The sequence below is a fragment of the Diabrotica undecimpunctata genome, chromosome 9 (assembly GCF_040954645.1).
Source record: "Diabrotica undecimpunctata isolate CICGRU chromosome 9, icDiaUnde3, whole genome shotgun sequence".
In the NCBI taxonomy this organism is placed as follows: domain Eukaryota; kingdom Metazoa; phylum Arthropoda; class Insecta; order Coleoptera; family Chrysomelidae; genus Diabrotica; species Diabrotica undecimpunctata.
Window position 1 is genome coordinate 48,499,570 of NC_092811.1, and position 72,089 is coordinate 48,571,658.

Genomic DNA, 72,089 nt, shown 5'->3' on the forward strand with positions numbered 1-72,089 from the left:
TGAACATAGAGCTGGCGTGAAGCCTAAAGTCACACACGCACAGTTTAGAACACAACTGGCAGAAGCATTATGCAGGACAGGAGAGCGATTCGTCATTGCAAAAATGGGAAGACCTTCAGCAAGTGAAACTGAGGAGGCGCTACAAATAAAGAACAGAAAAGGCCCAGAACAGGTTATGCCAGTTAAGGATGTTCGAATGGATGGAATTCACCATTGGTCTATATGGTCCGAAAAACAAATAAGGTGCAAATTTTCATTTTTCCTAAATATTGTTTTAACCCTACACTGCTCAATGTATCATATATGAAACATGCCGAGAATTTACATGTATAACACAGTGAAATAATATTAAGTCCAAACATCACTATGTAACATATTCGATATATACCACTCTATTATATTATACACATTTTGTAACCTCGCAACGTCGTCTAATATTTTATAAAACGTGCGAATTAGTCAGTTACCACTTAACCGTCGTGTTGACGATAACGCTGAGTTTAAAATTTTAGGTGGTTATTAATCAAAATTGAATGTGCAAAATTGCGTTCTTCTTTGACTTCTTTATAAAATAGCTATACATATAATTTTTTCCAATCTAAAATTAAAAATTGAGCATTGTAGGGTTAAGTATATCCTTATTTGCATAGTATTGTTCATAAACAACACTTATATTTTTCCAAAATAAACAAAAATAGTTGTTCAGAATATTTTTTTATTATTTTTTTTTCCGCCAAAACAACGAAAATCCAGTCGGCAAACTTTTTTGTAACGAAAAATAAAAAATCATGCAATAAAAAAAACAGCAAAACAACAGCAAAATAGTTTTTTGGTCAAGGTATGTTGATGATATTATAGCTCTCATACAGGGAACCCAAGATGATGCTTTACAGATTCTGGATGATCTTAATAACCTCCATCCCAACATCTCTTTTACTCTGGAACCAGAATCTGACAAAAAGTTGAACTTCTTCGATATGACTATATCCCGTAATAAAGATTCTTTAGAGTACAATATTTACAGAAAACCTACCCAAACAGATCATGTTATACATGAAACATCTAATCATCCAACCCAACATAAAATGGCTGCTTTCAACAGTTACATTCATAGGTTACTCAAATTTCCACTTTCTAATGATAATTTTAATTCAGAACTTAATACTTTTAAACAATTTGCTTTCAATAATGGTTATGATCCTAACATTATCTATAAGCTTCTAAATAGAGCTAAACTAAAAATTGCAGAAAAGCTTGCATATTCATCATAATGTTTTCTTCAACCTAATACTTCAAATATCACCAGATATTTCTCCTTCACTTATATTAACAGCATTTCCAATAAAATCTAAACTTTTTACTTCTACAATTGATAACATTAAAATTTCCTTTAAGTCACACAACACCTTAGGTTCCTTCTTAATCAACACCAAAGATAGGATGAACACACTTGACAAAAGTGGTATTTACAAATTAAAATGTGATGATTGTGATGCCTCTTATGTAGATAGAACCATTAGAAAGTTACCCACTAGAGTTTCAGAACATTTGAAAAGACCCAACTCTTCAAGTTTTGGTCAACACGTATTATCCAGTAAACACAATTTTAACATTAACACTGGTTCATCTATTTTACATGACATTAGTAGAAAGAAAAACTATATGGAGTTGGATTTATTGGAAGATTTGGAGATTACAAGGGAAACAAATGGAAACTCTCACTGTCTTAATACTCAAATTAATTTAAATTGTACTAAATTTAAACCTATTTTTAAAAACTTTATTACAGCTTCACCTCGTAGGGGACCCAGCTCGACTGTTTAGACTTCCTGCATTGAGCACATCCATATTAATTTTATAGTTCTACCATTGACTGTGGGTTCAACTGAACTACTTGGATTACACCCCATTTATATACTTTGCTTTCAATTTTGATTTTTAATTTTTAGTATTTTAATTACATAGTCAGATTTTTTCCTTTCTACATTACTGATAGTGCTTGGTAGACCATTTTATTGTAGTCAACTACCCACTGTCTAATAAATTGTTTAGTCTTTTTCTTGCATTCTTACTTTACGTCGACTTCAGTTGCTCTCAAACTAACACCCTAATTATTATAGACAGGTTTGAGTGTGAGATCTGGATTATTCAATCTACTTAAACAAATATTCTATATAATTTTATATTTCATCAGTGACCTCCTATAGTAGTGTCAGTTGGACCTTTGGTCAATACTTAGTTTCATAGAATTTTAAAAGGTGCAGATCACATATCTATGAATGTGACTGCTCATCCAAGCTGTCATTTGTCACATGTCACCCCAACATTTCCGTTAGATCGGGAGCCATTCTGTCTCCGGCTTCTGTACGCAATGTAGCTATTCTTCAATAATTTTAAAGTGTTTGTTTGTCCTTTTGTAGTGTAGTTTGTTGTACAATTATATATTTATGACATTTTATTCTTGTCGAATAGGCCGCAATTGACGAAGTAAGTCTATAAACGTTAATCACATAAAAACTCTTATCAACCATAAACTTCGAGTTGTTATCGAAGTTAATCAATTTCTTTAGATATAAAAAAAAACGTTTCTTGGCTTATTTCAGATGCCCCTGAAGATGATCTAGGGATCGAAAGTACTTGGGCAAGATTAAATTAAACTGTGCTCGATATATGCCTTTTATTTGATCAAAGTTTAAAAAATCATGCAGTGAAGGGTTAAATAAAGTTATAAATTTAAGATTAAATAATAGATATAAATTAGGAGATAATGCACCATATATAGTACATATAGAAAATAAAAACGGCAAATTCTGTAATATCGCCAAATTACACAGGATAGGCACGATTAATTTTACGTTCAGTACCTGAAATTGAAAATAATATCACACAAATTACGGTAGTCGGTAGGAATAAAATTAAGGTAGAACTCAATAATTTTGCTAGTGTTAATGAATTAATTGAATCTGAAAATTTAAAAAGCAAACAGTACGAGGCATATATTCCAACGTTTTTTACACAAAGGAAAGGAGTTATAAAATCTGTAGATAAAGAGATAGAAGATGATGATTTGTTATCATTAATTCAACCTAGGTTTGAAATAAGGTTTAAAGTCTTACATGTAAAAAGAATAATGCGGAAAGTGGTACAAGAAAATGGATCTACCATCTACCTAAACTGGAACTGTAATAGTAACGTTTAAAGGTCAGTCTATACCTACAACCGTAATAATGGAAAAAATGATATACGAGGTTGAAAATTACACACCCAGAATGTTACAATGTTTAAAGTGCTTGAGATTTGAGCATATACGTGCTCAATGTTGGGGAAAAGATAGGTGTGAAAGATGCGGTGAAGAACATAATAAATCAAATTGTTCCTATCCGAACCATTTATTTTGTGTATTGTGCAAAGGAAAACATAGCCCTGCTAACAAGGGAGCAAATTGTACGGAAAGAGAAAAACAGGAGTATATTAAAAATATTATGAATACTGAAAATATAACATATAGAAAATAATTTTAAAGTAAGTAAAGAACAAGAAAGTACTTCCAATAGATATGTAGCCGACTAGAATGTAGCTTCGACCAATTTTTAAATAATTTTAAACTGTTTGTCCTTGTTTAGTGTAGTGTTTGTACAGTTTTATGTTTAATGTTCTGTTTATTACATTCTGCACTTGTTGGATAGCTCAAAATTGACGAAATGTCCCTGATGATGCTTTAGATAGCGAAAGTACTTGGGCAAGATTAAATTAAGAAAAGTGTGCTCGATATGTGCCTTTCATTTTATCAAAGTTCATTTATTCGAGCATTCAACCTTATATAGGCCTGATTTTCAAAATCAAGAAATATTTACCCATCACGTACCTGAAACTGTTAAAATCCTATCTGAGTGGTAGAGAATTCCAAACAAGAGTGAATGAAAGTAATTCCAATGATTTTCCTATAAAATCTGGTGTTCCGCAGGGCAGCGTTCTTGGGCCAATATTATATGTGCTATACACAGCAGATCTACCCTCCACTAATGAAACCAACACTGGCACGTTTGCAGATGATGCTGTCACCCGTGCAGCCGACGAAAATCCAATTATAGCATTTAACATTCTACAAGTACAACTGAATGAAATCGAGACATGGTCTTACAAGTGGAGGATTAAAATGAATGAAACAAAATCAGTCCAAGTGACTTTTACCTTGAGAAGAGACCCGTGTCCCCCAGTTTCACTTAACAATACAACTTCCCCAATCCTCTAGCACTAAATACCTAGGAATACATATTGACTCAATACTCACCTGGAAAGAACATATTCTTAAGAAGCGGAAACAAATTGATCTAAGAATGAAAGATCTAAACTGGTTATAGGCAGGAAATGGAAACTGAGCCTGTCTAACATCATATATTCTGAATGGCCAGACACTGAGGAAGGCTAAGGATGAAGTAAGCGGATTCCCGCTAGTTGACTCGTCGGAATGATAAGCCATTCATAATTGTATTTCAGTAATAAATCTAGAATAACAGCCTCCCGCGTCAGGAAACTTTTTTAGTTGTCCAATACTTGTTTAGTTATGTAATCTAGAATTATTTAGACCCTACCCGAAGTTGACTCTACCCGAAGTTGACCTACCGATGTTGTCCCTATTATAGGCGGATGATACACGTTAGTTATCACAAATTCTAGTTGTCATACTAATAACTAAACATCAGCTTTTTTTTGTTTCTAAATATAGATGTGTCTTACAGAAATTCTGATGTCTACCTTTCCCAGTAAACTTATTAAGGCTTGTCTTCGTAGAACTTTAATGTACCCAATTTTGAACTATTAGTAACTCTTTCCTTTTCTTTGCGTATTTCTAAATGTGTCTATAATGACGCGCTGCGTTATTACCTTATGTTATTCGTGGATTAAGTCATAGATGAAAGACTCTATGCTTCCGAACAAACGATGACACATTTGTATTTTGTATTTTATGGCGTTAATGATACGATTGTATTATTATTCTTATGTTATTCGTGGATTAAGTCATAGATGAAAGACTCTACGCTTCCAAACAAACGATAACATTATTTTTTTTTGTGTTTTATTGTGTTAGGTCTCCTAACGACTACGCAGTAAATTATCTGTTTTGTATCTTGGTGACAACACTAGTATGTTTTTCTTTATATTACTTATTAAATTTCAAATGGTAATATCTTAATTATATTATTTCAATTGAATGCGAGCATTTGGTCTCAAATAGTGATTTGTAGATATGTTTTGTTTTATTCCGCTTTGTTCATGATATTGGTTATAGGTGAAATACCCTATGCATTTTGAGAGTGAGAATGCAATTATTTTTTTTGTTTACATTTTTATAGTTGAGTCATAAATATTCTATGCGTTCTGTTTCGCTTTGTTCTGAAATCTTTGAGTTGTTCCCACGTGAGTTGTAAAATAAGGATTCTGTGAGTCCAGATTGTAGCTACATTTGTCCATTGTGTTTGTCTTACCTCTCCGTATATCTATTTCCACTTTTGAAAAGGTTAGTATGGTGTACCATCATGCCTAGTCCGATTCCACGCTGGTACCTAGTTGAAATCGTGGGGAGGGCTGTGTAACCGTTTCAAAAGATTTAAAAGAAAATCATTATAAATTTCGATTATTTTTTTTTAAATAAAACTACTAACCCCATCTATCTGTCAAGTACCTACCTGTAGCCGACTCAAGGATTCTTCTGTAATTCCCAAATATATCCGGTAGATGAGCACATTCATCACCTTGTCACGCACGCCCAGAATGAGGCGCCATGAAAGCGTCTCGCTCTTTTCTCTTAAGAACGTCCAACCGTTAAAAGTGGGTCTCATTTAGAGGTGAGCTTAGAAATCCTTTTCTTGTCCATATTTCAGATAGATATTTATTTTGTTTAGACCCTTATTGGAGAGGCTATAATGCTGATATATTTCTAATACATGTCGCAAGATAGTATTGGTATGGAGTTATTCCAGATTATGGCCCAGTAGCGGTATCTTTTTATGGAATACCTAACCCCTCTTATCTAAGATGGAGGTGGATTGATATCGGATATAGCCGAATCAATGGTTTATTTGGTTGACTGATTAAATAAGAAAAGAAACAGAGCAGATTCAGGTTGTACCAATTTTTATTATATCTCCTTTCAAGAAAACAGAAATGATTATGAACTCAAAAAATGAAAATATAGTGAAGTGTTCTAATTTTATTTAAAGGTTCATTTTCTTCATTATTCCTAGTTGATAAATAACAGTATTATTTTCAATGTAAACAAATTTCGAAATTTGGGGTTGATATACATATATATTCATTTACTTTATAACTAATTCTTAATTTAATACGATACAAAGTTTTTTTGTTCATTACTAAGAAATAATAAAGTATAGTTTTTTTGTAAACCTTCGATAAACCTTAATTTTTTTTTGCTCGTCCCCTTCGAGGATAAACCAGGGGTGGCGTCCAATAATAAATTATAATTTCATATTATCTAATTGTGCTTGGATTTAAGATACGATATAGTTTCTATATGTTTAAGAAAACCCCGCCCAACACTCTTCGACAACGACCGATTCTGGCCTTGCATATACATATCATTGTAGCACGCAGTGTTACACGACTTGTAAATCCATCCAAAACCGACACTTAAGGGACACTCAGACACTGACCTTATTCTCGGTGATGTAACAAATGAAGATAATTTTGATGCAATACCAGTAAGTAATGTACAAGAATGTGTAACATCAACTCCACTTTGGGTACCGAAGCCAATAAATCCCATAACAATTGATAAAATTGAAAAGGATATGTTTGTCATTGTTAATTTGGTATTTGATGCTAGATCAAATAAAAAGACTGCTAAGCAATTTTATGGACAAGTGAAGGAAAAATTTTACAATAAAATAAATGTAAAGTTCCTAAGAAAGAGTTTAAAATCAGTCGGGAACGTTTACATTTTTCCCAATGTTGATGATGAAATGGACATTAATTTTGAATCAATTATAATGATGGTGACACCAAGAAATGTAAGGAGAGGAAGATACACATTTCCTTACGAACTTTCAGCTTAATTAGTAATAGTTTTATGATCATACAGAGATCTCATTGCTTACCTACATAGGATGCCATTTTCTTTATTATGTAGATTAAAAAAATCTATTTTCAACTTAGATATGTTTTATTAGATACCTTACTTATTATAAATGTTCTTTTTTACCTTTTTTGTGGGTTACTTGAACCACATCTTATTTTAACTAAGTTTTTACATGGATTTTAGAGTGTTGGCCCATGTTACCCCATTAGGGGTGTAACTTGGGATACACACTAAATTAAAAAAAGTGTGTTACCTACTATTGTTAAGAAAATAACTATATTACATATAATTTGAAAATACAAGTGTACTTCCAAGTTTTGAACGTGTTTTCTTTTTGAAAGAGTTGTTGGTTATTTAGTGGTAATGTTCCAAATGTTAAAATTGTCCCAAGTAGCCTCAACTTACGGTAGCTATTGAACAAATAAGCATAACTACAAAAATTGAAGCGTTAGGAATCAAAGTGTATAATTACAGTAGGAAATGTTTAAAAACATCACAGAATTTTTAAGTTGATGCTTAAGTTGCACATATGTGAGCTAAATGTCTCGTACGGAACCGTGGATTGAACCAGTTTTACACTGAAACTAGTCAAGTTAAGTCTTTGAAATTCATTGAGCAAAGTAATCTGTTTATTTTTCACCTAAGTCTATTTAATTTATAAATATAAGGTTGAATGCTCGAATAAATGAACTTTGATCAGATAAAAGGCATATATCGAGCACAGTTTAATTAAATCTTGCCCAAGTACTTTCGATCCCTAGATCATCTTCAGGGGCATCTGAAATAAGCCAAGAAACGTTTTTTTATAACCAAAGAAATTGATTAACTTCGATAAAAACTCGAAGTTTTATGGTTGAAAAAAGTTTTTATATGATTAACGTTTATAGACTTACTTCGTCAATTGTGGCCTATCCGGCAAGAACAGGATGTCATAAACATATAAATGTACATTACACTACACTACAAATGGACAAACAAACACTTTAAAATAATTTAAGGAAGGCTACATTACTTGAAGAAGCCGGAGACAGAATGGCTCCTGATCTAACGGAAATGTTGGGGTGACATGTGACAAATGACAAATTTGGATGAGCAGTCACAATCATAGATATGTGATCTGCACCTTTTACAATTCTATGAAACTAAGTATTGACCAAAAGTCCAACTGACACTACTATAGGAGGTCACTGATGAAATATAAAATTATATAGAATTTTTTTTTTTTTTAAGTAGATTGAATAATCCAGATCTCACACTCAAACATGTCTGTAATAATTAAGGTGTTAGTTTGAGAGCAACTGAAATAGACGAAAAGTAAGAATGCAAGAAGCGGACTAAACAATATGTTAAACAGTGGGTGGTTGACTACAATAAAATGGTCTACCATGCACTATCTGTAATGTAGAAAGGAAGAGATCTGACTATGTAATTAAAATACTAATAATTGAAAATCAAAATGGAAAGCAAAGTTTATAAATGGGGTGTAATCCAAGTAGTTCAGTTGAACCCACAGTCAATGGTATAACTATAAAATTACTATGGATGTGCTCAGTGCAGGAAGTCTAAACAGTCGAGCTGGGTCCCCTACGAGGTGAAGCTGTAATAAAGTTTTTAAAAATAGGTTTAAATTTAGTACAATTTAAATTAATTTGAGTATTAAGACAGTGAGAGTTTTCATTTGTTTCCCTTGTAATTTCCAGAGTTCATTTATTCGAGCATTCAACCTTATATTTATTTATTGACTATGGCAGTCTTGGTTGATACTTATAGAAGACTATCCTGCAAGAGAATGATCATATTCTTGAACATTTGGTTCGTTAGACAGTGCATTTCACATCAAGTCACTCCTACTTTTGCTAAGGTCAAAACATCAAAAAATGTACTCGATAAAGAAAAACAGATTTTGGAGAAAAAGATCCTGAAAAGAGAACTTAAGAAGCACTATACCAAACTTCACCATATTAACGTCAATCTTAAAATTTTCATATGGCTTCACAGATAGTAGGTCCGAAAGACATGCGAGGGCGCCATGAAACTAGACCAAATAAAATCCCAGATCAAATTATCAAGTCCATTGAGGATCATATAAATAGCTTTCCAAGAAGAAAAAGCCATTATAGCAGAAATGATAACCTAAACAGAAGATATCTTTCATCCGAACTGAATTTAAGGCTTATGCACAGATTGTATTTAAAAAAATATGAACCAGAACAGCATAATCTATTAGACACACCAGAGTTTAAGCCAAAAGTTTCATACACATATTATCGGCGTGTATTTGTGGAAAATTTTAATTTAACCTTTGGCCACCCTAGAACAGATACTTGCAAAACTTGCGACATCCTTGACAATAAAATAAAATGTGCCAAAGATGATGAAACTCAAAACACATTGAAGGTGGAAAAAAAGTGCACCTGACTAAAGCTGATACTTTCTATAAAGATTTAACAGAGAAAACTGCTTTGGCTAAGGAAGATCCCAGAGTTGAAGTCATGTCATTTGATTTTAAACAAAACATGCCCCTGCCACATGTTCCTTCTGGTGACGTGTTCTACAAGCGCCAGTTGTGGTTTTATCCATTTTGTATCCATAAGGGCAGCGTTTCGAAGAGTTACTTTTATGTTTTCGATGAAATAACGGGTCGGAAATCTCCAAATGAAGTGATAAGTTGCTTACACGATTTTATTAATAACTACATTGATCCTCAGGTAACAACCCTTTACGTTTATAGTGACAACTGCGCTGCGCAGAACAAGAACTCCGTTCTTGTTCACTTTTGGCAATCTCTTCTATTGCATGGAAGATTCAAGAGAATAAGACATCGTTATCCCGAACCTGGGCATAGTTTTTTGCCCTGCGACAGGTCGTTTGCTCTGGTGGAAAAAGAAAAAAGAAAGAAAGAAAGAGTTTATCTGCCAGAGGAATGGAGTCGCATGATAGCAAATACCAGTAAGAAGTTTATTGTGAAAACTGTTAAACAAGATATGATTCTAAACTATAAAGAAGTTCTTGAGCCATTTTTTAAGAAAAGCAATATTAAAAATAGTTTTGGTGCAAAATTTACCATATCGAAATATAAAGTTATCGAATTTAGTGATACACATAGAGAGACTGTTACGTGCTCAGAGTCAGCGAATGGTTTTGTGACTGAGGATTTCGTTCTTTTAAAGAAATCTTGTGTACCGATTTTTCCACAAGTACACAATAAGGTTTATAATGCACCGTTGCCTTTGAAAAGGGATAAGCTATTAAATGTCATGGAATTGGCCAGACAGTATGTTGGCGAGGCTGAAATGTGGTACTACCAACAACTTGTTCCTGTAGAGCCAGAAGAATGCCAAACTTCCGAAACTGAAGATGAACACTAGTAACCTAAGAAGAATATTACCTGTTTTTTATGTTTTCATATTCCACTGATTAGTTTGTATTTTGATATTAATGTAATAAGGACATTTTATTTAGTTTCTTTACTTTTTGTATCCAAATAACATATAAATAAACCTAAAACTATTTTTTTTGTATATTTTTGGCAAAGCAGCTCCAATTTTTTTTTATTTTATTAAAATATGATATTTACAATATTTACAAAAACTACGTAAAAACTTTTTCTTTACATGCTTTCACCACAGGAAAAAAAATAATAAAAAATAAACTAATTTTGAATTTTTGGGAGGTTTTTTTCGATTTCCCACAAATTTTAAAATACGGAGCTACCTGGTTATTGCAGCCACCCCTTCATATGGACTTCCTAAAATCCATAAACACAATTGTCCCATAAGGCCTGTAGTAAGTTTTTGTAACACTCCAGTTTCTATTTTATCAGAGTTTATTTACAACACAATTCAGTCTATCACTAATTTTAAACCTAAGTTCTCCATCAAAAATTCTTTAGATCTAATAGAACGGTTAAATAACATTAGGATAGAAGAGGGTTTTTATTTAGTTTCTTTTGATGTTTCCAATCTGTTTACTTCTGTACCAAGAGATGAAACATTACCTTTAGTACACAATCTTCTAGACAATTGCAACATATCGGCAAAAGACAAAGATGCTATCTTAACTATACTTAAATTCTGTCTTGATCAGGACTTCTTTCAATTCAATCAAAAAATATACAAACAACCAACAGGTTTAGCAATGGGATCTCCACTATCACCTTTTCTGGCTGACATTTTCTTAGACAGCTTAGAACAGAAGTTTGTTAACAACAACAACAAAATTGTTTTTTGGTCAAGGTATGTTGATGATTGTATAGCTCTCATACAGGGAACCCAAGATGATGCTTTAAAGATTCTGGATGATCTTAATAACCTCCATCCCAACATCTCTTTTACTCTGGAACCAGAATCTGATAAAAAGTTGAACTTCTTGGATATGACTATTTCCCGTAATAAAGATTCTTTAGAGTACAATGTTTACAGAAAACCTACCCAAACAGATTGTTCAGACTTTTCTGTAAATTCTATTTTGGCAACGTCGGCAACGCTGCATGTGAGCTTCATCGTCGATGTTGAAGGACAACAGGTGGCCTGACGGTCTGACGCGGGACATTTTGTCGAGACTCCGTAAGTGGAGGACTTACATATTTTTATTACAAGTTTGTCATGTTGGTTTGAGAAATAAAATTCAAATAAACAAGTTGGTTTTAATTACATTCATAGTGAAATCAATAGCGGGAAGAAATCCCCAAACACAGATCATGTTATACATGATACATCTAATCATCCAACCCAACATAAAATGGCTGCTTTCAACAGTTACATTCATAGGTTACTCAAATTTCCACTTTCTAATGATAATTTTAATTCAGAACTTAATACTCTTAAACAAATTGCTTTCAATAATGGTTATGATCCTAACATTATCTATAAGCTTCTAAATAGAGCTAAACTAAAAATTGCAGAAAAGCTTGCATATTCATCACAATGTTTTCTTCAACCTACTGCTTCAAATAACACCCGATATTTCTCCTTCACCTACATTAGCAGCATTTCCAATAAAATATCTAAACTTTTTACTTCTACAATCGATAACATCAAAATTTCCTTCAAGTCACACAACACCTTAGGTTCCTTCTTAATCAACACCAAAGATAGGATGAACACACTTGACAAAAGTGGTATTTACAAATTAAAATGTGATGATTGTGATGCCTCTTATGTAGGTAGAACCATTAGAAAGTTATCCACTAGAGATCCACAAACTCTTCAAGTTTTGGTCAACACTTATTATCCAGTAAACACAATTTTAACATCAACACTGGTTCATCTATCTTACATGACATTAGTAGAAAGAAAAACTATATGGAGTTGGATTTATTGGAAGATCTGGAAATTACAAGGGAAACAAATGAAAACTCTCACTGTCTTAATACTCAAATTAATTTAAATTGTACTAAATTTAAACCTATTTTTAAAAACTTTATTACAGCTTCACCTCGTAGGGGACCCAGCTCGACTGTTTAGACTTCCTGCACTGAGCACATCCATAGTAATTTTATAGTTATACCATTGACTGTGGGTTCAACTGAACTACTTGGATTACACCCCATTTATAAACTTTGCTTTCCATTTTGATTTTCAATTATTAGTATTTTAATTACATAGTCAGATCTCTTCCTTTCTACATTACAGATAGTGCATGGTAGACCATTTTATTGTAGTCAACCACCCACTGTTTAACATATTGTTTAGTCCGCTTCTTGCATTCTTACTTTTCGTCTATTTCAGTTGCTCTCAAACTAACACCTTAATTATTACAGACATGTTTGAGTGTGAGATCTGGATTATTCAATCTACTTAAAAAAAAAAAAATATTCTATATAATTTTATATTTCATCAGTGACCTCCTATAGTAGTGTCAGTTGGACTTTTGGTCAATACTTAGTTTCATAGAATTGTAAAAGGTGCAGATCACATATCTATGATTGTGACTGCTCATCCAAATTTGTCATTTGTCACATGTCACCCCAACATTTCCGTTAGATCAGGAGCCATTCTGTCTCCGGCTTCTTCAAGTAATGTAGCCTTCCTTAAATTATTTTAAAGTGTTTGTTTGTCCATTTGTAGTGTAGTGTAATGTACATTTATATGTTTATGACATCCTGTTCTTGCCGGATAGGCCACAATTGACGAAGTAAGTCTATAAACGTTAATCATATAAAAACTTTTTTCAACCATAAAACTTCGAGTTTTTATCGAAGTTAATCAATTTCTTTGGTTATAAAAAAACGTTTCTTGGCTTATTTCAGATGCCCCTGAAGATGATCTAGGGATCGAAAGTACTTGGGCAAGATTTAATTAAACTGTGCTCGATATATGCCTTTTATCTGATCAAAGTTTATTTAATTTATAGCTTTCAATTGATTTGCTCAAAAATTTCAGCAAGTTTTGTTCAACAATGCATAGTCTAAGTGTCCCGTACGGAACCTGGAATGGCTGTGAAGTTTGTCAATCCTGAATTTAGATATTTCGATGAAATAATCTTAAAAAAATAATGTATTACCTTATAGTAAGCAACAATATCTTGTTAGTAGAGATAAGCATCGATGGTTGATGTTGAGAAAACATCGATGGTCATACACCGATGGTCAATGTTTTCAACATCGATGTTATTGTGTCGATGTTTTTCGACCATCGATGGTGAATTTTCGATGTTTCATTCAGTAGTTTGACGTTGACAAACGAACGATATACTAGTGTGCAAAAAATTGTACAGTAGTATTTGTGATAACACATTTGGTTGGTATTAGCACCGGTATTAGTCACAAATCACCTAGCCTACAAACCTCGTGCCCTCGTGGTATTAGTTCTTTGTTTTTGTTGTAACTTCAGTAAGCTGTATCAAGAGAGTGTCTAGTTGTTCATTTTTTTACCTGAGTTAGTAATTTTTAATTTAAAATGCCTAAAAGAAGTGCTGTTTAGCTTCATTTCGACAAATCAGCTGATGGAAAATCTGCAAAGTGCAAGCATTGCGGAAAAATTATTAAATCAAGTTGTAATACTTCCAACTTGAGAGGTCACTTGGATAGTATGCATAAAAAATACACTATAGAGGCAAGCAAAATAGGGAACTAGGAACCCCAGCCAAGTAAAAGGCAAAAATTAGAGGATCAAGATTGTTTCGTATCCAGTCAAGCTGATGATGGTCCAAGTACAAGCAAACAAGTACAATCTGTAAGTACAAGCTGTAGTTCTATTTCAATAATGGGACAACCATCGATAATAAACGCAATTGAAGGAATCGAGTCCTACATGTAAACAATGTAAACAATGGCTTGAGTTATTTTTTCATTTTGCGGAAGCAGGCAAAATGAAAAAATAACTCAAGCCATTGTTTACATGATTTGTAAAGATATGCAGCCATTCGCAATTGTCGAAAGAGATGGTTTCAAAAAAATGATAAAAAATCTGGTACCTCACTATGAGTTACCAAGCCGATTTACCCTCAAAAGACAAGTACAAAGCAAGTATGATGTAGTTTCTTCATCAATGCGAACATTGTTATCAAACAAAAAGGTAACATTAACTACAGATGTGTGGACAGACCTGCAGATGAGAAGCTACAGCAGCCTAACCGTTCACTTCATAGATGATGAAAATCAATTATTTTCAGGGACAGTGGGTATGGTATCGTTAGACGATCGATATACTGCTGAGTACCTTTGTGAGCAATTAAGGTCTCTATGCAGTCAGTGGCAAATTCAAGAAGACAATATTGTTGCCATTATAACAGATAATGGGCCTAATATAGTAAAGGCTATCAATATTTTTTTAGGGCCAAAGAAACATATTCCTTGCTATGCCCACACACTTAATTTAGTCTGCCAGAATTCTATGAAAAATTGTCCAGAACTTGTTGAGCTCCTGGATAAAGTGAAAAAAATTGTAAGTTGGTTCAAGCAAAGTGTAGTAGCGAGTGATGAACTAAGAAATGCTTCACCCAATAAAAAGGTCATTCAATCAGTTCCGACTAGATGGAATTCAACCTTTAACATGGTCGAACGATTTTTAGAGCTGCGACCAATCATTAATGACATAATTAATAGGCATCCTTCGGCACCAATTATGGTAACTGCAGCTGAGGTGGAAATCTTATCGGAAATGTGTAACATTCTCAAGCCCTTACATACAGCAACTGAGGAAATAAGTGGAGAAACTTACCTAACAGGCAGTTTGTGCATTCCCATAACTAGCATTACCAGAAAAAAACTAGAAGCCATAACTACAGACAAGAAGTTGACCAATCAATTAAAAGTTGAAGTGCTAAAAGAATTTGACAAAATATTCGGACAAATTGAGCAGTTCAGTTTATTAGGTTTGGCTACATTATTGGACCCACGGTTTAAAAAGATGTATTTGAAAAATGCACTTGCATGCAGCAAGTAAGTATTCATTTTTATTTATTTATTTAACAGTAATAAATGTTAAAAGTAACAAACATCTCAACAAACTCATTTTAAGATACCTTTTAATTGTTTTGTCATAATCAATATTAATTGTCATAGTCAATAATCAAAATATGTTTTTCAACATGCTTTGATATCATAGCATGTGTAATACTCAACATTATTGTCATTTTATTGTTACAGATATATAAACATAGTAAATGCAAGATTAAGATTACTCGAAAATGAAACGAATGACCAAACCATTAGTGATACTAAAACTGACAGCACTGTTGAAAAATCTTCAAAAAGTATATTTAGTGAACACAATAAACAGATACAAAGTGGAAACAAACCAATAAGGAAGAAACACCCCATAAAGATTTACATCCAGAATTGTCCTTATATCTATCAGCCCCAGCAGCCAAAATAGAGGAAAATCCCATAGCTATATGGGAAGATATGAAAGGTACCTATCCCAAGTTGTCAGGAGTTGTTGCTGAATTTGTTCCTTTAGTTGGTACATCTGTTCCATAAAGATTATTTTCAAAAGCAGGACAAATTATAACAAAAACTAGGAATCGTCTAGAGGGTAAATTGGCTTCAAAGCTCCTGTTTTTAAATTCGGTTCCAGAGAAAATGTGGTAGAACTAAGTATATAGATTTTACGATTTTCATTTCATTTACTTTTATTTGTTTAGTTTTGTGTGTCTATTGTTCATATAATTATTGTTTCATTATCCTTAAAATTTGATGTATACTTTAATAAATAAAATTAAAAAAAATCGCAAGGTTCTGAAAGTGTTTTCTTTTTGAATATTGAATTTAGTTTTATGTTTATATGGGATTGAGCCACAATTGTTGGTGTAATGAGAATTATATTTCTTAATTAACTATTGTTTACAAATAAATGTAATTTTTATTACACCAACAATTGTGGCTCAATCCCATATAAACATAATCCTATTAAAAAATCATTAACAGCCATAATGCAAAGGATTGTAAGTGGCTACTAACATCATTTTAGCTTTATTAAGTATATAGAATATTTAAAATTATGTTAGAGGCCATTAACACACCTATGGTCCGCCATTTTAACTTCAAATACAAGAAGTTTACCAGCCGCGGTCCCCAACAAAACCAGAAATGATTGTTACGAATCCGGAATTGGGCAATCTAGATGCTACAAATAAGTTTGGAGGCAGAACCAATCAACTAAACATCGTATGTATAAATTCTCAATCTATTATAAACAAAATAAGTCTTATCGAATTATTGCTTGAAACTGAAAGTCCGGATTTGCTGTGTATATCTCGAGTCATGGTGTAGTGACAACAATATAAATTCCCTTTATCTTCCTAATTATCTCTTAGGTTCGTACTATAATCGAAGTGATCATATACATGGTGGTGTACTTGTATTTGTAAAGGTTAATTTTAAATTTAATATTCCAGGTTTTCTCACGAACATCTGTCAAGATTTTAACTTTGAGTGTTGTATTAGTTTTAGATGTGACTCAAAAAAATTTTGTTTACTCAATGTGTATCGCTCCCCTAATGGGGATATTGATATTTTTATACATAAATTATATCATGTATTTAATATTTGTTACGTTAAATATGATTGTGTTATTCTTTGTGGTGATCTTAACATCGATTATCTGAAAGAGTCAAGGGAAAAATCTATATTGATGGATTTCATGATTAGTTTTGGACTTAACTGTAAAAATACTGAACCAACTAGAATATTTACAAACAAAAACGGTGTAATTTCACGATCGAAACTAGATTATTTTCTTACCAATATTCCTCAATTATACAATGAGGCTGTTGTGAACTACAATTTAGATGATCATCTAGGACTTCATTTTAGTTTAAACATATCTGAGAGTAACAATACTGCTACATCCCAGATAGCTACTTATAGAAACTTATCAAAGAATTGTTTGTCTAATCTTTTATGGAGTCTTGATTCTGAGAATTTCGAAAATGTTTATACATATTCAAATGATGTAGATGATGCATATAACGCTTTTTTGAACACTGTCTCCTATCATATTGATACAACATGTCCTTTAATATCAAAACGCATAACTACTAATACCAACAGAAAATGGATCAATACTGAAATTCTTCAGCTTAGTAAAAAGCTGAAGGATTTATTTTGGCTAGCAAATGTTAGTGGTAATCCAGATTTAATGTATAACTATAAAATACAAAAGGCCAACTTTATCCGTAAGGTAAAGGATATAAAGAAAGCCTCATATCAAAGTTATCTACATAATCAAAATAATAATAAAAGAAGGAAGGAGATATGGAAAACTGTGAATCGTCAAACTGGTAAAAATAAAAACAATTTTGAGTGGAGCATTACTGACAATAATAAATTATTGATACATCCAGAACACATAGCAAACAAATTTGGTGAGTATTTTTGTACATCAGTCAAACACACATTATTAAAACATTTCAATAACTATACCTTTAACGATTTCACAACTATGACAATTAACAACACATTCTTTTTTTCTGAGGTCTCACCATTTGATATTGAGAATGCCATATCTTCCTAAAACTACACCAGCTCAGTAGGTATTGATCAAATCCCCGCTAAAATAATTAAATACATTTCTTCGTATATATCTCCTGTTCTGTCTCACATCATCAACCTATCTGTCAAGGATGGCAAGTTTCCAAGTGGCCTTAAAACGGAAGTAGTTAGTCCAATTTTCAAAAAGGGAGATCCATGTTTGGTTCATAATTACAGGCCAATCACCGTAACAAGTGTACTCTCTAAGATTATCGAAAAGTGTATTTACAGTAAAATGTTAAATTTTCCGAATAAATATGATATCTTAAATAAATGCCAGCATGGGTTTCTTCCTAATAAATCTACAGAGAGTGCTTCTATTTCATTATTTAATTATATCCACGCTGCTTTGGATCGAAAAAGGTATGTAGGTGCACTCTTTTTTGACTTAACTAAGGCTTTTGACTCTATTGACATTGAAATTATACTGCATAAATTAGAAGCCCTTGGTTTTCGGGGTCATTTCTTGAACTGGTTAAGGTCATACTTACAACATCGTAAATTCCTAGTAAAAGTCGATAATAAGAAGTCATCTGTTTTTAATCTTGATCAAGGTGTACCGCAAGGCTCCGTATTGAGACCCTTAATATTTCTTTTATATGTCAATGATTTGATAAATTTTTTAATTGCAGACCATACAGTTCTTTATGCAGATGATTCAACAATTGTAGTTGACGAGTCAACTGAAGTCGAACTCATTTCAAAAATGAACTTAGTAGCACAGGAATTTACAACCTGGTGTAAAAGGAACTCTTTAATGGTAAATAAAAAAGAAAACTATTTGTATGCAGTTCTACTCGCGCTGTAAGCCATCCCATGGTTGTAAAATCAGTTAGTTCTGAGGAAATACCCTTTAGTGATACAACACTATTTCTTGGTAGCATTCTAGAAAGTAATATGACATGGGATGAAAATGTCACTAAAGTCTGCAAAACAATGAATAAGGGTTACTATGCGATCCTTCAGTTGAAAACCCTATTTAACACCAATCAATTGATAAGTGTGTATTATGCATTGGTTTATTCATATATGGCCTATAATGTTGTCTTATGGGGAAACTCTAGAAACTCTTCTAGAGTTTTTATAACTCAAAAGAGAATTCTTAGATTGATATCCAATATTGATAATAGACAGTCATGTCGTAAACATTTTATTGAACACAGACTGTTGACTTTTCATGCTTTATACATTTATAAGTGTATTATTCACGTCAAAACTAAATTTCAAAATTTTACCCCTTAACTCTGACTTTCATAATTACCCGACAAGACACGGGAGGTTGATAAACGTGTGTAAACACTCCACAACTCTCTTTGAAACTAGCCCTGATTTTGCAGGATCTAAATTTTACAATTGTTTGCCACTTAATATAAGAAATGAAAATAATATTCAAAAACAAATTAAAAGCATGCCTGATCAAATTATGCGTTTACAACCTAAATGATTATTTTGACTTAATAAAAGACTACAGGGAATGAGGACCGACGGGTTCAGAGACGCTCTGTATCGCATATCTTTTTTTTATATTAATCTAAGGTAACTGACCCTATAATTGACACTGTCCGTATATTTGACAGGTTTTATCAATAAAGCTAAAAATTAAGAAAATGGATCCGCAATTCAGTAGATTTGTGGTAGTAACGCCATCTTTCATTTGTTCTGAAATCAATCACCCCGACTTTCTTACTCAGTTGGTAAAAAACGCGCCATAACAACAGTTGTAATGTGCATGCACACGGTGCAATAGCGTCTCTTGTGTTTTCATGTGGTGAATAAATTAAGGTGAGTGAAAATCAAGTTACTTTTCAAATGTGTTCTACAATGTTGCTACTGTTGCAAGGAAGGTTTTGTTGCTTGATATAACATTTATAGAGTCTAAAAATCAATTTTTCATTAAAAATGCTCTAAAATTTCCAATATGTCAGCTATTTTTTAGGGTGTCAAATTTTAGGACATCTTCTGGTAAAGTGCTATAAATTTGACATGTAGGTGTCAAATTTAGGGACACCCAACTATTAATATCATATGTTCGTTTTCTGTATCCATCTCACAGAAATTGCGTATAGTTATCCTTTTTTGGTATATTTCATTACCAATGTTTTAAAAACCTAAATCTGACACCCCAGTCAAATTTAAGATCAAGGGGTGTCAAAAATAGGTACACGAAAGTTGCTTTATGAAAAATTGAATTAATTTAGCATTATTTTGTTAATAAGTAAGGATAACTAAGATAACTCTTATTTTTAGATGCCTAACAAGGGAAATATTTATAGAAAATATTCTCAGGAGGATCTGAGTAGAGCTGTAGAAGCCTGTAAAAATGGAATGTCTTGTGCTTCAGCAGCTAAACAATTTAATGTGCCACGTATCACTTTGATGTACAAAGTGTCAGGAAAATTTCCTATGGGATGCAAAAGTGGAGTAAGCACTGTATTAACTGAAGGCGAAGAAAGTCTATTAAAGGATTGGATAATAAATGTTGCTAAAACCGGTTTTCCCGTAACAAAAGACCAACTATTAGACAGTGTTGCCTTGCTTGTGAAAAGGTTGAAGAGGCCTAATAATTTTACAAATGGTAGACCTAGTAGACATTGGTTTGAAGGATTTTTGCAGCGACATCCGGAATTAAGTCAACGAATGACCCAAAACCTAACAAGCTCTAGGTCTGCTGTCTCGGAAACAAATATCCGAAAGTGGTTTGAGGAAATCAATGAATATTTTGTTGCAAATAACATTGAAATCACCAATCCCAGACAAATATTTAACGCTGATGAAACAGCCTTTTTCTTGTCGCCAAAGGGCAAAAAAGTTCTTACTAAAAAAGGATCAAAAATAGTATACAGCTATAAATGACAAGGAATGTATCACTACACTAACAACAGGTAAAGTATCTTAAATAATAGGTAACACTTTTCTCTACTAAATTTTCATGTTTTTTAGGCAATGCTGCAGGTGAAGTAGCTCCGCCGATGATAATGCTTAGCTATGAACGGATCCCTAAGAATATAATATTAAAGTGCCCACAACCCGACTGGGCAATAGGACGCTCGGACTCTGGCTGGATGACAGCTGAGAGTTTCTTTGAATTCATTTCCAATAATTTTTACAACTGGTTGTTGAAAAATGACGTCCCATTTCCAGTTGTTCTATTTGTTGATGGGCTTAAGTCCCACTTAACCTACAATTTAAGTGCCTTTTGTTCCGAAAAGAATATCATACTGATAAGTCTTCTGTCTAACGCCACTCACATTTTACAACCTATGAATGTGGGCGTTTTTCATCCATTAAAAAGTGGGTGGCAAAATGAAGTTCATGCTTGGAGACTAGAAAATAAAAAACAAACCCTTAAAAAAGAAGATTTTGCGCCAATGCTTAATAAAGTTTTGCAGAAAGTTCTTGGTTCTGGACAAGAGAAAATACTGAAAAATGGGTTTAGGAAATGTGGATTATATCCATTCGACGTTAATAGTGTCGATTTCTCAAAAGTGTTGAGAAATGAAATTGCATCAACTCTCTCAGATGTACAAGATACATGCCACTTGAAATCAAATAAAGTTGTTAAAGATGATTTAATAGGTGCTTTAAGGGTCATAGAATCTTTTCTAGACAAAAATCTACTTGAGAGTTTTCGAGCTAAGGTGAAATTGGCTAAATGGAATGGAAAAGTAGAAGATACAAACTTATTTTTTCTTTGGAAGAATCTGAATGAAAAGGTACAAGCAAACAAGCACCCTGAAGGAGAGGTCTCGAAGGATATAATAATAGAGGTTGCACATGATGTTTTGTTGGAGGACATAAATTGGGAAGATGTAGATATTGAAACAGAGGAACAAGAAATTTTAGATAACGGAGAAAATGAAGCAGTCATCAAGGAAAGTGGAGAGGCAAATGTAACAACATTAGATGAAGAAGATACTATTATTTTAGATCCTAGTAAGAAAGGTGAAGAACAAGCACCACACTATGAGACTATCGTTAGTATAGATAGAGTGATAGAGGGAGAAGATGTAGTTTTGGAAAACGGTAGCAAATATGTGGAGCAAACGGATAATGAGAATGTAACCAAAATAATAGAAATAGTAGGAAACAAAAGAGAAGAAGAAACGATTTTCGAGGCTGATGGGAAAATTAAATGTAGCGAGCAACTAAGTGATGAGACAACTAAAGTAAGAGAAACAAATTGGAAAGAAACAGAAAAGACAAATATAACTTTGGATAATAGTGAGAAATGTAGCGAGCAAGCAAGCGATGAAATAACAGTTAAGGGAGTTGAAACAATAGAGAAAGAAATCGTCAAAAATAACGATAAAGAAGAGATAGACGAAGCAAAGGAAAATAAGAACATGATTTTAAAGAATAATAAGGATGCTCTATTGATACCCTCCCCTTTTAAATCTATTTTGTTTTGGCCAGATGGAAGTACAAACAAAAAATCAGGAAGAGTTGTCAAAGAAAAAGTTCCAAGTGTATGTTCCTCAGAACAGTGGAAAGAATATTATTTGAAAAAGGAAAACGAGAAGACTGAGAAAGAGAATGCAATTCTAGATAGAAAAAGAAAGCGAGAGGAGAAAAAACTTCAACTTCAAGAAGAAAAGGAGAAAAGATCAGTAAAGAAACTTTATAGACCTAGTGCAGTTGAATTTGTGAAGAATATTTTTTTAAATGGAAAAAATACTGAAGATAATTCAGTCGGTGTCGAAAAGAAGGAAACTACTCCAAAATCTGAAATTAATGTGACCGACTACGTTATAGTTCGCTATGAGGGTGAAAAATTCCCGGGAAAGGTCAAGAAAATTTCAAATTACAATGGTTTTTTTGTTAGTGCTATGGTGGCAAGTGGACTGAATTATTGGAAGTGGCCATCAGAGCCAAACGAACTTTGGTATTCTGCAGAAGACATTGTAGAAAAAATAAATATTCCAACACCAATAAATAATAGAGGTATTTATTCCATACCAGAAATCGGAAAATATTGTAGTTTCGTGACATAAAAAGATGGCTTTTCTCTACTTAGGTACCTATACTTACCTAAAATATGTAGATACCTAAGTATGTAGGTATCATTTGTACGTTGTTACTGAGAATAAAAATTTTATTTTCAGTAAAAAAAGTGTATATACTTATCACCTGACACAATTATTATTATCAATTTTATATTCCCTAAGTAAGTAAGTACTGAGACTTCTGACAATTAATTTTGAAAATTGTAAATGTATGTCAAATATAGATACAACCCACTGTCAACTTTTGGGACACTGTCAAAATTGGGTACAATTTCATGTCAAATTTATGAACAAAATCAAAATTTTGCTGTCAAATTTGGGGTCACTATTATAACCTAGTTCTAAACGGTTTTATGTCTTAAGGTGTCAATTATAGGGTCAATTACCTTATATTTTATTGATTTTGTTTTATGTAATTGTCCTATATAACTTGTTGATCATGCTTTATGTACTATATGACTTGTCCTATATCACAATGTGATCTGATGGGATTAATAAAGAATATTCTATTCTATGCCCATGCATAGGGTTGTAAGAGTTTTGTCAATTTCCATAGTACATCACATATTAAATGTTTACCCAGTGTTCCATAAATATGAAAAAAATTGTGTCAAAATAGCTAATTTCATTCATTTATATATTCATAATGTATACACAATAAAATAAATAAACCATTTTATAATTTTATTGATTTTGCTAGGTTAGGTCCAAGAAATTTTAGTTCAAGGTCAACAATAATAGATGATCCTTTGGTTGATGTTATATTAACAAGTCAATAATAGTTAAAAACATCGATGTTTAGGTTCGATGTTCTCTTGCCATCGATGGTACGTTCCCGATGTTTAATCGATGGCGACCATCGATGGTTTTCTAACGATGCTCATCTCTATTTGTTAGCGGGTTATATAAGTTTTTCTTTAATACATGATTCTTCCATAAAACAGTAGTTGTTTTAATTTCTCTGGAATTTTACAATGGATGGACATAATTTTTTTTGTTGATATTTGTTTCCGTAAATAACATATTCCATATATTAGTAACGACAAAGAGAAGTTTTTATCTAATAAAAGTACATGTGCGAAAAGTTTACAATGAAAAACTTTAATCTTAATTTTCTCAGAATCTTTATTTTGTAACATAGCACCTTCATCCACCTGTGATATTTAATTATTAAATTATGCAAAACAACCATATCAACAACTTTTAATAATCATAAATTGGCTTTTCAAAAGTAAAGCCAATGCTAACGCAATGATTATTAAAAATAATTCTAAAACTCCTGGACACATATGGAAGATATTATTAAAAAGCAAATTGGGGACTTTTCTAAGATTATCTTCCAAAACTTTCCATAGATAGGCAACCTAATTCAACCAAATTAACATAGGAATTTCAAACATTTAACGTCTACAAGAAGCAATTATGCAAAACAGTCATATAAGCAACTTTCAATAATCATAAATTCGCTTTTCAAAAGTAAAGCCAATGCTAACGCAATGATTATTAAAAATAATTCTAAAACTCCTGGACACATGCGGAAGATATTATTAAAGAGCAAATTGGAGACTTTTCTAAGATTATCTTCCAAATCTTTCCACAGATAGGCAACCTAATTCAACAAATTAACATAGGAATTTCAAACATTTAACGTCTACAAGAAGCAATTATGCAAAACAGTCATATAAGCAACTTTCAATAATCATAAATTGGCTTTTCAAAAGTAAAGCCAAGGATAACATAATGATTATTAAAAATAATTCTAAAACTTGGGAATAACATATTTTCCTTCATATATTTGGAATGTTTTGTTTTAGTATAAATCATATTTTGCCATATACTATATAAAATAAAACAGCATATTAAACGAGAAAATTATTATTTAATCCATATAACATTTGTTTATAAATGAATTCATATAGTTCCAATAGATAAGAATCTTCTGATAAATGTTTGTATTTTTGTTGCTACTTTCTCCTTGATTCAATTATAACTACATTGTCATAAATTGTTGTCCATCAATTCAGCCTTGATTAAAAAACACTTCTTTCATAACTTGTTTACAGTACAACATTTTAAAACTGAAAAGAAACAGAACTGTTCATAAACGTCCAGTCACAAGACTTCCATTGATATTCTGAAACAAAGATTACAATAATTAGAAATAATATTTGGCATGTTATATGAAATATATAAACAAAAAACAATACTTTGTTATTCTACAAAAAAAATAGAGAATGTGATCCAATAAAAAATTTCCTGCTGCATGATGGTTCAAGCCTCAAAATGCATAAATGGCCATTTTAATGCCTTTATTCATGGTTAAAATCTAATCTCAGATGCAAAGTATGTGTGATGTGCAAAATATCATGGTTGCTTTTTATACAAACAAAGAAATACAGCAGCTAGTCACGTGATAATACATTTAGATATACGTATTCTGAAAGGATCTTCTATTTTTATACTGTCTGAATATGAAATGAAGAGACCTCTTTCAGTGAAAGAACTGCAAGCTATACTGGAGGATGACTCTAATTTAGAAGAAGCGGATGAGATAAATGCAGTTTATATACCTCCTTTAGTAGATGTGTTAACACATTAAGAGGATTTAGATGATAATCATCTTATAGAGGAAGGAGCTTTGACTGATATCGCTGGAACATTCGAGATCCACACAAGGTATCTAGATGAGGCTAAGACGCCCACAGAATCCATATTAGAACCATCTACAAGTAGGGGGAAGAAAAGAAAAGTAAGTTCCCAACGAAAACGCAATATACACCTGGCTGGTCTAAATTGCCAGAAAACTACTTCTCTTCTCCAAAAGAAAATTAATTTAATAAAAAGGAAAAAATAAAGCTGACACTTGCTGGGAAAACACCAATTGAAATGTTCTCTTTATTTGTTGACGATATTGTATTCCAGAAGACACTCGAATTTAGCCTGACGTATGCCCAGAACAACGACAGACATGATTTCAAGCTTTCTCCAGCTCAACTGCAGAAGTTTTTTGGTATTTTAATCCTTACCGGTTACACACTTCCGGCGTGTGATATGTATTGGTCAAAAGACCCAGATAAAGGCGTGGAGCTGGTAAGAGAGTGATGAGTCGAAATACCTTACGAAACATAACAAGAAATCTTCATGTCTCCGATAATAATGACTTAGACAAAAATGATAAATTTGCCAAGATATGTCCATTATTTTTGCCGATGAACGAACGTTATTTGCATTTTGGACTATTTGCTCATAATATGTCTATAGATGATCAAATGGTTCCTTATTTCGACCTTTGACTTCAAGGTCTGGTGCTTTTGTAGCTCAGAGGGATATCTATACCAATTCATTCCTTATGGTGGCGCAAATCCAGAAAGGCAGAAATCTCAATACACATTAGGGACGCAAGAAGTTTTGCATCTGCTACATGTAATGCAAAACCATTCAGAACATAGAGTTTTCTTCAACAACTTCTTTTTAGAATTTAAAATTTTAAATTTTTTAAATTCTTTTCGAGTTATGGACTATTCTACATTCTAGGTGAAAAACCAATTTTCTTTACTAGCACCGTGAGAGAGAATAAGTTACCAGAATGTCCTCTAAACAGTAGCAAAATGCTTGGAAAGAAGAACAGTGGTGAGTTCACACACACAAACACAATTGTGACTATAGCCAGCAACAATGGAATGGTTCATCCAATTGTTACACTTAAAAGATATAATTGGAAACTCCGAAAGGAAGATTCAATACCTCAGCCCAGTATGATTAACGATTATAACCGACATATGGGAGGTGTTGATCTCCTAGATAATTCGGTATCAAATTACAGGATCGAAGTAAGAAGTAAAATGTGGTGGTGGCCCTTGTTTATGAACCTTGTGGATTACACAGTTGTAAATTCATGGAGAATATACAACATTGCGAATGCAACGAAAAAATATTTACAGTAAAAACAGCTGCTGAAGAAGGTGACTCCGAATCAGACTCAGAGCCAACGCCATCCACATCTGCATGGGGTCGTCCTTCTAAAGGAAGTTTACCTTCTGATTTTCAATATGGCCAGACTGGTCATAATATCGTTCGCGAAGAGGAAGGACGTAGACGGCGGTGCAGACTGTGCAAAACTAACTCTGTTTATATGTGCTGAAAATGCAAGGTTCACTTACACACTAACTGTTTTAATGCTTTCCACAAAAAATGAGATGCCATAATGACGCTACTGCCATACTACCATACTGCCCAGTAATAATTTTATCTTATATAATTAATTATTGTAGTAATATCTTTAGTCTTTAATTGATAAAACCAAGAAATTTCATTTACACACTATAAAACGTATAACTTTTAATTTACTACATATATTATGCCAAAGTTTCGTTAACGAAACATTATTTTTTTGTATACATATTGCAATTATTATTTTTTATAATTTTAAGTGAAATATTGTTCTTATGCCTTTATTTATAAAGTATATAAACTTAAATTGCAAATAATCTTATTTCAATGTTTGGCCATTAATGGGTTAAAGTAATACCCTAAAATTGATTTTAAATAATTTTAATTATTAAAAGCGCTTGTATCTGATAGTCATAGTCATACTTTATTGACCCTTTCAAGACATTCAAAATAAATGTATAGGATACGTCACTACAGAATTCAGTATAAAAAAACATTAATGTGTGTGTATAATACAATATTCACAGTGTAAAAAAAATTGACAAAACATAAAATATATAAAATAACATTTTTACAAGTAAAATATGAAGCTATTGCAGTTTGTCCTCAAGATATTCATTTATAGAATAATATGCTTTTCTGAAGAGTAAATCTTTAACATTTTTTTTTAATTTAGAGAAAAGTGGTATTTCTTTCAGTTTTTGGCAAATGATTGTATAAGGTCAGTCCCATATATCTGAAGCAATTTTCAAATTTTGATGTTCTGTGTAACTTGTTAAGATTCAGCACTTCTTTTATTGTAATAGTGATTGTCTGAATTTACTGGAAATGTATTGATTTCCTCTTTTACATAAAGTAAACATTTGTAGATATATAGGCAGTACAAAGTTAAAATTTGATGTTTAATAACAATTGGTTTACAAGATTGTTGATAATCCAAATTAACAATTTTATGCATAATTTATTTTGGGTAATGAACACTGTTACTATCTACTGAGTTCCCCCACAAAATTACATTATAGCACATGTGGGTGTAAGCAAGGCTGTAAGAAACATTCATTAATGCCAAGATGGGTAGTGTGTTTTTAATTCTAGATATAGCATAAAAAGCTTTATTCAATTTCATGTTCACTGAATTCACTTGCTCCGACTTGAGATTACAATCAATGAACACACCCAAAAACTTTGTACGAGTGGGTGGAAGATAACATATTGTTTCTATCATGGATGGTTAAGATATAGTCATCGGTAGATGAGTTGTATGAATGAAAATAAATAATTTCCATCTTGTCAATGTTTAATATTAGTCTGTTGGTATTACACCAGCGTATAAAGCAGTCAACAACAGTCTTCATTGTCATTTTTAATTCCTCAACTGTATGTGCAGAGACTATTAATCAGCAAACATTGATATTATAAGTGCCCTTATGTGATCTGGTAGGTCGTTAATAAAAATTAGGAATAATAATGGTCCCAGCACGGATCCCTGTGGTACTCCTTTATTTGTCGTGTATGGTTCTGAGCTTGATTCTTTCATTTTAACAACACTCTTCCTGTCACTTAAGAAATTTATTACCCATTCTAGAAATATCCCTCTAGAACCAATGTTATATAATTTATTGCGAATAAATGCTATGTCTAAGCAGTCAAAAGCTCGTGATAGATCAAAAAATAGTCCTGCCACGTGGTTTCTACTATCTAATTCATCATAAATACGCTCAAACAAGCTGCATTCAACCGTGAGTGTTGAATTTTTTTTATCTAAAGCCGTGTTGGTTTGGAGTTATTAAATTGTATTCTTCTATAAAATTTAACATTATGTTGTATACAACCTTCTCTATTACTTTGGAAATTATGCTAAGGACAGATACTGGTCTATAACGTGAAATAGCATGAGGGTCATTATTTTTGAAGATTGGAATAACTTTTGCCATTTTAAATATGGTTGGAAATGATCACGTTATCAGTTTTATTATTTTTACAGATCTGTTATCAATGCCAGAACTAGGCTTAATTTTTTAGTTGATCGATTGTATTTTTTATTTCAATTGGAGTTACGGGTAAAAAGAAAAATGTTTTGTTACACATTTTTGAGGTAGTACAAGAAGGCAACGATGTGCCAAAATGAGTTTGAATATTGTATTCTGTAATTGTTGCAAAATATGAGGCAAACGAATTAGGAGTATATCAAGACTTGGTAATAATTTTATTATCATAATGTAGAAAACTATCAGACCTGTTCTTTCGCCTACCGGTTTCACTGTCTACTAAATTCCAAATTGTTTTTGGTATAAGTTTTTTTTAGTATTTATTAATAGAGAATTATATTCTTTTTTTTTTGCCTGTTTATAGGTATCTTGAGACTCGAGACTCCCTATATTTTTTGCTATCCAGTGTAGATTTTTTAGTTTTTCACTAGCGTGTCTTACCTCATTTGTTACCCATGTAGCCTTATTTGTTTTGTGTGCTTTATACCATGTTTTTATTGGACAATATAAATTGAGATTGTAATCTAAAATGCTAACAAATGAATTTGTGGCATATTCTATATATGATAAACTTCATCAAAAACTGTAGAAGAAATATCTGCTTTAAACATAAACATATTTTCATCTGACATATCCCTGTAACTGATGGGTTTTTTATCTTTTTTTCGATACTTTATTGGCTTGCAAATTTACGCTAAGTGAAAATACTTTATGGTCACTGAAGTGCCCCTCGAAAACATTTGATTTATAAAGGTGTGATTCGATATTTGTCAATATGTAGTCCGATTTTGTAGATATTTTACCCACTTTATCTACGAAAACTCTTGTACTAACCTCAGACGTGACTCTCAGATTATAACTTACTAAAAACTTGTTAAAAGAATGCTTATTATTAGACTTGACAAGATAATCAATGTTTAGATCCCCAAAAATATAAATATGATATGACTTACTGCATAGCTCCAATATATTACGTAATTTACACAGAAAACTCTGAACTGCTCCAAATGGCCAACTATAAACATTAATAACACAAATTTTCCTGTTGGCTATAAACAGAGAAATTTTAAGTGAAGAGCTGACAAGCATTGACGAAAATATAAGTATAGAAGAACACTGGACCAAATGCAAGGAAGCTATCCATACAGCGGCTAAAGGCTTTTTAAAACCTAACCAGGCTAAAATCAACGAAGATTGGTTTGACGAAGAATGTAGATCCATTAACCAACAGAAAAATGAAGCATATAAGAGACTTCAGCAGCGCGGAACGAGATCAAACCTGGAAGACTTTGAAAATCTTAGACGAGAAGAAAAAAGGACGTTTAGAAGGAAAAACAAAGAACCATACGAAAACGCTCTAAACGAGATTGTTAACCACCACAATAGAAAAGACTCGCGAAAATTCTACCAGAAGATAAACAGCTGCAGAAAAGAATTCAAACCCAGAAAAACAGCATGTAAAGACAGAGATGGTTCCATTATTAGTGACAAAGAACAGATACTAAACAGGTGGGCGAATCATTTTGAAGAACTGCTTGGCGATAGTGGTGAAGAAGACCAAATAGAAATTACTTTGCCTGAAATGGATGAAAACGCTCAAGATCCGCCCCCACCGAAGAAGAAATTAGAGAAGCCATTTCAAAACTGAAAAATAACAAAGCTCCCGGTTTGGACAATCTTCCTGCCGAACTCTTTAAGAATGGTGCTGACACCCTTTTTAAACACATGCATAAATTAGTAACCAAAATCTGGAAAGGGAAGGAAACGCCCGCGGACTGGAAATTAAGTGTAATGCACCCTCTTCACAAAAAGGGAGATATGATGGTGTGTGATAATTATAGGGGCATCACTCTACTTAACGTGACATATAAAGTATTGACCAACGTATTGTACAGAAGAATGATCACCTATGCTGAACAAATAGTTGGGAACTACCAGAGCGGTTTCCGACCCAATAAATCAACAACGGATCAAATCTTCAGTCAGGTAGATTCTTGAGAAAACGCTTGAGTTCAGAGTCGACACCCACCACATATTCGTGGATTACAAAGCCGCATACGACTTAGTCAACAGACAAAAACTTCTACAGGCTATGGTGGAATTTCAAATGCCGCTTCATCTTGTTTAACTAACGGAACTTACACTCACAGGCATAGAGTTACTGAAACAAATCGTTATGTGCTGCAATACATGGCAACACATACACTAAGAAGGTCCTCTAAAATGAAGAAATGGGTCGATGTAACATTATGCGAGATGAAACAATTGCTTGTAACTAGACTTATCCAATACCCGAACATAGAAGATTATTGGCGACGAGACAGTCTATTTTACCATCCAATGTTTCACCAAAATGGAATGAGCTACAACAGATTCTCTTTGATACTGAAAAACTGGCACGTTTGTGATAATTTAACAGCTCAACCTAAAAATAGATTATACAAAATAGATGCTTTGATCAAGTTGATTATTTTAAAAATTCAAGAGATCTATAACCCCAGGGAAGAAATGTGTCGATGAAACATGATTTTTCACCGAGGAAGACTACTATTTCGACAATATAATCCCGTTAAGTCTCATAAACACGGAATAAAATAATTAGAGCTATAAGAGATGTCAGGATATATATGGAATTTCTCCATATACTGCGCCAGGATACGTCTACAACATTAGCTGGATTAGACCACCCCGGATCTGTTGTTGTTTCTTTATCTGAACCATTACTTGACAAAGGTCGCACTCTTGTAGCAGACAACTGGTACAGCAGTATTTCATTTGCCACTTTTTTGAAAAATAGAAACACAAAATACTGTGGAACAGTGAGGGTTAATCGAAGTGGTATTCCGAATGAAGTCAAAACAGAGAAACAAGACAAAGGACAAATTATAGGTGCAATCAATACTAACGGAATTCGACTATTCAAGTATCAAGATAAGAAAACAATTTACATGGTTTCAACGTTCCATGGATCTGACATGAAGGAAACTGAGAGAAGAAATCGCAAAGGTGAAATAATTAGAAAACCTACTTCAGTTTTGGACTATAATAGGATTAAAGGTGGTATAGACTTTTCAGATCAAATGATTTCTTACTACAGTCCTGCTCGTAAAAGTGTCAAGTGGTATAGGAAATGTTGCGTAACAACAATACTTAATATTTTTAGTCTATTTTTGTATCATATTATTTAGTTTATTTTTGTATCATACTGTATATTAGTTTAGATATATAAAATTTCTTTGTACTAACTAATAATCTGTAAAGCGCCGTTATCTTGCATTTAAATAACTTTCTACACAAGTTTCTAAAACCTTCATAGAATCGTAACAATGAAAGGATTAGTATTTTCCAAATTACCCTCTGACGCATTCCAAAATTCCGCAAGTTGAGACAAATACCCTTATTCAGGTAGTTTTTATCAATGATTTGAAAGTTAAAGGTATTTGAAAAATAAACATATCTTTTAATACGTCGAGGGGTCAGGGGGGAGATTTCGGAATGTTTGTGATTGAGGGGCGAGAGTGGACATCAGTATCAGTTCAAATTCCAGCACTGAAGGAGCGTCAGGCTCTACTCGCCCTAGCGGCATATTAGTATTTTAAACCAGTCGGTATATTAATAAGTTCGTGTCAATATTGTATCAGCGACAAGTGTGTATCATATGCAAGTTATCGGCGTTTAAAATACATTGTATTTGTTTAAATATATTTGTTCAAACGTTCTTTTCGAATCTTCATTTTTCCCAGTTTTCTGGGTGGTCCTTCAAAGAAATATATATATAAAGTGAACCTATTTCCCTAAGGAAAAACCTTGTTCCCCAAGGAAAAAAACCAGCGACCTATTACTGGTGCGTGAAACAAAGCCATCAGGACAAAGGTGTAAGGACAAACACCTACATCTTCGCTCATGTTCCTTCGAACCGGACTTCTTCACATTTCAACTTCGAATCAGAGATCTTCGCATGTCTCATCTTCAAGTTAGACATCAACGCAGCATCTGCAGCATCTTCCAGTAGGACGCCTCCAGACTCCTTCATCCTGGTAGCTGATTTAACGCCTAGCATCACACTCAACAAACTGTAAGTTTTTTAATTTTAATATCATTTGTGAAGTGCATACTATAAACTCTTTTTGAACATTTATTGAACATTTTCGTTATTTCGTTATTATTTTTATAATTATTATATCCTTTTACTTATATTTTCGATTTTTAGTGAATTCTCATATTTTCGCTATATCTCTGTGTTTATTACTATTCTTCTGTTTTTTCAATTTAAAGATCAAATTCTTTCACATATTTCTCGCTCACTAAATCTTAATCTAATTCAATCAGCTAATCGTGGATAAAACGGTTGATGATATTGTTAAAGTAAAAGATGATCTTGTTAAGGCAAGAGGTCGAAGTAAAGCATCGATAACTAGATTGGAGAATTGGTTTAAAGAAAATGAAAAAAGTAATATTTCAAAAAATGAATTAATTTTTAGAAAAGACTATCTATCAAAAGTTTTTGACAAATATCTCGAGGTTCAAAATGAATTAGAGACAATAGATGATGAATTTTCTGTTGACATGGCAGACGTAGAAGACAGATTTTTAACGTTAGGATCAGCTCTAAAGAATAAAATTGATACAATTTCAGTAAATTCTGTTGTGAGCACCTCAGCTCAACAAAATCATTCAAATAACCATCATATCCGCCTACCGGAAATAAAAATTCCACATTTCGATGGAAATATAGCAAATTGGCCTAGTTTTATCGAGATGTTTACCAAACTTATCGTAGATGATTTAAATCTTTCAGATATTGAAAAACTAATTTATTTAAAATCAATTCTCAAGAACGAGCCTCTACAACTAATTGAAAATTTGGAAGTTGTAGGCTCAAATTTTTCCGTTGCGCTCGATACACTTAAGAATAGATGTGAAAACAAATGTTTAATAATTAACACTTATTTAAAACAACTTTTGAACGTTCCTTCATTAACAAAAAATACTGCTCAAAACTTGCGAGAATTCTTAACTCACATAAAAAAGAATTTAAGTGCGCTAAATAATTTAAATATCTCCGACAATCTTGCAGATTTAATTTTAATTCATATATTCACACAAAAATTAGATTTTAATATGAAACGATCCTTTGAATCCGAAAGAGATTTCAACGAAATTCCTACAATAGATGAGTTTTTGAATTTTATTGAAAAGAAAAGTAAGATATTGGAAAATTTGATCTTTGAAGAGAAAACAGTTTATAAATCAAAACCGTCTCTTCATATTTCTATAAATAATAGAGATACATCTTTTAAATGTTTCGTATGCAATTCTAACTCACATAAAGTATACTCTTGCCAACAATTTTTAAATTTGTCCGCTCAAGAGCGTATGCAAAAAGTAAAAAACAAAGGTTTTTGTCTCAATTGCCTTGCTAGTGGTCATATGTCTAATTCTTGTTCCTCATCTTCGAATTGCAAAACCTGCAATAAGAGACATCACTCTTTGCTTCACATTTCGCACCCGTCGGAAAATATTTCACGGCAAAGTTCGTATAGATCGAATTATGAAAGTCAACCCGCCCAAAATCAATTTGTTCGGAATTCACGTCATCAACGTCCAAATCAGCATTCGTCTCAATTCACTTCGGAGAATATTCATGCAAATTCGCAGAACAACTCTGTTCCAAATGCAATTCCGCAAGGTTCACCAGATACGCAAAATCTTCCAGGGCCGAGCAATATTTCGTCCCACTCTGTATATTCGAACAATCTGCAAATTTTACTCGCAACTGCTTTGGTAACTGTTTACGATGTTGAAAACAATCCCATCTCTGTTCGTTGTTTAACAGACTCCGGTAGCCAAGTTTCGTTCATAACAGACAGGTTAGCCAAAAGAATTTGTTATTCACCCTATACTAGAAATCTTCAAATATCAGGTATAGCTCAAACTTCTTCTGTTTCAAACAAGATGGTAGACCTTAAAATCTATTCAAACACATATCCTGGTAAAAACTTTAATCTGTCCTGTGCTGTCCTCGAAAGCATTACGTGCCAGCATCCACAAGTCGCGCTGGATTTAAATTTATTAAAAATACCAAAAAATATAAAACTTGCAGACCCACATTTCTGTACCCCGTCGGACGTAGACATGCTTTTAGGAGCTGATATTTATTTTGACCTAGTTACTTACGGCTTAATAAAATTAGGCCCCAACCTTCCTATTCTTCAAAACACTCATTTGGGTTATATTGTAGGTGGAAATATCCCATACTCTCGTTATACAATGTTAGGATCAAACGCGACTCCTTCAAAGAACAATGCTCACTCACATTATTCAAATATTTCGTTACACGTACAAACTGCTGATCTTGATTCTCTTTTAAAGAATTTTTGGGAAATAGAAGAGACTAAACCACTCACTTCTATTCATGTAAAAACATTAACTCCCTCAGAACAGCGAGCTGAGGACATATTCAAATCTTCACTAACAATTCTTCTTAGTGGCAGATTTCAAGTAGACCTACCTCTTTTGAATATCAAAAATTAGGTGAATCATTTCATTTGGCAAAAAGACGTTTTTTCAATCTTGAAAAAAGGCTTAACAAATCAGACGAGTTACGGCATCTGTACACAGAATTCATATCAGAATATGTTTCTTTAGGGCATTGTAAATACGTTCCCCTTTCTAAGCTTAATGAATCGTCCGAACATAAGTTTTTTCTCCCACATCATTGTGTTTTCAAGCATGATAGCTTAACTACTCGACTCAGGGTTGTATTTGATGGATCAATGAAATCAACCTCAAATGTGTCTCTCAACGATATTATGCTCAAAGGTTATACTGTACAACCTGATTTGTTTGAAATTCTAATTCGCTTTAGACTTTACAAATATACTCTTATCGCCGACATCGAAAAGATGTTTAGGCAAATAAGAATTAACCCAAAACAGACATTTCTACTAAACATTCTGTGGCGCAATTCCCCGCAAGAAGAATTAAAATGTCTAGAACTTCAGACCGTGACCTACGGCACAAACTCAGCTAGTTTTTTAAGTACTAGGTGTCTTAAAGAGTTGGCAGTTCGAAATAAAGAAAAATACCCATTAGCTGCTGATGCTCTAGAAAATTCTTGTTATGTAGATGATATTTTACATGGTGCAAATGATATCGAGACTTTGTACAAGACTTATAAGCAACTTTCTACGAGTCTAAATTCCGCTGGGATACCACTCCATAAATGGAGTTCTAATTCTTCCGAGTTTCTCGACTCTATTTCCTCTGAATCTCAAAAATCTAATTATGTAATAAAACCCGACAATTCGTCAAATAAAGTTCTTGGAATATGTTGGAATTCTCAGTCTGACATGTTCTCTATCTCTCTTCCTGACATTTCTAGTGAACCAAAATACACAAAAAGAGAAGTTCTATCAATTATCTCTTCTATTTTTGATCCTCTTGGTCTAATAAATCCGATTACTGTATCTGCCAAGTTGTTAATGCAAAAAATTTGGATATGTAACTTAAATTGGGATGACAAACTCACAGGAGAAATTTCATCAGAATGGTTGAATTTTCTAGCTCACATTCCTGATCTTGCAAAACTCACAATCTCTAGACCTCTGCTCAATCCGCTCAATATTTCTCGAATTGAAATTCATGGTTTCTGCGATGCAAGTATGAAGGCATATGGCGCTTGTATTTATTTACGGGTTTTACATGAAAATGGAATCGTTTCATGCAACTTAATTACTTCAAAGAGTCGTGTAGCTCCGCTAAAAACCATTTCCCTACCCAGACTTGAATTATTAGGGGCTGTTTTGCTTTCTACCCTGATTTCAAATATCTTTCTTATTATTTTACCAAAGGTTTCTTCCATAGCTTCGGTTAGGCTCTGGACAGACTCCCAAATTGTACTTGCATGGATAAATTCTCACCCTTCTCGTTGGTCAATCTTCGTAGCAAACCGTATAACTCAAATACAGGAGTTAACGCGAACTTATTTATGGAATCACGTAAGTTCTAAAGATAACCCAGCAGATATTCTGTCTCGCGGTACCACACCGGCCCTGCTGGTAGACAATACATTATGGTGGCATGGGCCCCATTTTCTAATGAACGCAACCACTAAATTTAATGAATTTGTTCCAAATATTGATATAACAGATATCCCTGAAATAAAAGCCACTTTACACGCTGTAAATAATTCGAAACCTACTCTATATACAACTTTTTGTAAATTCTCATCTTTCACTCGGTTACAAAGAGTAATTGCATATTGCAATAGGTATATTTACAATCTTAAAAATAAAGAAAACAAAAGAAATGGTGTACTTTCGGCTTCCGAATTAATAGAAGCCGAGCAGAGAATAGTTAAAATCATTCAACTAACATTCTTTCAATCAGAATTTAAAGACTTAAAGCATCAAAAAACAATAAAAAATAAGGCTATCTTAAAATTGAATCCATTTATAGACGCATCTGATTTAATAAGAGTTGGTGGACGACTTCGCAATGCAAATGTTTCGTATAATCAAAAATTTCCACTTCTTCTTCCTACAAAATGCCAGGTAGTTAGATCGTTACTTGAAAGAGAACACATTCGCCTATTGCACACAGGCCCTCAAAATACATTGTCAAATATTAGACTCACTTATTGGCCTCTTGATGGACTGAGAGAAATCAAGAGGATCATCTACAAATGTAAGAACTGTTACAGATTTAACGCAAGACCAGCTCATCAAATAATGGCCGATCTACCCAAAGAACGGTTTCAGGTCTCTCGACCATTCACAAATGTCGGCATCGACTACGGGGGCCCATTTCAAATAAAATCTTCAAAACTGCGACGTGCTCCCATTTGTAAGGCTTATATAGCAGTATTCGTATGCCTCGTCACTAAGGCAGTCCATATAGAGCTAGTATCCAGTCTTAGCACCGAAGCATTCCTACTAACGTTAAAAAGATTCATTTCACGCAGAGGTATTCCTAAAACCATTTATTCGGACAATGCGTCCAACTTTCTTGGAGCTCGTAATCAGTTAAAAGAGCTTTATGACTTTTTTATGGGAACGGATGTTCTACCTACCATAAAAGAATTCGCAGCCTCAACATTAATTGAGTGGAAGTTCATTGCACCTCGATCTCCACATCAGGGTGGAATTTGGGAAGCAGCTATAAAGAGCTGCAAGTATCATTTAGTAAGGATGATGGGCAATAATATTTTTACATTTGAGGAATTAACCACTATTTTGGCTCAAATAGAAGCTGTTTTAAATTCACGACCCCTCTGTCCATTGTCAGACAGTCCAAATGATTTTTCTTTTCTAACCCCCGCTCATTTTCTCATTGGAAGCAGCATGACTTCCTATCCAGAAAAAGATATCTCGACAAAATCCGAAAATAGTTTATCACTGTGGCAGAAATGCAGCAAAATTCAGCAGCATTTCTGGAAATGTTGGTCTAGGGATTATTTAAATCGCCTCCAAAATAAGCCCAAATGGTTTCTGCCCCAAGAAAACATTAAAGTCGATGATCTTGTACTCCTAATCGATGATAACGCTCCTCCTCTAAAATGGCCACTGGCAAGAGTAATCGAAACACTGCCAGGTAAAGACGGCAGGGTTAGAACTGTAAAACTAAGAACTAAAGACGGAACATTTATAAGATCTGTTGTTAAAGTATGTCCTTTACCCCATACTCATTTAGATGTAGGTCACATCAACGGGGGGACTATGTTGCGTAACAACAATACTTAATATTTTTAGTCTATTTTTGTATCATATTATTTAGTTTATTTTTGTATCATACTGTATATTAGTTTAGATATATAAAATTTCTTTGTACTAACTAATAATCTGTAAAGCGCCGTTATCTTGCATTTAAATAACTTTCTACACAAGTTTCTAAAACCTTCATAGAATCGTAACAATGAAAGGATTAGTATTTTCCAAATTACCCTCTGACGCATTCCAAAATTCCGCAAGTTGAGACAAATACCCTTATTCAGGTAGTTTTCATCAATGATTTGAAAGTTAAAGGTATTTGAAAAATAAACATATCTTTTAATACGTCGAGGGGTCAGGGGGGAGATTTCGGAATGTTTGTGATTGAGGGGCGAGAGTGGACATCAGTATCAGTTCAAATTCCAGCACTGAAGGAGCGTCAGGCTCTACTCGCCCTAGCGGCATATTAGTGTTTTAAACCAGTCGGTATATTAATAAGTTCGTGTCAATATTGTATCACCGACAAGTGTGTATCATATGCAAGTTATCGGCGTTTAAAATACATTGTATTTGTTTAAATATATTTGTTCAAACGTTCTTTTCGAATCTTCATTTTTCCCAGTTTTCTGGGTGGTCCTTCAAAGAAATATATATATAAAGTGAACCTATTTCCCTACGGAAAAACCTTTTTCCCCAAGGGAAAAAACCAGCGACCTATTACTGGTGCGTGAAACAAAGCCATCAGGACAAAGGTGTAAGGACAAACACCTACATCTTCGTTCAGGAAAGTCCTTTTTGAATGTATTAGTATTGCAGTTGTTAATAGTTGGGTCTCACATAAAAAATTTTATAGTAATAAAACAATGCCACTAGCAACATTTTCCAAATGTTGCGGAATCTTTACTTGGAATCGATACAAAGCAGAAAATAGAAAAGCCCATTCGAAAAGTTCATGAACTAACAAACATTGCACGCAAAGAAAATGGTAAAATTCAATGTAGACAGTTTAATGGTTGTTATAAAAAAATAAAATCTAGAACATAATCGTAAAAGAGCTCTGAAAGAAGCAAAACAAGTATCTATGGAATGTAGGATTTGCGAGAAACCATTTTGCCTACCATGTTTCAATGGAACTCACGAAAAATAATTGGAATTTTTGCTTTTTATTTTTTAGTCATAGAAATATTTTTAGTTTTTTTTGTGATGAAAAATTTGGAATTTATATACATTTTTTTAATCAATAAATAATCTAGAAATCATTGTAGACTTTCTTTTTAATAGTAGTCTAAAATAACAGCACACATTATAAATACGTTTGTATTCAGGAGGTAATATGGAGATCGAGTTTCCTTTCTTATACATAACCTGTACAGCCAATATCATAAGGGATGTCGTAAATATACTTTTAAGTGATACGATTAGAAGAAATATTTCACTATAAATAAACTATTGATTGAGCATCACATATTGTGCTTACCACAGTACTATTGAAAATCGAACAACAATTATCTTTAGCCTCACTCAAGAACCATCGTGATATCTAGATTCATATATAAGATCATACATGGATTTATTGATTGTCCAAACCCGTTAAGCCAGATTAACTTTAATGTTCCCCATCAAGCTCTACGGTACCACATAGTTTTTAATATTCCTTTCCACAGAACACCTATGGTATTCACAACCCGTTGGATAGATGCATGGGGCTATTAAATATTCACTATTTTGATATTTTCAATATAACTTTAACTCAGTTAAAAAGACCTCTTGTTTTGTGATATGTATATTGGCATTGTTCAATTTTGTTCTTGTTATATTTTGTTTGTTTTTTTTAGTATGTAAGATTTTTAGTCTCATTTTTTTAAACTTTTTAATATTGATTTTATAATAAAAGTAATTTCAAGTTTTGAATCCTAACTGTGATAATGCATATTATAATTTAAACTGTTGGGCTTATCCAGTGTATTAAATAAATAAATTTATAATATAAAAATGAATCGCAAAATGTGTTGGTAAGCGCATAACTCAACAATGCATGAATCAATCTAACAATTCTTTTTTGAAAATGTTCCTTGAAGTCTAAGGATGGTTTTTACGGCAAGAAAAATTCGACTAATTTCCGGGAAAACCCCGGAAAAAAACAGCCGTTTTCTTTTTCCCATACAAATATTTTCTAACTAAATGTAGGGTCAATTTGAACTTTATTGCTATTCAATAAAGTTTATATTAAATTAAAAGCACTCACTGTTGTCCAAACAATGTAGGTGTGTTCCTTTTAATAAATTCCACAGGGAGTTGCAAAATAAGACGAAAAAACAACTTTATTTTTACACTCCGCAAATGGGTAAAACATTGACATTTCCCAGAAACCATTAACACAGTTAAATAAATAAATAAAACTAAAACGTTTCCATAAATCTTTATCCCATACAAATATTTTCTAACTAAATGTAGAGTCAATTTGAACTTTATTGCTATTCAATAAAGTTTATATTAAATTACTAGCGGACCCGACAGACTTCGTTCTGTCAAATAGATTAGGAATGTGCCAGTTTATTTCTTTAATTCTCCTAAACAGAACCGTCACCATGATGATAGGGCGGTGTGTGAGGGTCAGCTCGGGTGACCTAAGTATCTTCGCTTCCACGAATTTTGGCCACCCTTTTGGACCCACTAAAAACCCCGACTGGGATGTCTGCCAGAGGACTTCAAACTCAGAGGGGAACTTAAGGTTCAAATCTGATTGAAAAATAATCTAAAGGGATAGTGGGAATCTAAAGATGACAAATATTTATAAAGTGGGTGCTTCAATGACAAAACATAGACATAATTAATTATGTATTATCCAGATTTAGCCACACGGCTCACACTCTCTCTAAGGGGAAAATTCACTCATCCCAGATACCTACGGTATCAAAAGGATTGAGCTCTGGTGGGACTCTTTCCATGTTATCGAGTCCTAGGTGACTTGGTATGTCGGTGTATCTCCCAAAAATTTTCGTACGCATCTGGATGTCGAAAGTAACACAGCTTTCTGCATAATCTTATATAGATGTTCATTTAGACCCAGCTTTTTTATGTTTTCTAGGAGGCTCTTTGGGATGACTCCAGTGGTAGAAAGAATAATAGGTATCGTCTGGGTACTTTCCATTCTCCATTGTCTCCTGATTTGTATTTCTAGATCTCTGTACTTGGCGATCTTTTCGTTGTATTTAACACGTAAATTATTGGTGTTGGGTATCGCCACATCAATAAGTGTTGTTTGCCTACTAATTTTATTAACTAGTATGAGATCGGGTCTATTATGGGCCACTGGTTGGTCTGTAAGCACAGTGCGATCCCAGTATAGCTTGTAGTTGTCATTTTCAAGCATTCTATCAGGGACGTATTGATAATAAGGAAGATGGTCGGTTTGGAGAAGTCCCAGTTTGGCAGCTAGTTCTTGGTGGATAATCTTTCCTACTGAGTCATGACGTTCTTTATAATCAGTACCGACAAATGCCTGGCAGCCACCGGTAAGATGTTGGATGGTTTCTTGGGCTTGGCATCCATATCGGCATTTGTCATTTTGGACTTGAGGATCTTTAACAATATATTTCAGGTAATTTTTAGTTGGAATAACCTGATCCTGAATGGCAAGTAGGAAACCCTCAGTCTCGGGAAACATCTTTCCTGATGTCAACCAATAGTTCGACGCTGTATTGTCGACATATTCTTGGCTGATCTCATTAAGATGTCGCCCATGCAGAGGTTTACTCCTCCAGGTGCGCATTTTGTCTTGCTTAGTCAGGTGGTTTATGCGCATTTCTTGTTCCCTCAGTTTAAGCGGCGTCGTATCATCTACTGCGCAAATTGCTCGATGTAAAGTAGATGTCTCAGCCTGTACCTGAAAATAAATTCTTAAATTAGCAATTTGTTTATCCAATTGCTCACCTATATCCATAAGTCCTCTTCCCCCTTGATACCGCGGTAATGTTGTTCTCTCTACTGCACTGCGTGGATGATGTTTTTGCTCCTTTGTGAGAAGTGTTCTTACTTTCCGCTGAAGAGCCTCTATATCCGTTTTTGACCACTTTATGATACCAAATGAGTAACTCAGCGCGGAACAGGCGTATGTATTTAATGCCTTAAACAAATTTTTACTATTAAGATATGACCGATTTAGTTGTCTTACTCTTCGCACGAACTCCGAAGTTAGTTCAGTTTTCATTTGTTTATGGTCAATTTTCCGCGCTTGTTTTACTCCGAGATATTTGTACATATCATTTTCACCCATTGCCTCGATGTTTTGGCCATCTTGCATATCGAAACCTCCGGGCTGAACCTTTCCTCTGACTATATATAGTATACGGCACTTGTCTAGTCCAAAATTCATACTGATATCATTTGAGAAATTTTCTACAGTTTTTAGCATCTCATCTAGGTGGTTTCGAGTGGAAGCCATTAATTTTAAATCATCCATATACAACAGATGATTAAGCTTCGCTACAACAGTGTTGTTATTTTTGATGCTAAAACCTGAGTCAGTAGAGTTCAGCAGCTGAGATAGTGGGTTCATTGCTAGGCAAAACCAAAGTGCACTCAACGAGTCCCCCTGGAAAAGCCCCCGGTTAATAGGGATATCTTCAGTTTCGATATTAATTTCACCCGGTATTTGAAGGTGAATTTTAGTATTCCACTCTGCCATTATATGCTTCAAAAAGGTCACGAAATTATCATCGACTTTATATATTTTCAATATATCTATAAGCCATTCATGCGGCACTGAATCAAAAGCCTTCTTGTAGTCAATGAAGGCAGTAAAAAGGTTTCTTTTTTTGGTGTATGCCTGGTTAGAAATGACTGAGTCGATAATAAGTTGTTCTTTGCAGCCCATGGAGCCCTTAGCGCATCCTTTCTGTTGAGGCTCTATATTGTTCAGAGCACAATGTTGGTAGATACGCCGGGCCACACAGGATGTGACCAATTTGTACAAAGTTGGAAGACAAGTAATTGGGCGGTACTTTGCTGGATCTTGGGTGTTACTTTGATCCTTCGGTATTAGATAAGTGGTTCCCTGGGTAAGAAATGATGGTATTTTCTGTGAATTAGAAATAATATTATTAATAAATGATGTTAAAAGCTCATGAACACTTTAAAACTTCTTTAGCCAGAAGTTTTGAACTCCGTCTGGTCCAGGAGATTTCCAGTTATGAAGCTCTTTGATAATGTTCGAGACTTCTTCAGTGGTGAAAGGTTCATAAGGAATATTACTGTAGTGTTGACAGTTGTTCGTCGTTTGTTCAATCCATCCAGCATTGTTGTTATGAGTAGCTGGCGTCAAAAGTTGGTTTCCCCAAAACTCATGAATTTCTTCTTGGCTTGGGTAGGATTTATTTACATTTTCTACGTTGGAATTTAGTTTTCTATAGAAAGCCTTCTCTGCATTCTCAAAAAGTATATTGTCGCATTTACGGTTGTTACTAACTTTGTATCTCCTTAGGCGACCTGAATAAACGGAGAGTTTTTGTTTTAATGAGTCTAGGCAGTGTTGAGCTGTGTTGTTTTCTGGATCATGTTGTGAGTGTCTTGGAGTGTTCAGAATTATTTCTTCAGTTCTTTTAATTACTTTTAATAATAATTATTATTATTAATATAGGGTTAATAACCGATGTAATAAAGAATAATGAAATAAAATGTATATACAATTTAGTAATCGCTTTATTGTAAATCAAGTATTATAATATACAATGGTTTTTGTTTGATTACCTGGTGAATATACAAACAAATCTGATGGTTTTCCAACACGGGAACAGGTAAGATCTACGGAGCAATCATAACTTATTTGGTGGTGCAATTTTATTAGCAGGAGATTATCGTCAAACATTGCCAGTGATTCCACGATCAACGCCATCTGATGAACTCAATGCATGTTTAAAGTCCTCCAATTAGGGAAAACATGTCAAGGTATTACACTTAAGCAAGAATAGGTGTGTCGAGTTGCAAAATCACCAATCTGGAGACATTCTCTAAACAACTCATTGACATTGGTAATGGCAAATTTCTTATAGACTATAGACACCTTGACTGGTTGCATTAACTTTCCTCAAAGTTTTTGTCAGTTAATTCGATCAAAAGATGAACTTATTCAAAAGAGGTTTCCAGATGTTGCTCAAAATTACAGAAACCATGATTGGTCGAGCGAACGGGCTATATTGGCTGCTAAAAACATATGTAAATGAATTAAATTTCAAAATTCAAGAACAAATTACAGGCGAATTGAGGATATATAAATAAGTTGATTCGGCTACTAACCAAGATGATGTCGTTAACTATTCGTCTAAATTTTTAACCTCACTGGATTTATCAGGATTGCCACCTCACAATATCCAATTAAAGGTTGGATCGGTAGTTATAATGTTGAGAAATATACCAACCGCATCTTTGCAACTGCACACGGTTAGCGATAAAAAAATTATTGAACGCGATAGAAGCAACTATACTGAAAGGAAAGTATAAAGGAGAAGATGTTGTGATACCACGCATCCCAAAGATTCCGACTGATGTACCATTTGAATTTAAACGACTACAGTTTAGAGTGCAGCTTGCTTTTGCTATGACCATAAATAAGTCTCAGGGGCAATCATTAGGTGTTTGTGGTATTAATCTAGAAAACCCATGTTTCTCACATGGTCAATTGTATGCTGCCTGTTCCTGTATTGGAAAACCATCAGATTTGTTTGTATATTCACCAGGTAATCAAACAAAAAACATTGTATTATAATAAAGCACTACAATAAAAATGAAACAGATTTTTATTAATAATTATGATTCACTTGATTTACAATAAAGCGATTACTGAAAATTCTTATATACATCTTATTTCATTATTCTTTATTACATCGGTTATTAAACCTATGTTAATAATAATAATAAATAATTATCTCTATGTTTTGTCATTGAAGCACCCACTTTATAAATATTTGTCACCTTTAGATTATTTTTCTATCAGGTTTGAACCTTAAGTTCCCCTCTTAGTTTGAAGCCCTCTGGCAGATATCCCAGTCCAGGTTTTTAGTGGGTCCAAAAGGGTGGCCAAAGTTCTGGAAGCGAAGATACTTAGGTCACCCAAGCTGACCCTCACACACCGCCCTATCATCATGGTGACTGTTCTGTTCTGGGGAATTAAAGAAATAAACTGCCATATTCCAAATCTATTTCACAGAACGAAGTCTGTCGGGTCCTCTAGTAAATTTATATACGTCTAAAATGATCAAAATGTCCAGTAAAATACAAGAGCCAATTCCCTGTACAAGAACTGAAAACAAAGTTAAGGTTATGTTAGACAATGAGTCCAGTAGTGTAGAATCAAATAATAGTTTTAACTCTGGTTCAGCTGATATTTTGTGTAATATACCAATTTCACATGGAATAATCTTACCATGAACTACACCAAATGAATTTTATTGTTTATTTGTTTATCACTATGTTATAGATTTACTTATTAGGGAATCAAATAAATACTTGAAACAAAAAATAATTTATGGTGACAATGAGAACATTGATAGAGAAGGCAAATGGATACCAACTACCTGTATTTCTTGCCTTCATCGACTACGAAAAGACGTTTGATAGTATCGAGATGTGGGCCATAGAACAAGCTATTAATAATTTTATAATAGATACGAGATATAGGCAACTAATACATAATATACATGAAAATGCAACTATGATAGTACAGCTAGACGAAAATACAAATCCCATCCCCATTAAGAGAGGAGTGAGACAAGGAGACATAATATTGCCAAAGCTTTTCAAACTAGCCCTAGAAGACGTCTTCAAAACTACAAATTGGTCAACCTATGGCATTAACGTTAATGGCAACAAGTTAAACCACCTCAGATTCACTGACGACATAGTGATTATAGCGAGCACATTCGAGGAACTGCAAATTATGATGGGGGAACTAGCAGCCAGTTCCCAATACGTCGGCCTAAAAATGAATATAAAAAAAAAACAAAACTAATGACAAACACAGATGACCCCAGATGTATAACTATAAATGGCAGTGAGATAGAACAAATCCAGGAATATATCTACCTAGGCCAAATCCTGAGACTTGACAAAGAGAACCAAAGTGCGGAAATTACTAGAAGAGCAAGACTAGCATGGGCAGGATTTGGAAAACTTAGTTGGATACTTAAGAACCGCAAAATACCCCAATACTTGAGGAGCAAATGCATCCTTCCTATCATGACATATAGATGTCAAACCTGGACCCTAACTAAGGCAAACATGAATAAACTAGCCACAACAGAAAGAACAATGGAAAGAGCAATGTTAGGTATACAACTGTCAGATAAAAAGAAGAACGACTGTGTAAGATCCAAAACAAAAGTCGAGGACATAGCAACAAAAATTGCCAAACTTAAATGGAGCTTCGCGGGCCAGACTGCTAGACAAAAAGACCAACGTTGGAATACTACAATATGACATTGAAGACCTTACGAAAGTATACGACCAAGAAGACCACAGATGAGATGGGTTGATGACATTAAAAGAATAGCCGGAACAAATTGGAAATATGTTGCTCAGGATAGAGACTGATGGAAGGAGTTGGGAGAGGCCTATGTTTAAACATCGACGACAGAAGGCTAAGAAAAAGAATGAAAAAATTACACCACACTATATGGCTGCTGATGGAAAGGAATTGTCTTTGACTCCGACAATTTGGATGGGTCTAGATTGTGAGATTAATTTGCTTCAAAAATGTCATTAGTACACAATGGGGAATGAGCAGAAACAGATACGAATCTATTCACCATTTTCTTCATGCTACTGACAATCAGAACTATGACAAATATGACAAGTTATACAAAATAAGCACACTGATAACAGTAATGAGTACAAAATTTCAAATATGGTGTATTCCACCCATATATCCCCAGTAAACAACATAAAAGTTGAGAAAAATTATTGAAACTATGTGCTGCTGGTGGATATACTTATGCAATAAAATTGTATAGAGGAAAAATTAGTCAACCAGGGAATACAAGTTTTGCAACAGATATGGTGTTGGAACTTATGGCACTACTATTAAATAGTGGTAGAACATTGGTGACAAGCAATTTTTACACAAAAATTACTTTATCTCAGCTGCTAAATGCAGTAAATTCTTATTTAATCTGAACTCTATGTTCCAAAAGGAAATTTAATTTCACATGAATCACATGTGGTTTCTGTTATATTAAAAAAACATGAAATGCAAGCTGCACAAGACAGAGACAGATGGAAAGAGCTGAGGGAGACCTATGTCCAGCGGTGGAGAAAGCAATACAGAGCAGTACAAACATAATCATAGATAAGTGGAATGATAAAAGAGATGTATTGTTTTTTAAGTAGTAAAGATCTACCAGAAATGTAGGATGTATATACTTCAATAGGCACTATTAAAAAACCATCCACTATAATAAAATATAACAAAAAGAAATCCTGTATTGATGTGTCAGACCAGAAAGAAGCATATGCACCTACAATTCAGAAACATTTTAATATTTGTACAAAACCCAAATATAGTATTATCTTTTTATTTCTAGGGAATAAGAGATACCAAAAAATTATTTTTGAGTTGTTAACAAACACAGCAGTTGTAAACATCCATCTACTTTTCAAAGAAGTAACTAAGAGGAAAATATACATAACTCAGTGAACAACTGGTAATGGCATTACTTCAGTTGGATATGAATGACAACAGACCAGGAGAAAAAGAATTAGACCATTGTCTCACAGACCTAACAAAACATGACAGATGTTCATCATGTTACAGGAACATTGCCATGAAATACAGACATGCAAAGGCCATAACAGATGCTAAAATCTACAATGTGCATATCATCTAATGAAGTTAATCTGTATCTATGTCACAAATGTTTTTTTGCTATTCAAGTTATTTCTCTAAAAAAGTACTGTGCCCAAATGTGATGCACATGGTCATGAATGAAGCCAAACATATTTGAGTTTTATACTAGATCTCGTGTACCAAATGGAAACACAATAAATGTAATGGAAATAAAGTTTGATTTTCCTAAAAAATTATTTAATTTAGCCTACATAATATCAATAAAACAATTTTTGAAATACAAAGTATTTGGTCCAACAATGAAATTTTAGTAGGTATATTAACATTTTAAAGTGTTGAGTCAGCTAAAGACAGAAAATCATTCAGTGTGTAACTAAGAACGATGTGTTACCAAGGAGTAACTTCATGAAGGAGCAACAAGGGATGCTACTTAACTAATATGATACATTAAATGAAAATCAGACAAACACAAATCTTATAGAAAAACAAACTATTATATTTTCTAGTCTACAGAATTGGGAACTAACAAATTTAAACAGGTAATGAATTGCATTGAACTATTTTCACAATATAGGAATTAAAGAAAAGATGTTTGATGACTAACAATAGAAAAAGTAATAAAATCTATTCATGAGGTATCTAACTCAGATCAAAATTTCTTGGATGAAGATGTTAAATTAGGATATGGGATAATAACAGGATTAATCCCACTTAAATTGAGAAATGCAAAACAGAAGTAGATAAACTAATTATAATTGTATGAAAATATTAGCGTAAGAGGTACAAGAAGAGGTCTAATTAAAGCTATAGAATTTTATAATTTACAAAAAAATCAAATGTATTACCCCGAAATTTAAACAATGGATCAATGTATTGTGTTTTACTTACTATTTAACTTAGAGGGAATATTTTTCCACTGATAACTCTAGTTTATTTATAGGGCTCATAAAAAAGGACAGCAGCTGTATTTATTGATTTTTAAGGTGCATCTGAGACTATTAGACAGATTTTTATTGATCTTAAAATATCTACATTTCAATGATAACGATGGTTTGCAAAATACCACAGATAAACTATACATAATTAGACCTTTGTTAGACATTTTAAACAATAGATTTCAAGATATATTGACACCTGATAGAAAGGTGGTTATTGATGAAAGTATGGTTCCTTAGAGAGGACGCTTAGGGATGCATCAATATATTAAAAATAAGCGTCATAAGTATTGTGTGAAACTATATAAAGTGTTCTAACAGATTAAAGTATATTGTGGCAAAAAAGATCCTATTTCAAGTAAGGGACATTCACATAATGTTGTTATGGCAATCATGGATAGCTTACTAGACACAGGAAGAACACTGTATGCTGATAACTTTTACTAAAGTGTACCATTAGTTCAAGATCTGCTAGAGAGTAGAACTTTGTATTGTCGAACTTTAATAAGTAACCGAAAAGGTCTCCCTAAGACAATTGTTACAAGCAAAATGAAATCTAATGAAGTGACAGGTATGTACAACAAACAAGTGATAAAAATTATTAAGTTTCAAGAAAAGCGGTCTGTTTTAATGATAACCAGCAAGGGGAACCATAACACTGCTCTTTATGATACTGGTCGAAAAAATAGAAAACAAGTCGACATTTTAAAACTACTTTGTGTTATTGACAATTACACTTATTGATTACAATAAGGCCAAAAAAAGGGGTTGATTATAGCGATCAAATGTCAGCTTACTCTGCTCTTAGGAAGACATTAAAGTGGTATAAAAAAGTTGCTTTTGAGTTAATTTTTGGGGCAGCTTTAGCAAACTCTTGGATCATTTATAATACGATAAACTCCAACACAAAGATAATAAATAAAAGTATAAGAGATATAATTATAAGAGTAATTTTAGTTCGACTAATGGATTAAGTCCACAGTCAAAAGAAACCAACAGCACACACTCCAACACAAAGTGGCCGTTAATAAAATTTCACATTTCTATGATAAAAATGTTATCATGTGCAAGGTACGTAATATTCCTTGCATTGTCATTTTACAAAAAAATGGGATATTCAATGGATGATAATGCATATACATCTAATTGTAAAAGTCTTCACACTCTAGATGTGCCAAAGGTAACAACATTTAGATTATAATTTGAAAAGAGAAACAATAACTTTTAATAGAGATATTCACACTTTTTATAGTGCACCTTTCTAGTAAGATCTTTACACTTTTATTAAAGTTATGTGAAAAGCATATAGCAAAGAAGATAAAGCATTATGTCTAAAACAGAAATAACAGCTTCAAACAAAGACAGATCAAGACAAGTATTGCAAATTATTAACACCATAGGCTTTCAGTTATGTTATAAAAAATATGGGAGAATCAGTAAAAACCAAGCTATCTTGACAAATATAGAATGTTTAAAAACAATCATTTAGTATCAGAAAATGAATGTGAATGAATTCTCAAAAGAAAATAATTCTTCCATCTATCTATATTATAGGCAATATTTTCTAAATACATACTTATTTACATTTCGATAAAACTATCAAATGTCTACATAATACAATGTAAATCAGTTTCCTCCTATAAGGAAAAGTGGCAGAAAACTTCTACATAATATCAAAATTTGGCTAATATAATTTCTGAATTAGGCAATAACAAATTTAAACAGTCAATGAATTGCATTGAACAATATCTTTGAATGAAAGAAAAGATGTTTGATGACTAACAATAGAAAAATTACGGAATGTCTAACAAACCAAATTTATGAAGTATCTAACTAAATTTCTTAGGTGAAGATGTTGAAGTAGGATATTGGATAAGAACAGGATGAATCTGATTAAAATAAATCCCGAAAATCTACTACAGAAGTACATAAATACAACAATGGAGTATATGGTAAAAAGTAGTAACTATTAGCCTAATGCTAAGACGTAAAAAAGAGGTCAAATTAAAGTTCAAGGCTCAAGTTCAAACTTTAAAAAGTATTATCTATGGGTAGATGGCCAAAAGTATACAATTTAATTTATAATTTAAGGTAAAATCAAATATATTGACCCGAAATTTAAACAATGAACTACGTTTTACTTACTAGGTATTTAATTTAAACTGCATATTTTTCAACTGAAAACTATAGTTTTATCATAGAACCCATACAAAATAGACAGCAGCTGTATTTATTGATTTTTAAGGTGCATCTGAGACTATTAGTTCCCACAATTACTAATTAAAGCAATAAAGTAATTAATTATATAAAATCACAACAGGATTCCAAAAATTAATGTAGGACTGGGAACCACGAATGTTAATAAATTATTAAATTGTAAAATTGAATACTTACTTCCATTGTATAGATTCCACACTGGATTTGAAAATAAATTCGCAAATGTAAGAAAGTGATTTTTTTTAATTAATGCAACATCAGCACCAGAATTTGCCGGTCGTATAAAATTAAAATGGCGTGGCTTCACGTGACTTCACTCTGCGCTGCGCACTCACCACGGTTCGTAGACTTACATGGACTTACTAGTTAGTTTCTAGCGCCAAATACGGACGGGCCGAAACTAATTTCATTTGGCGGCAGATTCAAAACTTGAGTTCTAAATTTTAGGCGGCAAATTCAAAAAATATGCTCTGAATTTTAGGCGCCAAAATTCAGAAGTATGTTTTTGATGGAAAGTAAATATAGTCATAAAATAAGAAATAAAAACTTATTTTATGCCAAAAAATATATTCTCTCTGTCTAAAAATACAGTATACACTTACAAATTTTTATATATAAATGTATAACTAAATATCTGATACAGAGAGAGTATATATTATGGTATAGGACAGTTTTTATTTAATAGTTTATGATTATATCTGTTTTCCATTATATTAACAAACCAAAGTCCCAAAAACAACAAAATAAAACACAGGCATCCTGACACTTGTTTATTTGTATAATTTGCTTTCGTAAAGTATTGGCTACAAATATCCTTATCCTCATCCTCCTCATTTCTTGAGCCCTTGTTAAGGTGTGGGTGGAGACACTCTAAATACTGTTAGCTTGCTGTCTCCATTGGCTGCAATTCTGTACCAGATGGACAACTTCATGAAGGGATTTTTCCACCAATCTTCATTTAATCTTCCCATCGTGTTCTAGATCTTTCTTTTGATATACAAATAGAGATACCTCTATATTCATTAGTAATGGTTTGTGGTAAGTTCCGTACCTTCTAAAATACTCTGCCTTAAAGTACCATCTGTAGATAATAAAGTGTAAACTCTAGTATTTCTGCGATCTTGATCTTCAGGATCATCACAAATTAGCATGTAACTCCATGTAACTATTGCTCAGAATTAGAAGATCTATGAAAATCTAAAATAATGAAATATTATTAAAATTAAGAATGTATGACTTTTTTTTATAAAATATGGCCAATTTTAGGAATGCAATTATAAGAGTTAAGAGTTTTTTTTATAAAATAAGGCAACTTTTAGTAATGCAATGATAACAGTTAGGAGTTTAAATGATTTTAAAATATATATAGTATATAAATATAACACTAATGTTGGCTAAGATTTAAAGGTAATTTAAGTACAAAAACAAAATGTACAAAATAGTATCGAGTTTGTATTTTTACTAACAAAAATTTGTTATAATTAGGTGCTGTTCTTACCTGGTGCTTGTAAAAATAAATGCCTAATCCTCAGAATGTTTAATAGCCATTTGTCCAACTTTAAATTTCTCCCATCAACAAAAAATATTCTTTTGATTGGGAATACTATACCATTTTGGTAATGTACCTTCTTCTCTTTTAGCAGTGTTTATTAGATATATAAAAATTGATGTATACTGTTTTTATCGGTTTTCCAAAATTTGGGATATGATGTTTTATAACGCCATTCCCATTTGCAACTTGCAAAGGCGTAGATTACAATGTTGCCACTAACACATTTTTTTTGTGGATACTCATAATTCTTTAGAAATAAGTTGTTGTGAATTTAAGTGGTGATTTTAGTAGAACTTGCTACTTTTTTTTTGAAAAACGTATAATATAATCTTTATTTGGGTAAATTTGCAAAACACCATGGCAACAGCACTTATCATATCATATCATCAGTCATGTCCCCCACCTAACGTCTCTATAGTCAGAATCCAGAAATCTAGGCAGTAAATCCTTGGAAGTAATAGTGATGGTTCATTGCTATTGTAGGTCTTCCAATGGCGTACGAAAAATATCATAAGAAGTTACGACAAAGCTACTTGTATTAAATAAAGATGTACCTATTTATAATTATATTAATGTTAATATGATTATTGTTGACATTTGGGTTATTATATATATATTAATATAATATACATGGTGTTTGGTAACGAATGGCCATAACTTAATCTTAGATTCCTGAGATTAAAATAGGCCGATTTAAACTAACTTACTTTAGTACGAAAGTTGATAATAACCAAAATAAAGGGGGTCAAAGTTAAACTTTTATTTTTAAATATTTCGTGATAGGCATGGGATAACAACACGAGTTTTTTGGGACGAGAAATCAAAATTCGCCACTAAAAATGATATAGGACCCCACATACTTCTTTCAGTGCTCGTTTAATACGTTCAATTTTTTTTATCTACCACTCGACATACTATTAGAATCAAAACTTTTATTCTCTTAATATTTTTACCTAGAAAAGATATACTACATCGCTGTACAACCCATTACTTTTTATTATTGTTTTATAAATTTGAATTAATTACAATAAATAATAATTTTAGTTTAGAAGGTAATAGTTACACCTCCCTAAAACCGTGATAGTCGGTGAAAGTCGGCTAGTCAGGTATTCAGTTGTTTTGCTATCGAAGTAAACAGTGGTGTGATAAAGATGAGTAGAATACTATTTTGCTGACGTCACGTTGCCCAGCAACCGTCGATTCTATTCATCGTTGCTACGTAACGTGACGTCAGCCAATTAGTATTCTACTCATCGTGGCCCCACCGCAGGACATGACTCACATATTGATTAGATTATCTAAGTAGTGAACACTTATTTTACTGTTGTGAGTAATATGGAAAGTGAAAGCAATAAAAGTAAACGACGTCCAAATTTTTCGATGGGAGAAAAAACTATTATATTCAATGTGTATTGTGAACTCCGTGAAAGGAATAAAAGTATGTCGGTCAACGATGTAGTTACCCTGTGTAGTGATTTGACTAAAGTTTCGACTAGAAGTGTATACAGAATTGTAAACAATTTTAAACAAAGTGAAGGCAAATTGAATGATGGACCTGTTGAAACCATTGAAACCAGAGGTAGAAAACGCATTCAGCTTAAAGATCATACCAAATATGCTATTCGGAGGAAATTCCATGCTTTCTTTTTTCGGAACGAAATCCCAACCTTAAAGAAAGTTGAAGTTAAAATAAATTCCGATAATGCAATACCCAAAATATCACGACGTGTTTTATTGCGAACATTAGAACAAATGAACATTAAATATATAAAAAGAAGCAGGAATAGTGTTCTTTTAGAAAAAGATGAAATTGTTTTGTGGCGGAGAAATTACTTACAAAAAATCCGAGAGTATCGTCGTGAAGGACGAAAAGTATACTATTTAGATGAAACTTGGCTAAATCAAGGTCATACTGTCTCAAAGGTGTGGCAAGATTTGGAAATTAAAAGTCGTCGACAAGCTTTCATTGAAGAGCTTTCATTAGAATTAAAAACGCTAGTGGGTAAAGGACGGAGGCTCATAATAACACATATAGGCAGCGATTCGGGTTTTTTGGACAACGGTTTGTTACTATTTGAATCCAAGAAAACCAACGATTACCATGAGGAAATGGACGCTCAAAGATTCGAAGATTGGTTTTCAAATATTCTACCAAGCCTTGAAGCAAATTCTGTCGTTGTTATGGACAATTCGTCATACCACAGTCGACGGTTGAAGCCATCACCAACGACTGCCTGGCGAAAAGGTGAAATAATCAACTGGGTCTCTCAAAAAAATATACCATTCAATGACAACATGTTGAAAGTGCAATTGTTAAACCTCGCGAGGATACATATACCCGTTTTCAAGAAATATGCAGTCGATGAAATGGCTCGTGGAAATAACATAATTGTACATCGCCTCCCTCCTTATCATTGTGAGCTGAACCCTATCGAGCTTATATGGGCTCAAATTAAAAACCAAGTGGCAAGGGAAAACTTGAGTTTTAAAATGGAGGAGGTGAAGTGCTTGTTAGCTACTGCCATACAAAATGTCACACCTGAGTCTTGGAAAAATTGTATAAGACACACTATAAAAGAAGAAGATAGAATGTGGGACTTAGACACAAGAGTGTCTATAGCTTTCTCCTTTAAAAGTGGTCCGGACAAAGGAATATCAGAACTGCGACACTGTTTGAATCATTTGAGTAGAGCTGAATCTACATCACCACGAATGCACGTCCTAATATTTTTAACAGTTTCTCCCTTCTCATTAAAGGCTTTTAAAATTGTGTCCTTGTTTTGTAGGATTGAGCTTACAGTCGAATTAACAAGTCCAAATTGCCGACATACATCAGCAATTTTTCGACCACTTTCAAATGCTGTTATAACACGCACCTTATTTTTAATATGCAATGCCTTCCTTTTAGTACTACAACTTGCCATATTAAAAAATAAAGAGTTAATTACTAAACTAAAATCTAAAAACAAACGAGCCAAACACAATTTTACGGTAGCGAAAATTGCTTAAACTGACTGTTCTGAAACAGAAAATTTGACTGTTAGGATGACACTGATAAATGAGAAATCACAGAACTGTCAAGGTCACATAACTGTCCACAGAAGGAATAATCGGGCTTTCTTACATTCTTGAAAGGAACAATGCTGCAAAGCCAGAAATGCGTTGCACTTTATTCTTCGTAAAATAAAAAACGACAACCTATTGTAAAATTTTATGACGCTATAGCCGAGGCTTACTTTATTTTTAGCCGATAAAACCGGGTTTTTAATAATGTTATCGAATAGTTCTTGACCGGACCTATTAAAAATTCACGGTACAACCGAGATGACGTAACTAGCAAGGCCGTAATATCCAAGTTCCACTATATATATATATATATATATATATATATATATATATATATATATATATATATATATATATATATATATATATATATATATATATATATTGTTATGATGTATTGTTTGTTTGAATGATGAGCAATGAGTATTTTTAATAATATAATATATAGGGTTTTTATCGCGGTTCTCAAAGAATTAGTTTGTAAGTACTTTTTTAAATTATCTTTATTATAACTATTATGAAACACATATATATATATATATATATATATATATATATATATATATATATATATATATATATATATATATATATATATATCTAACCTATCCAATGTAATTTTAAAATAAACTATCTTTAAATTGATATTCTTATAAAACTAATTAAATTCTATAGACAATGTAAAATTTAAACAAACTATCTTCAAAATTGAAATTGTTATGACACTAACTAAATTATATTAACAAAATTTTGTACCTTTCTTTCACTGAATGCCTAAATGAACTGTTTTCCACTATATAGATTCTAATCATCACTGAATGTCTTCGTACTTCGGTTATCCTTGTTTTTGTGAAATTTCTTTTTCCAATTATCAGCTTCTACCAATTTAAGATATATTTTTCTTCACCAGCATTTATACACCACCAAGCAAACCAGCAAACAGCATTTATATTTATTCTTCTTTTCAATATACCAATATCCAATTATTATAAGTTGATTTATACTAATCTCCAACCATAATATAATTTAATTTCTTCCAATATACTTTTTTTAATCTTCAATAATTATTTGTGTATAATTATAAATGTGCATTAAATTATATGCATAATTTTTAATCTTCATTTAACTCACTATATTAAACAATTGGACTATTTGTACTTGATTCACTGACTCCAACTAACTTTCATATTTCTTACTAAACTTTTCTGACTGACTTCTTGAAAATTCTGAACAATTTACTTCACTAACTAAATGTGTCTACTAACTTTCATAATGAACTGGCCTGACTTCTGACTAAAAACTGCCATCTTGAATCCAAATCACGGGTATTTATATCTTTTTGGATATTCTAGAATCATCTGGTAAGAAATCATGTTCGATTTCGTTCTATTTCTTCGTTATGGATGTTCTCGAAAAAATATATGTTCCATCCACCGACATAATCATTATTCCAGAATGTTCGACCGTAAACAATGGTCACACTCTGCACTCTGGAGAATTCGTTAATGTTCCATTGAATATTTTGTTGACATTTAGGCTTTTCAGATCAGAATAAACATTCAAATTAGTAACTAACACTCTAATTTAATAAAATACACAATTCAAACAATATATTATTATAACCCCACTTTATATTCCCAATTATTTCCTAAAATGTCACTTGGAGAGTAAGTATATCTGTCTATCACTCACTGTATAGTTGGTTGCCTATGCACATGGCTCACTTAAATATATTTACAACATTAAAATACAACTTTTTACAATTATTATATGCTAATTTATTAAAAATGCCCTCACATAAATATATTTTTATTAAATTCTCTAGTATATAACTTCTTAAAATAATCAAATACTTTTTTATATCTAATATTATGTAGTATATAACTTATAAATTATTTTCTATAAACCCCAATCGTCACAATACCCCAAAATAATATTTAAAATAAATAATTTACTTATTATTTTTTTAAATATTAATTTTCTCATACCTTATTAAATTTAATAAATCAAAAATTTTTTTTTTATTTAAAATGTGTTAAATACATCCCTGTTCGCTGTCTATGTCAAAGCAGAGAACAACGGAGCACAGTTCGGCTATTCTATGGTCAAACTGTCATGTCAAATGGAGAATGGATTTTATCAGAGAATAAAATATAACCTTAATTAAAAATATAATCTATATTGTGTTCTGTTTATTTATAGACAAAATCTAGGAAGTATTTCCATTCAAAATAACTTTCATCAATATAAATTGGTAAGTTTTTTCACTTTATTATATTAGAAAGACATTTTTATAGCAATTATAGTATCAATTTTGTGTCTAACCCCAAATTATGATTTTTAGGGTACAAATTAATTTCCATATATACAAGACAAGTATGATGTCAAATTGATTCACAATAATGAAATCTACCATCTATCTATGAAATGGATCTATCAGTAAGCTGTTAGTGTTTATTATTATTAATGTTAAGTTTATAACCTAGATATATCACTTCTTTTTGAAAAAATGTACATTTTTCTTGATTTATTTTTAGTCCAACTTTGTCTAATCTGTTTATTATAATTTTTAGGTGTTTCTCATGATCTTCAGCCGTTTTAGAAACAATTAATATATCACCAATGTAGTGAATTACAAAAATATCATGAAGACATCTACATAGAACACTGCAATATGATTGAAGTCCAAATGGTACTACTTTGAATTGATATACTACTCCATCTATCTGAAATCCTGTATACTGTCTACTTTTTCTTTCTAGAGGTATTAACCAAAAACTATGCTGTAAATCGATTTTAGTGAAAAATGACATTCCTGTAATTCTTCCTAGTATTCCATCTTCTAACATATTATTAATCGTTCTGTTTACTTCTTCTCTGTATTTATATGGTATTGTGTATAATTTTGTTTTAAAATCTTTTTCTTCTTTAACTTTTATGCTATGGATATAATTTTGTGCAATTCTATTTTCTTTATTGACAAGTCCCTTGTGTTGCTGCAATATGGAAATGACTATTGATTTATATTCTTCAGGGCAATTTAAAACTTTTATCATATCTTCTTCTTTACAAATAAAATTATTCTTTATTATGTACTCATTATTCCTTGCTTCCAATTTTACGCACTCCACCTCGTAGGCATCCATCTGCTTAAAATTTCCATTCCTTAAATATTCACTACAATAATTATTCTTTACATTCTTTTGGGACATTTCCCTACCATCAAAATACATTTCTTCTTCATAAACATCATTATTTTCTTTTGATAATATCCTATCAACTCTTATTCCTTCTTCCACCTCATCTTTCTGCATAAATTTAATTATTTGCCCTTCCAAAGTTACCATTTTTTTTTCAAAATCTATCTTTACTTTCTTCTTTTCCAATTCATAATTTCCCATTAATATATCAACACATAAATCCTTGACAATAAATCCTTGCATATTAATTTCTTTATTAAGAATATTAATTTTAAAATTGGCTAGTTTATCAATTTCACCCAACTTCTTATTATTTGCACCAACAATTTTAATTTTTGGAATCTTTATTATATCTGATAATTTTAATGTATTAAAAATAAAATTCTCCGAGACTAAAGTACTTTCTGAACCAGTATCGATCATAATCTTAATCATTTCATTTTTGGCCAAAGCATTTATATAAATTAAATTAATAGATTCAATAATTTTCTCTTCATCTAAAGAAATAAATTCAGAAGGTTTTTCATAATAGCAATGGCCTAACTTGTAATTCAGAAAGTTTACTGCACAAAATTTTGATTATTAGAATTGTCAGATTGTATCTGACCACTTGGATCTGATGTCCTATGTCTTTCCCTACTATGACTTCTACTCACATTTTCCTGCCTTGTACTACTTCGTTCCCTGTCTTCGCAGCTTCTATTCCTTCGAACACAATTTACCTGTCTGTTATAGTTAGGTCGCTCTGTATTTTTTCTATTGTTAAAATCTTGTCTATTATTATTAGTACTGTTATTAAATTGTTGTCTATTATAATTAGTATTATTATTAAAATTTTGTCTATTATAACTAGTATTATTATTAAAGTTTTGTCTATTTGGATTACTGTTATTATTATTAAAATTTTGTAAACTATCACCATACCTAGTATTATTGTTATATGATTGTCTATATTGTTGATTATCATTTTTATTATATTGAAAGTTATTATTGTTTTTTCTGTTGTTATTATTACTTGTCATATTGCCTCTTTGTATTCTTTGAATAAAATTAATAAAACTATCTATTGTTTGAATATTTTGTACAGTTACGGTTTGCACAACATCAGCATCAAAATGTCTAGATACATTTAAGACTGTTTCATCCTCTCTAAGTGGTGGTTCTAAATATTTTGCAACTGTTATCAATTTCAATGCATAATCTACCATATTTGATTTTAAATTTTGATTATACTTTCCAAAATATAGAATTTCTCTAAACTTGGCTTGCTCTAATTCACCCCAATAATAATTTAAAAATTTATTTTCAAATGTTTGAAAATTATCTAAATCATTCTCAATACTAGCAAACCAAGTTGCTGCATTGTCATTTAATGTCATTCTAATATAATCTTTAATATCATTAATATTATTCACAAATCTTAATTTATGTTTTAAACTATTTATGTATACTCTAGGATGCAAATTTTTTATATTACCAGAGAATTTAATCCCAGTCTCATTTGTTAAATTTAAGTAAGGTCTTCCTATATCTCTCATTTGTGAAATATCATCTATTCTCTGTTCCACATTTCTTATTTGATTATTATTTATTTGGACATTTTGTTGTATATCATCTAATTTTTCTTCTGTGTTTCTCCTGTCTTCGTTAATTTTTACTTCTAAGTTACATTTTTGCAACTCTATTTTCTGTTCTATATCTATCTTATTATCTTGAATAATCCTCTTTACTTCTGTCCTCTCATTTTCTATCCTTTTCTTGTAGTCATTCCGTATAATTTTTATTTCATTTGCTACTTTTTTCTCTGCAGCTTCAAGTTTTTTATCCATTTGTTTTTCTATTTGTTTTACAATTTTATTATTATTATCTTCTATTTTCTTTTCTAATTTTCTATAATTCTCTTCCAATTTCTGTTCCATTTTTTTCATGTCTTCTTTGACTTCTTTTGAATTCTCTTCCAATTTTTTTATGTCTTCTTTGATTTCTTTTGAATTCTCTTCCATTTTTTTCGTATTCTCTTCCATTGTCTTGTTCATCTGCATCATTAATGACATCAAAGCTGCCATATTGACATTTTCCTCTCTTTCTGGATTCATTTCTGCAGTATCTTGTGGAGCTTGTACTAAACTCTCCTCTTGTATAGGTTGTGTTTCTACTTCCACATCTTCTTCATTCTTTTTGCTTCTTGTACCTTTCTTTCCTTGAGACATTTTGAGACTTTACTTGTTCAAATATAATTAAAAATAAAATATATAATTTTTCTTTCTACTGATAATTAATTTAATTATATGAGAGCACTTATCTTCCCAAACTAATTCTTTTAAATAGAGAGCCACCGTGTTGGGTGCCAAATTGTTATGATGTATTGTTTGTTTGAATGATGAGCAATGAGTATTTTTAATAATATAATATATAGGGTTTTTATCGCGGTTCTCAAAGAATTAGTTTGTAAGTACTTTTTTAAATTATCTTTATTATAACTATTATGAAACACATATATATATATATATATATATATATATATATATATATATATATATATATCTAACCTATCCAATGTAATTTAAAAATAAACTATCTTTAAATTGATATTCTTATAAAACTAATTAAATTCTATAGACAATGTAAAATTTAAACAAACTATCTTCAAAATTGAAATTGTTATGACACTAACTAAATTATATTAACAAAATTTTGTACCTTTCTTTCACTGAATGCCTAAATGAACTGTTTTCCACTATATAGATTCTAATCATCACTGAATGTCTTCGTACTTCGGTTATCCTTGTTTTTGTGAAATTTCTTTTTCCAATTATCAGCTTCTACCAATTTAAGATATATTTTTCTTCACCAGCATTTATACACCACCAAGCAAACCAGCAAACAGCATTTATATTTATTCTTCTTTTCAATATACCAATATCCAATTATTATAAGTTGATTTATACTAATCTCCAACCATAATATAATTTAATTTCTTCCAATATACTTTTTTTAATCTTCAATAATTATTTGTGTATAATTATAAATGTGCATTAAATTATATGCATAATTTTTAATCTTCATTTAACTCACTATATTAAACAATTGGACTATTTGTACTTGATTCACTGACTCCAACTAACTTTCATATTTCTTACTAAACTTTTCTAACTGACTTCTTGAAAATTCTGAACAATTTACTTCACTAACTAAATGTGTCTACTAACTTTCATAATGAACTGGCCTGACTTCTGACTAAAAACTGCCATCTTGAATCCAAATCACGGGTATTTATATCTTTTTGGATATTCTAGAATCATCTGGTAAGAAATCATGTTCGATTTCGTTCTATTTCTTCGTTATGGATGTTCTCGAAAAAATATATGTTCCATCCACCGACATAATCATTATTCCAGAATGTTCGACCGTAAACAATGGTCACACTCTGCACTCTGGAGAATTCGTTAATGTTCCATTGAATATTTTGTTGACATTTAGGCTTTTCAGATCAGAATAAACATTCAAATTAGTAACTAACACTCTAATTTAATAAAATACACAATTCAAACAATATATTATTATAACCCCACTTTATATTCCCAATTATTTCCTAAAATGTCACTTGGAGAGTAAGTATATCTGTCTATCACTCACTGTATAGTTGGTTGCCTATGCACATGGCTCACTTAAATATATTTACAACATTAAAATACAACTTTTTACAATTATTATATGCTAATTTATTAAAAATGCCCTCACATAAATATATTTTTATTAAATTCTCTAGTATATAACTTCTTAAAATAATCAAATACTTTTTTATATCTAATATTATGTAGTATATAACTTATAAATTATTTTCTATAAACCCCAATCGTCACAATACCCCAAAATAATATTTAAAATAAATAATTTACTTATTATTTTTTTAAATATTAATTTTCTCATACCTTATTAAATTTAATAAATCAAAAATTTTTTTTTTATTTAAAATGTGTTAAATACATCCCTGTTCGCTGTCTATGTCAAAGCAGAGAACAACGGAGCACAGTTCGGCTATTCTATGGTCAAACTGTCATGTCAAATGGAGAATGGATTTTATCAGAGAATAAAATATAACCTTAATTAAAAATATAATCTATATTGTGTTCTGTTTATTTATAGACAAAATCTAGGAAGTATTTCCATTCAAAATAACTTTCATCAATATAAATTGGTAAGTTTTTTCACTTTATTATATTAGAAAGACATTTTTATAGCAATTATAGTATCAATTTTGTGTCTAACCCCAAATTATGATTTTTAGGGTACAAATTAATTTCCATATATACAAGACAAGTATGATGTCAAATTGATTCACAATAATGAAATCTACCATCTATCTATGAAATGGATCTATCAGTAAGCTGTTAGTGTTTATTATTATTAATGTTAAGTTTATAACCTAGATATATCACTTCTTTTTGAAAAAATGTACATTTTTCTTGATTTATTTTTAGTCCAACTTTGTCTAATCTGTTTATTATAATTTTTAGGTGTTTCTCATGATCTTCAGCCGTTTTAGAAACAATTAATATATCACCAATGTAGTGAATTACAAAAATATCATGAAGACATCTACATAGAACACTGCAATATGATTGAAGTCCAAATGGTACTACTTTGAATTGATATACTACTCCATCTATCTGAAATCCTGTATACTGTCTACTTTTTCTTTCTAGAGGTATTAACCAAAAACTATGCTGTAAATCGATTTTAGTGAAAAATGACATTCCTGTAATTCTTCCTAGTATTCCATCTTCTAACATATTATTAATCGTTCTGTTTACTTCTTCTCTGTATTTATATGGTATTGTGTATAATTTTGTTTTAAAATCTTTTTCTTCTTTAACTTTTATGCTATGGATATAATTTTGTGCAATTCTATTTTCTTTATTGACAAGTCCCTTGTGTTGCTGCAATATGGAAATGACTATTGATTTATATTCTTCAGGGCAATTTAAAACTTTTATCATATCTTCTTCTTTACAAATAAAATTATTCTTTATTATGTACTCATTATTCCTTGCTTCCAATTTTACGCACTCCACCTCGTAGGCATCCATCTGCTTAAAATTTCCATTCCTTAAATATTCACTACAATAATTATTCTTTACATTCTTTTGGGACATTTCCCTACCATCAAAATACATTTCTTCTTCATAAACATCATTATTTTCTTTTGATAATATCCTATCAACTCTTATTCCTTCTTCCACCTCATCTTTCTGCATAAATTTAATTATTTGCCCTTCCAAAGTTACCATTTTTTTTTCAAAATCTATCTTTACTTTCTTCTTTTCCAATTCATAATTTCCCATTAATATATCAACACATAAATCCTTGACAATAAATCCTTGCATATTAATTTCTTTATTAAGAATATTAATTTTAAAATTGGCTAGTTTATCAATTTCACCCAACTTCTTATTATTTGCACCAACAATTTTAATTTTTGGAATCTTTATTATATCTGATAATTTTAATGTATTAAAAATAAAATTCTCCGAGACTAAAGTACTTTCTGAACCAGTATCGATCATAATCTTAATCATTTCATTTTTGGCCAAAGCATTTATATAAATTAAATTAATAGATTCAATAATTTTCTCTTCATCTAAAGAAATAAATTCAGAAGGTTTTTCATAATAGCAATGGCCTAACTTGTAATTCAGAAAGTTTACTGCACAAAATTTTGATTATTAGAATTGTCAGATTGTATCTGACCACTTGGATCTGATGTCCTATGTCTTTCCCTACTATGACTTCTACTCACATTTTCCTGCCTTGTACTACTTCGTTCCCTGTCTTCGCAGCTTCTATTCCTTCGAACACAATTTACCTGTCTGTTATAGTTAGGTCGCTCTGTATTTTTTCTATTGTTAAAATCTTGTCTATTATTATTAGTACTGTTATTAAATTGTTGTCTATTATAATTAGTATTATTATTAAAATTTTGTCTATTATAACTAGTATTATTATTAAAGTTTTGTCTATTTGGATTACTGTTATTATTATTAAAATTTTGTAAACTATCACCATACCTAGTATTATTGTTATATGATTGTCTATATTGTTGATTATCATTTTTATTATATTGAAAGTTATTATTGTTTTTTCTGTTGTTATTATTACTTGTCATATTGCCTCTTTGTATTCTTTGAATAAAATTAATAAAACTATCTATTGTTTGAATATTTTGTACAGTTACGGTTTGCACAACATCAGCATCAAAATGTCTAGATACATTTAAGACTGTTTCATCCTCTCTAAGTGGTGGTTCTAAATATTTTGCAACTGTTATCAATTTCAATGCATAATCTACCATATTTGATTTTAAATTTTGATTATACTTTCCAAAATATAGAATTTCTCTAAACTTGGCTTGCTCTAATTCACCCCAATAATAATTTAAAAATTTATTTTCAAATGTTTGAAAATTATCTAAATCATTCTCAATACTAGCAAACCAAGTTGCTGCATTGTCATTTAATGTCATTCTAATATAATCTTTAATATCATTAATATTATTCACAAATCTTAATTTATGTTTTAAACTATTTATGTATACTCTAGGATGCAAATTTTTTATATTACCAGAGAATTTAATCCCAGTCTCATTTGTTAAATTTAAGTAAGGTCTTCCTATATCTCTCATTTGTGAAATATCATCTATTCTCTGTTCCACATTTCTTATTTGATTATTATTTATTTGGACATTTTGTTGTATATCATCTAATTTTTCTTCTGTGTTTCTCCTGTCTTCGTTAATTTTTACTTCTAAGTTACATTTTTGCAACTCTATTTTCTGTTCTATATCTATCTTATTATCTTGAATAATCCTCTTTACTTCTGTCCTCTCATTTTCTATCCTTTTCTTGTAGTCATTCCGTATAATTTTTATTTCATTTGCTACTTTTTTCTCTGCAGCTTCAAGTTTTTTATCCATTTGTTTTTCTATTTGTTTTACAATTTTATTATTATTATCTTCTATTTTCTTTTCTAATTTTCTATAATTCTCTTCCAATTTCTGTTCCATTTTTTTCATGTCTTCTTTGACTTCTTTTGAATTCTCTTCCAATTTTTTTATGTCTTCTTTGATTTCTTTTGAATTCTCTTCCATTTTTTTCGTATTCTCTTCCATTGTCTTGTTCATCTGCATCATTAATGACATCAAAGCTGCCATATTGACATTTTCCTCTCTTTCTGGATTCATTTCTGCAGTATCTTGTGGAGCTTGTACTAAACTCTCCTCTTGTATAGGTTGTGTTTCTACTTCCACATCTTCTTCATTCTTTTTGCTTCTTGTACCTTTCTTTCCTTGAGACATTTTGAGACTTTACTTGTTCAAATATAATTAAAAATAAAATATATAATTTTTCTTTCTACTGATAATTAATTTAATTATATGAGAGCACTTATCTTCCCAAACTAATTCTTTTAAATAGAGAGCCACCGTGTTGGGTGCCAAATTGTTATGATGTATTGTTTGTTTGAATGATGAGCAATGAGTATTTTTAATAATATAATATATAGGGTTTTTATCGCGGTTCTCAAAGAATTAGTTTGTAAGTACTTTTTTAAATTATCTTTATTATAACTATTATGAAACACATATATATATATATATATATATATATATATATATATATATATATATATATATATATCTAACCTATCCAATGTAATTTAAAAATAAACTATCTTTAAATTGATATTCTTATAAAACTAATTAAATTCTATAGACAATGTAAAATTTAAACAAACTATCTTCAAAATTGAAATTGTTATGACACTAACTAAATTATATTAACAAAATTTTGTACCTTTCTTTCACTGAATGCCTAAATGAACTGTTTTCCACTATATAGATTCTAATCATCACTGAATGTCTTCGTACTTCGGTTATCCTTGTTTTTGTGAAATTTCTTTTTCCAATTATCAGCTTCTACCAATTTAAGATATATTTTTCTTCACCAGCATTTATACACCACCAAGCAAACCAGCAAACAGCATTTATATTTATTCTTCTTTTCAATATACCAATATCCAATTATTATAAGTTGATTTATACTAATCTCCAACCATAATATAATTTAATTTCTTCCAATATACTTTTTTTAATCTTCAATAATTATTTGTGTATAATTATAAATGTGCATTAAATTATATGCATAATTTTTAATCTTCATTTAACTCACTATATTAAACAATTGGACTATTTGTACTTGATTCACTGACTCCAACTAACTTTCATATTTCTTACTAAACTTTTCTAACTGACTTCTTGAAAATTCTGAACAATTTACTTCACTAACTAAATGTGTCTACTAACTTTCATAATGAACTGGCCTGACTTCTGACTAAAAACTGCCATCTTGAATCCAAATCACGGGTATTTATATCTTTTTGGATATTCTAGAATCATCTGGTAAGAAATCATGTTCGATTTCGTTCTATTTCTTCGTTATGGATGTTCTCGAAAAAATATATGTTCCATCCACCGACATAATCATTATTCCAGAATGTTCGACCGTAAACAATGGTCACACTCTGCACTCTGGAGAATTCGTTAATGTTCCATTGAATATTTTGTTGACATTTAGGCTTTTCAGATCAGAATAAACATTCAAATTAGTAACTAACACTCTAATTTAATAAAATACACAATTCAAACAATATATTATTATAACCCCACTTTATATTCCCAATTATTTCCTAAAATGTCACTTGGAGAGTAAGTATATCTGTCTATCACTCACTGTATAGTTGGTTGCCTATGCACATGGCTCACTTAAATATATTTACAACATTAAAATACAACTTTTTACAATTATTATATGCTAATTTATTAAAAATGCCCTCACATAAATATATTTTTATTAAATTCTCTAGTATATAACTTCTTAAAATAATCAAATACTTTTTTATATCTAATATTATGTAGTATATAACTTATAAATTATTTTCTATAAACCCCAATCGTCACAATATATATATATATATATATATATATATATATATAGATTGTATATCATTTATGGTACATTAGAGAGTACATTAAGTCACCCGTTTAAGAATTATTCAGTTATTTTTTAAAACGGTCTCAACAAAAGCCATTGATGGCAGAATGTATTACAGGTCAATTAACCAACTAATGGCCACACATAGAAGGAAAACAAAAATTATATTAACATAACATCCTAACACCTATTTAGCAGTAGCTTAAAACAATACAATTCCTAATATTTTTAATTACTTTTATAGAAAAGTAATAATAGTGTGCTTCTATAGAAAATGAGGGATTATTTAAATATTGGAACGATTTTGATACAATAGAACAAAATAAAAAAGAAATAACGATAAAAAGAATAATCCAAAAAATTCATTATGCAAAATGGATTTATTTGATTGATTTTATTATGTTCGTTAAAAACTTTCCAGCTCCATATTTTTAAATAATTTTCTCACAATTCTGCAGATAAAGTGAAATATTAGATCTGGATACACAGAAATCAGTATTAACATAAAATAAAAATACGTCCGTTGACGAAAAAAAAAGTATTCACCTGATCCTTATTAAGGAATTATTTATATATACTTAAAATAAAGGATCTAAAAAACAAGACTCCCTGTCTAAGGAATCGTTACCACTAAAATCTATGTAGACAGCTGACTAAACTATTTAAAGATTTAGTGGGATGTTTCACCACCAGTATAATAAATAATCTATAGATAAGGACTTTAGAAATGCTGTGCCGAGTATACAAATGTAGACTGCAGTTGAAACTGTGATTTTCAAAAAAGTTTTTTACGTAGTTCTTCGGTGATTTGTTTAAAAAAAAATAATTTAATTTCATTATTTCCATTTCACAATTTTTTATAGTGAGACGTCATTTATTTATATTGTGATTGTTTAGTTGATAATTTAAGCTCAAATTATAGTGTCTTAGGTCAGTGTTCATTTCTTCTGTTTTTCCATAACCAAAGTTGCGTAATGTAGAACATGTAGTTAATATATATACATATATATATATATATATATATATATATATATATATATATATATATATACTTATTTATATGAGTCATTTTATTGAAAACGTTCCTTTATTAAACATAAGTGGGTAATTTCGCATTATTCTAGACTAACTAAGAAAGTGAACGATATTTGGCATTTTTGTTCACATCATTAGATATATTTCCAACTTTTTTATCCTTTCGGAAAATTAGTTTTTACTTGAGCTCTTGAAAATAGTGTAAATTTTCGGCTATGGCCGCCTTGTTCGTTGCAATACGACCTTCTCTGGTACGATACGTTGTTAATGGTCAATACATTCCTCACTTACTGTAATTTTTGACAATTTTTTTCTTTAAATCGACATCGACATTAAACATCGAAAGCTTAGTACACGATAGTTCTCTGGAATGGTCCAGAAAATCACTTTTCCGAACCTTCGCTTCTTTTTCTCCACTATTTTGACTGCTCATTCGACAAGTATCGTCCCACAAAATCTTTCTAATTGCATTTTATCATTGTCAAAAGATTCTTCGATGCAACGCACTTCTTCGTTTTTGGTTGACAATGACAAACTCCGCACCCATTGCATAAATGGCCCTTTAATATCCTAATGATCATATATATTATGTACACGCCTATTTAATATGCTTAGAGCCTCTACTATCCCACAATTTTGATTCTTTGATCTGCTAAGATCATATAGAAGTCGCATCAGTTTTTTGAACTCTTAAATCTATCATTATACTACTATGCACAAATTCTGCTTTCCAGAACTTTAATATTTTTCTAATGATGGCGGATGCTCTCCGTTTAGATTAATGTCAAATCACCCTCGTAAATCTTTATATATTAAATCTTATATTTAATATATAAATTTATAAAATAATTACATTTTGTGTGATAAAGTTTATTTTTATAAAAAATAATATATAATTAATCAATATAATATAACAGAATACCTGATTGTTGTGATTCATATAAAAAGTATTTTGTTGTAGCAAAAAGTTGTATTCTGGCCAATAAATCTTTAGAATATATGAAGTTGTTACACATAAAGTAAAATTATTAGTTTTCTATAAATCAGAATATTCTAAAAGATCTATTCAACTTGAAATTTAAAACTTAGACATACAAGAAAATATTTTATAGCAGTATTAAGATTTTTTTCTCAAATAGTTAGAGAAAAGAATTATTCTAGGCTAATATATTTTGTACTTTGAAAACGAGGTCATATTAGATACTACCGAAAAATATCTATAAGTTCTATATTAACACTCTTAAAGAATGATTTTTGTTAAGTATAAACTTCATCTCATGCAGTTTTTGTAACTGTGTAGTGCTTTGTATATGTACATGATAAATAACTTTAGTTTCCTCCTTTAAAGACAAACTGGCATACTTCAAACTCCCAGTGATTTATTTTATATTTTTGACATAAATTTAGAAATATTTTAGCTCTATATGATAAAATGACGGGAACTGTTTAGTTCTACAACTTTGTGAACAGTTATAGTGATGATTCGGTAGTATTTTTTGTTTTAAATGTATCTTTATATTTCAGTAGAAGGTTTGAACACTAAACAAGTGACCACAGTAAGAAAAACAGTATTTATAGTTCCAAAGGAACTGTGTGACTTGGTGCCTTAATACCTGAATCTGGGCTTTTCTCCAGACGATGGAAAAGAAGTTGAAAACAGGGTTTGGTAACAAAAATCTAAAGGAAGAATAGTTCATATGTTCCTTAAAACACACAGAGTACGTAGATTCCAAAAAATTCACAAACTAAGAGCTATTTTGATCTTTATTCATATTCAATTGGTAACGTTAAATTTTCTTTTAATTAATTCCTATAAATTGTTAATCAAAATTTACATTTTTTTTTTAATAGTAAAGACGTACCTGTGTGTGTTTAACAGTTTCCTTTGAATGGTTTAGATTTTTGAACAAATTTAATTTGCATAATTGCCTTTTACTATTAACTCAAAATGCGACAAAGTACGTCACTTCTAAGGTACTAACTTAACTGACAATCCATCATATGATATATCGTAAATGGTAATTATGAAACCAAATAGCTTTGTTCAAAAATATATACTGTCTGAATGTGATGAATGATGGAAAATTCATGTGCCAAGTGTTTTAGAGAGTTAAATAGACAAGATTAGTTTTAATTTTTTTTAGTATTATTTCGTAACTTGTTCATGGATTTGAAATCTGTCCAGAAGTCAGTAGTTCCAAAAAGAATTTGGTTATGGATATTTTATTTGAATCGTTTAAAAGAAAATAAAAAATAA

The 72,089-nt window shown here is 31.6% G+C and overlaps 1 protein-coding gene and 1 long non-coding RNA gene across 2 annotated transcripts; one reads left to right on the forward strand and one right to left on the reverse strand.

The window, feature by feature from the left end:
* The first annotated feature begins 14,493 nt into the window (after nucleotides 1-14,493).
* Nucleotides 14,494-15,915, forward strand: LOC140450651 (E3 SUMO-protein ligase ZBED1-like). Its single transcript, XM_072544314.1, has 2 exons — nucleotides 14,494-15,479; nucleotides 15,687-15,915. Exons 1-2 carry the CDS (start codon nucleotides 14,494-14,496, stop codon nucleotides 15,913-15,915), a joined length of 1,215 nt encoding a protein of 404 aa, XP_072400415.1.
* A 9,018-nt stretch (nucleotides 15,916-24,933) lies between these two features.
* Nucleotides 24,934-52,244, reverse strand: LOC140449493 (uncharacterized). The gene is made up of 2 exons (XR_011951807.1): nucleotides 52,110-52,244; nucleotides 24,934-25,208 (listed from the first exon to the last, which is right to left on the reverse strand). It is a non-coding gene; the product is annotated as an uncharacterized lncRNA (long non-coding RNA).
* Between the last annotated feature and the right edge of the window lie 19,845 nt (nucleotides 52,245-72,089).

Bases quoted from the DNA above. Each gene is read 5' to 3' on its own strand.
- LOC140450651 (XM_072544314.1), top strand. From the start codon at position 14,494: ATGATAAAAAATCTGGTACCTCACTATGAGTTACCAAGCCGATTTACC. The intron at 15,480-15,686 runs GTAAGTATTCAT...TTATTGTTACAG, and splicing joins AATGCACTTGCATGCAGCAA to ATATATAAACATAGTAAATG.